General features: G+C 41.8%; 1 protein-coding gene and 1 long non-coding RNA gene across 5 annotated transcripts; both read left to right on the forward strand.

The window, feature by feature from the left end:
- Nucleotides 1-10,658: 10,658 nt before the first annotated feature.
- MDM4 (MDM4, p53 regulator) lies at nt 10,659-31,210 on the forward strand. 4 transcript variants are annotated; one of them, XM_023759031.1, is made up of 10 exons: nt 10,662-10,879; nt 13,118-13,192; nt 16,341-16,474; nt 17,779-17,834; nt 21,475-21,542; nt 22,266-22,365; nt 24,425-24,555; nt 25,971-26,120; nt 27,997-28,077; nt 30,207-31,210. In XM_023759031.1, the coding sequence occupies exons 1-10, from the start codon at nt 10,802-10,804 to the stop codon at nt 30,777-30,779; spliced, it is 1,446 nt and encodes a 481-aa protein (XP_023614799.1). In that variant the 5' UTR covers nt 10,662-10,801; the 3' UTR covers nt 30,780-31,210. The 4 variants fall into 4 exon arrangements, 3 of the variants coding, with proteins under 3 accessions (XP_023614800.1, XP_023614801.1, XP_023614799.1); XR_002830766.1 differs by lacking the exons at nt 21,475-21,542; nt 27,997-28,077; nt 30,207-31,210 and having other exon boundaries at nt 10,659-10,879; nt 25,971-26,114; XM_023759032.1 differs by lacking the exons at nt 16,341-16,474; nt 21,475-21,542; nt 24,425-24,555 and having other exon boundaries at nt 10,659-10,879.
- A 1,492-nt stretch (nt 31,211-32,702) lies between these two features.
- On the forward strand, nt 32,703-38,878 carry LOC106698179. Its single transcript, XR_001349450.2, has 2 exons — nt 32,703-34,780; nt 35,841-38,878. It is a non-coding gene; the product is annotated as an uncharacterized LOC106698179 (long non-coding RNA).
- The last annotated feature ends 12,937 nt before the right edge of the window (nt 38,879-51,815 follow it).

Consider the following 51,815-nt stretch of genomic DNA (forward strand, 5'->3'; position numbering starts at 1 on the left):
GGTACGGAGGCACTTGGGAGCACGGAGGTGGGAGAGGCGCGGCGGGAGGAGGACCCGAGGTGCGTCAGGAGTTCAGGGTAGCTGGTTTGCAGGGCTGCGGGTCCCGCGTCTCAGGCCTGGGTGCTTGCTTGCAGAATGCTCACCTTAGGGCCGCATGCAGCCCTCCCAACTGTATCCGGAGAGGAGGCTCAGGAATATGTTTTAATCAGCACAGCCCCCTCCCCACCCCCTGTGCACCCTAACGTTTGAAAACCGCTGTTTTAAAGCGGCGCCGGAGGAAAATGCTGCTGCTCATTCTGTTGGTTTTTTTTTTTTTGGCGGGGCGGGGCGGGGCGAGGGAGCGGGGTTCCCGGCTGTGAAAGAATTCACTGAGAGCTCAATGCAGAGAGGAAGTTTATTTTACTTTCCTGGAAGGGAAGGAAGGGAAAGGGCCGGTGCATTGCTAATCAATACAAGGGCAACAGTGATAAGGAAGGGAGGAGGACTTTTGGGCTGAAATTGAGCAGACAAGACAGGGGGGCAGTTCGTTAGTTCTTCAGGAGACCATGCAGGCAGATGTCCTTGGCACTGTCTTATCAGTATTTTTCCAATGCCTGTAAAAATTCTTAGAACCGAAGTTACAGAGTTCAAAAGAGGCTTGTTTGAAGGGGAGGAGGAGGGGAACTTTCTGCTAATGAGAGACTTCTGGGTGCAAGTTAAACCGGAGTTGTAAAAACAGCAGGGAGGAGGGGGATGCAGGAATGTAACCTTGAAAGTAGCTTGTCTTGCAGTTTGAATTGAGGGGCTGTTTGAATCAGGGGAACTAACCATCTTGGGATTAATTACCAGGTGCTGCTCATAAATTGTGGGTGGCCACAGCAAGGAAAAAAGAGGCCTTTTTCCTGCCCTCACACTCACCCTTTCCCCCTCGACTGCACTGGGCAGGATCACAGCTTTTTATAGTCCTTAAGTGACAGTGCGTGCCAGTTTAAAAAAAGAAATGCGCAGAAAACAAGTGTGTGAAGTTAATCTGTCATCCTTAACCGGTTTCCTCCTCAGGCTGGCAGCTGTTAACTGCCTGATGTTACACTACAGCCTTCCTGACTTTTCTACACATATTCACAGATTTAGACAATTGTGTGATCATTTTGTATGTATTGTTCTGCACCTTACGTTTTTTCAAACAATATCAGGGACAGCTTTACATAAAATATACATGAAATACTTTCTTTTAAAGATTTCCCAGTATTGTGATACAGGGGTGTACAACAGTTTCTTGAAACAGATCACCGTTGATGGATTTTTAGGTTGTTTCCTGGCATGTTGTTGGTTTTGCAAACTCTTGTACACTATCTCTGTACATGTGTAACAGACTTAGTAAGAACTAAAAGGTCAGTAGTTTGTTTTTTCCTTGTAAGAAAAAAGTTTTTATTAACTTGTTAAAAAACAAAATTCAACCAAGTAAATTTGAAGAGTTAATTGGCTTTAAATAACTCATGAGCCCTAACTGGTTTGGCTCAGTGGATAGAGCATCGGCCTGAGGACTGGAGGGTCCCAGGTTCAATTCCGGTCAAGGGCATGTACCTTGGTTGCAGCCATATCCCCAGTAGGGAGTGTGCAGGAGGCAGCTGATCGATGTTTCTCTCATTGATGTTTCTAACTCTCTATCCCTCTTCCTTCCTCTCTGTAAAAAATCAATAAAATATATTTAAAAACTAAAAAAAAAAAAAAAAAAAACCAAAAAACTCATGAATTGGGCAACATCCCATCTAGCAACTAGAAGGGAGCTTGAAGGGTTGTACAAAATGGAAGACTTTTATAGGAAGAAGGATGGAGCAAGGGAAAGGAAGGATTACTTTTTTTTTTAAAATCCTCACAGGAGGATATTTAGAGAGAGTGGAAGAGAGGGAGGTGGGGGGAGCGAGAGAGAAACACTGATGTGAGAGACACATGGATTGGTTGCTTCTTGCATATGCCCTGACCCAGGCCCAGGCTGGGGATTGAGCCTGCAACCGAGGTAAGTGCCCTTGACTGGGAATCGAACCCACAACCCTTCGGTGCAGGGGTCAATGCTCTAACCATTGAGCACACTGACCAGGACAAGAAGTTTTTATTTTTATTAGTCTTAAAATCACAGTTGTCTTCAAAGGTAGAGATTTAAAGGTGAGTTGTAAAGTCTTTTGAACTAAGTGTAGGGTAAAAACCACTCGTTTTTCATCATCATGATGAATAGAACTGTTCTTGCTCTGTGATTTCAGTGTAGTAGGGGGATAGACATAAAAACATGAATATAATGTGGTAAGCGTTAATAGATTTGCTCTGGTGTCATCAGCCTCCCTTGGGGAGTCAGAAAAGCCTTGACCCAGGAAGTGACTTTTGACCTAGATGGAAGAATGAGTGGGAATTTTTGAGAACAGAAAATAGAACATAGAAGAGGAGAAAGGACGAGTGCTAAGGCCTACCCTCCCCCAGCTGAAAAATCTGATACAACTTTTGACTCCCCCAAAACTTAACTACTAATAGGTAATGTTGACTGGATGCCTTACTGATAACAAATAGTCATTTAACATAATTTGTACGTTATATGTTTTCTATACTGTATTCTTACAATAAAGCTAGAGAAAAGAAAATGTTACTAGGAAAATCATAAGGAAGAGGAAGTACACTTAAAGTGATTGATTGGAAAAAACTTCGTGTATAAGAGGACCCAGGCAGTTCAAACCAGTGTTCAAGGATCAACTATAACTGGCAGCTTGGTATAGTGAAAACGGATAAACTTTTGACTTGAGCAAGTTTTTTGACTTCTTTAAGCCCCAGTTTTCTCTTTTAAGGCGTGAGTAATAATATCTAGTCATGCTGCACTCAAAAGAGGTTCCAAGTGGGAAAGGAACAAGATCTTGCTTTGGATTCAAAGTCCATCAGCTGACTTCATTTTCTCACAGACATCCTTGATCAGTGCCATTGCTCATGGTGCTTTCCCTGCCACTTTGCCAGGATTCTCCCATTTGAAAATCCGTCCACTCGTAGCTATCCCCATCCCCTCTCATTCCTCCTCTGCCTCATAGTCAGCAATAATTTGTCCTGCTCTGAACTTCCATGACTCTTAAATTAGTATCTTTTTTAATGGCCCAACACTTTCTGCTGGTGTTAGAGCAAAGTAAGCATAAGAAGAGTAGGACAAACGAATGCTAAATACATCCATTTATATCAATTACAATAAATGGTTAGAGAGATGATTTGACAAATTGGATTTAAAAACCTAAAGTTCAGATATATGCTTTCTTTGAGGGACACACAAAAATTTTAAGGCATGCAAAAAATAAAAAATTTGATAAAATACATATCTGGAAATATTAACTATAAGAAAGTTGGCATGACTATTCTAATATAGGATAAAATACACTTGAACCCTTTGTGGTCCCATGTTATTTTTGGAATTCAAACAGTCTGGTCCAAATTAATTGACGGGATTGAATGTTGAACTTTTTAATGTTCTTATTGCTCAACATTGGACCTGCTCCTAGGGCCTGGTCTGTTGAGTCAGCCTCGAGGTTGGACCAAAAAGGGTTAAGACAGGAAGTATCTTAATTGGGATGGAAAAATTATTTTGTAATGATAATCACTATATATTGATAGTTTACCAAGAAGATAAAGCAATTTAAAGCATATATATATATCTGATTAAAAATCCTTAAAATAGCCCTAGCTGGTTTGGCTCAGTGGATAGAGCGTCAGCCTGTGGACTGAAGGGTCCCAGGTTCAGTTCCGGCCAAGGGCACATGCCTGGATTGTGGGCTCGATCCCCAGTAGGGGGCGTGCAGGAAGCAGCTGATCAATGATTCTCTCTCTTCATTGATGTTTCTATCTCTCCCTCTCCCTTCCTCTCTGAAATCAATAAAGAAATATATTTAAAAAATCCTCAAAATAGATGAAGCAAAATTGGTAGAACTATACTAGGATAAATGGACAAAACACCAATATAGTGAGAGATTTCATTACATCTTTTAATTATTTGTAGGTCAAGCTGGCAGATTAGCAGATATGTAAGATTGTAAAAAAACCAACAAGCTTAACCTAATGAACATAGAGTTTTTTGCAAGCATACATTACAGAATTGATCAACTAGACCAGAGGTTTTCAACTGGTGTGCTGCAAGAATTTTTAAAACATGCAGTATCTGACTATTTAGTCTGGGGCACTGAGCTCTTTTCCCTTAGATTGTCAAATAATAAAAAAAAAAAATGACAATAATAGCCACTCGGTGTGAATGAATCAGAATTATACCTTTTTTTTTTTTGTCACATCAAAAAAATTTTTTGGTGTGCCGCAGAATTTTAGTAATTAGCTTATGTGTGCTATGAGATGAAGAAGGTTGAAATCGCTAAATAGACTGTGGTGCAAGCCATGAGTAAAGCGTTGTGCTACAACTTTACAAAGGCCCTGGTATCACTAGGCAATAGGGTTTTTTTTTGTTTGTTTGTTTTTTAAATTTAAACTTTTTTTGGTTGAACCTTACATATGCCCTGACCAGGGATTGAACCACACAATCTTGGCATATCAGGTGGATGCTCTAACTGAGCTACTGGGTCAGGGCTAAGCAATAGAAGTTTTTCAGCTTCATTATAATCTTAGGTGACCACATGCAGTCCATTGTGTACCAAAATGTCCTTATGTGGCACATGACTGTAGTAAGACCTAGAAACAAATCATCACACACTGGAATATTATGCAACAGTAAACATAAATGAAAAGTAAAGTATGCTTTGACATGGATGAACTTTGAAAACATTATGCTAAGTGAAATGTCAGACACAAAATGACAAATGTATAAGTTCACTTATATGAGCTGCCTAGAATAGGCATATTCCTAGAGGCAAAATAGGATAGTGGTTACCAGGCTCAGGGGAGATTAGGTGGGTAATTGTTTAATGAGTAGAATTTCAGTTTGGGGTGATGAAGTTCTGGAGTTGGATGGATAATGGTGATGGTGTACAATATTGTGAATGTACTTGATATCACTGATTTGTACACCTAAAAATGGTAAATTTTATGTTATATATGTGTAGTTTACTGCAATAAAATTTTTTTAAAGAACTGAAGTGACAGTCCAGCAACAAATTATTTTAGTGAAGCAAAAATCCCTAAAATTACATATAACATATCTGCTTTTATATTTTTAGTTTTTAATACATTTTTATTGATTTTAGAGAGGAAGGGAGAGGGAGAGAGAGATAGAAACATCAATGATGAGAGAGAATCATTGATCAGCTGACTCCTGTACACCTCCCCACTGGGGACCAAGCCCACACTGGGCATCAAACTGTGACCTGGTTTGTAGGTTGATGCTCAACCACTGACCCATAGCGGCCAGGCAACATACCTTCTTTCAAAAAAAAAAACCAAAAGTTAAAGGCAACCAAACTATACAAACACACTTTTTAGGATTCCATTTTGATGCACTTAAAGTGCACAAAAAGCAAGGGAAGAAAATAAAAACTTAGGAATCAGGATGGTTGTTGGGAGGCAGGGGAAATGGGATGGGCAATATGGTTGTCAGAGTCCTAGTTTGTAGATGCTTATTGCATTATTATTATTATTATTGTTACTATTTTTATATTTTTTAGAGAGATGACGGAGGTGGGGAGAAGGACAGAATGAGAAAGAAAAACGGGGGTCAGGAAATTAACCTGCAACCCAGGCATGTGCCCTTGACTGGGAATTGAATCTGCAACCCTTCGGTGCATGGGCCAACGCTCTACCACGGAGCCACACCGGCCAGGGCTGGTCAAACATTTTTTAAATATATATTTTTATCATTTGATTACCTCCTATACATGCCCCAACCTGCAATCTGGGTTATGTGACCTGACTGGAAATTGAACCTGCCGCCTTTTGGTGTATGGGACGACACTCCGACCACTGAGCCCCCTGAGCACGGTCAGGGATGCTTATTGCATTATTAAGAATCAGGTAGAAGTGAGCCAGGTATGGATGAACAGTGAGAGTATGTCTTGAAGGAAAGGATTGTGGTAAATTCTGTGCACTTGAGTTCTAAAGGGAAAAAATGCCAATAGTGGGGACTTAAGAGCGCTTCTGAGTTTGACATTTTGACTGCAGCAGCTTATTAATTGGCACATCCTTATGCTTCTGCCTCATCTATAAAATAAAGATAACATTGCCTACATCATAGGAATATCTAATATTAAATGGGTTAATATTATGTGCCTGGTACAGAGTAAACTCTGTAAGGATTTGCCATTTGTTTTATCTAATGCTATGCAATAAACCACCAAACAACTTAGTGGGTAGCAACAGCTATTTTGTTTGTTTATTTATTACCGTTCTGTGGGCTGTGATGTGGTTTTTCTGGTGGTTTCATTTGTGGTTTGTCATTTAGCTGTAGACAAGTGTCAGCTGGGGCTAAACTGAAGACGTGTGTTGCTTTTTCAGGGTATGTATGCCTGAAAGGCTGGGGCTCAGATGAACAAATAAGACTCCAGATATCCCTTTTTCCCCCTTAAGTTAAATTTATTGGGGTGACATCCACATGTTCTTTCTGTGGGATCTCCAGTAGAGTAGCAGATTTTAGGGGCTTTGAAGAACATAAAAATGAAGCTGCCAGGCCTGGAATGGGGACATTTTAGTTCTTCTGTGACTAGAAAAAAAATTCTGAGATGTTCTGAATTAAATTACAGCTGCAGGAGAATGAGAGAGAACAGTTAGCCTGTTATTAGCTGTGGACCATCTCTGACAAAAGACTGCTTACATTCCTGTATATCTGTTGGAATTTGGGCTTAATTTGTAGGTGGCTATTTTTAAAATTATCCAAAGGAGAATAGCCAGGCATCATAGAACCCCAGGAGTCTCCGCTTTTTATTTACACGAACATGAACTTTTCCAATCCACTGCCCTCAGCTAGTCCATAGGAGCTGACACTTCTTTCTTGCTGCCTGTGTCTCTCCCAGAGCCGGCCCTGTTTCAGTTCAGTTTCTCCCACCCCCTCTGTCTACAGCTATTGTAAATTCTTTCAGAATAATTTACATTCCTCCCCGCCCCCCCTCCTACTTGCCAGGACAGTAAGACGTGTCTCTTCACTTAGCTATGCTGCTGGTAGTCAGGCTTCCTGCTCCAGGACCTAGTCTTTCTTGCTGTCAGTGGCCTAATCCTTTCTTTTATAAAAGACTTTCCCCCTTGGAAGTTAAAACTTTTTAACAGTTGCGTCCTATTGATCAGCTTATGTCACAGAGCCAGTTGGGAGATGTGGTTCATTGGGGACCGTTTTTGGAAATCATCCACACTATTATTAATATTTGTGTCCATTATGTTGCTGTGCCATGTATATAATAGTTATCTTAGGCACTGGGAATATATTAATGAACAAATAAATACAAATCCCTCCCTACTTGTAGCTTATATTTTACATGATAAATAATTAAAATGTGTAGTGTGTTGGTTGGTAACATGTCCTGTGAAGAAAATTTAAGCAAGAAGAGAGAGGGAACTCTGGGGGTTGGGAGTTGCAGTTTGAAAAATGGGAACTGACATTTGAGCAAAGACAAGAGGAGGAGGTTAGGAGCGAGAGGAGCAAAGGTGGAATAGAAGAGGAGCATGAGAACTATATAAGTTAATTTAAGTCAAAGAAGATTAGCCCTAGCCAGTTTGGCTCAGTGGATGAGTGTCGGCCTGCGGGTCCCAGGTTTGATTCCAGTCAAGGGCACAGGCCCGGTTGTGGGCTCCATCCCCAGTAGGGGGTGGGTAGGAGGCATCTAATTAATGATTCTCATCATTTATGTTTCTGTCTCCCTCTCCCTTCCTCTCTGAAATCAATAAAAATCTATTTAAAAAAAAAGTGAGTCAGGGCCTGCTATGTGCTACCTGCCACAGAGATGCAAGTGGACCACAAGGAGCCCCCAGAACGAAGAAAATTCCTGCAAAGATTGATTAATACTACCTGTACCATAAAAGGAAAACAGACCACAAAATATACCTCTTAAAGGTTAAAGTTGCCCTAGCCTTGGCAAACCGCGGCTCGCGAGCCACATGCGGCTCTACTTTGGCCCCTTGAGTGTGGCTCTTCCACAAATACCACGTGCGGGTTGCGCATGTACAGTGCGATTGAAACTTTGTGGCCCATGCGCAGAAGTCGGTATTTTGTGGAAGAGCCACACTCAAGAGGCCGAAGAGCCGCATGTGGCTTGCGAGCCACGGTTTGCCGAGCTGCAGTTTGCTGACCATTGTTTGATTCAGTGGGTAGAGTGACGTCCTGTGGACTGAAGGGTCCCGGGTTTGATACATACGCAGGATGCCGGCTCGATCTCCAGTGTGGGGCGTGCAGAAGGCAGCCAATCAATGATTCTCTCCCATCGATGTTTCTCTCTCTCCCTTCCTCTCTGAAATCAATAAAAATATATTTTTTTAAAAAAAGGTTAAAGTTAACCCCAATGTTTTTGCCCACTCTCTATTTCCCCATATCAGTAATTTTCCATAGAAACTAAAAACAGCTACAAGCTCAACTTTTACAGACAGTTGGGGTCTTCTCTCCTCTTGTGAGGAGATCCCATTACTCCGTGAAGTAGCTTTTCTTGCTTATCCTCTCTGCTCAATAAACTTGCTCTGGTTTTAACATCTCGTCTTGTTTGAGCCTTGAAATCTTTCCTTCGTGAAGCCAAGAACCCTCTTGGCTTGGGCTCAAGTCTCCCCTAGAGACTTACCCCTCCGGCATCAGAAGCAAGAAAACTTTAAAACGGCTAATGCAGTTTGGAGATGGGTGGTTGGATTAGTATAGGGAGAAGTGCTTAGCTTTTGAATACATTTTGAAGACAGCTTCAGAATTTATTTATGGACTGGGTGTGGAGTGAGAGAAAAAGGAAATTAAGGATGGTTTTAAAATCATTAACCTGAGCTACTGAAGGATGGAGTTGCCATTTTCTGAAATGAGCAAGACTACAGAGCTAGCAGGTTTGGGGAGATCAGGATTGGTTTTGAAGGGGACCAAAATTTTGTCTACCTAAAGCTGCCTCTTAGGATATTGATTTTAAACTGGTTATTAAGAAACAAGACTCAGAAAGAAACTTTGACCCTCTTCCTCTTTCTTGCCTGAGAGTTGCAGGTGGAACTCTCCACCTTAGCCCAGTCTGAATTGAGTGTGGTGGATAGGAGGGGCTCATTAACTAGCCACCCCTCACAGCATCTCATTGTTTCTTGGTTGCTTAGCAGAAATTTATGTGGCCTGTATGTTCCACTCTTCTTCAGTTACCTGTAAATGGCCAATTCTCACTTTTGAAATCTAAGGTCCCATTCCCTCCTTTTCTCTTTTGTCTAAAATGCCATATGTACCCAATTTTGTCTCACTGTCTTTGGAATTTTCATGCTTATGTGAATTCCTTGTGCATATATATTAAAAATTTGATTTTCTGTTAATCTCTCTGTTAACTTGATTATTAGCCCAGCTAGGAGAACTTAGAAAGTGGGAGGGAAGTTATTTGGAGGCCCTATTTTATTTATTAGGTTTGAAATGCCAATTAAAAGCTAGCTGTTTTAAAATGTAAGCTATGATTGTATCCTATTAGACTGCCCTTTTTTGTAACAAGGGAAGCTGATAGGAAGGAGAAATTTATGCCTGTAATAGTTAAGTCTTCTCTGAAGAGTGAGGAATCTTGTTAGTTTTAGCTAGACTATTGGCTTTTCTAGGCTCTTTTCACCCTTTCCCTGATGCGGCTTGTTCATAAATCTCACTGATTGTCACCTTTTTACTAGAAAAAGGCCTGAAGTAAACTCAAGTAAGTTTATTTAAAATTGCCATTTTCCTTTCCTACAGTTTTTCTTTAAGGAGAAAAGGTAGAGGTGAGAATATGAAATGAAATCTTACTCTCTATTTCAATTCATGCTGTATCTTTCTTTGATGATATATGTCTACCTTGGTTTAACCCAATTTGTAAGAATTTAGTTGCCATTGACCAGAGAAAATTTCAGATGGTCTAAATATAGCTGTTTGAGAGAGAGAAGAAACAGGAATAATTAACAGTTAATAGCTGTGGGCCAATTAACAAGAGTGCTTACATTCTGGAATATACGTATATTGGAGCTTTGAATCAACCCCCAGGCATCCAAATCCTGCATATGCATGAACTTTCTGGACTGTTGCTTTAACCAATCAAAAGTAGTAAATCTTTCTTTCTCACAGGCTGAGCTCCTGTCAAAGGACTGCCCATACTTCACCTTATTTTCTCCCCACTTATCTCAAGAGAGAGAGAGCAAACATGTGATAAACAAATTCTTACTGGGCCACTCACAAACAAGGGACTAAAGGAAACCGGCTTTGCTAGATTTCTCCCTGACACATTTCGTTTATATTATGATATTAATGTCCCTTCTTTTAAGCAGGTTTTTCTATCTGAATTCTTTTAGGCAAGTAAAAGGGGGGTGTCAAAGTTCTTTCTGAGTCTTTTGTTTCCTAATAACCAGCTTAACTCAATATCCTAAAAGGCATTTTCTGGGGTGGCAAAACTTTGGTCCCCTCCGTACCACCTTTGAAACTTTAAAAAGTTTCTTGTTCCAGAAGCAAAGTTGGTAGATTGCATAGATGGTTCTTACTCTTGATTTAGCTCTTCAGTTTTTTGCAGTATCTGAACTAGAAAGTGATCAGAAGAGTACCAAGCACCTCCGCATGGGTATATTACATTTGTGCAGGGCCTTCTAACGTGTCTTATTTCTGCTGGCTGCTTTTTTTGTAAATCCTAGAGAGAATTTTCTACTTCAGAAGAGATTTTGTAATTTTTTATCCTTTTAGATTTATCAACAGACTAATTTCTTCACTGTCAAAATGGCATCACTTTCTACCTCTGCCCAGTGTTCAACAACTGACAGTGCTTGCAGGAGCTCTCCAAGACAGATCAAGCAGGTAAGATGTTTTTAGGCATTCCTATTTCTCTTTAAGTTAAAAAAAAGTAAATAAATTGAGTTGGGGATGTAGCTGGCTTCACTGACTGTAGGCTTTTATAGAGAGCAGAAGTATTATTTTAAAATGTCAGTGGATAGAGCGTCGGCCTGCGGACTGAAAGGTCCCAGGTTCGATTCCGGTCAAGGGCATGTACCTGGGTTGTGGGCACATCCCCAGTAGGAGATGTGCAGGAGGCAGCTGATCGATGTTTCTCTCTCATCGATGTTTCTAACTCTCTATCTCTCTCCCTTCCTCTCTGTAAAAAATCAATAAAATATATTTAAAAATAAATAAATAAATAAATAAAATGTCATATTAGGGAAACTAGTAAACAGTATTAATGCTCATAAATTTGAATGGATCATTGATTCCATAAATGTAGAGAAGTTACTGATTGCTTAAGGGTACATTTTGAAAACTAGAGTGTTTTAGGGTACAGGTGGCTAGTGAGGAGTTTAGGACCAAGTTATGTAAATTAGTTTTTGTCTCTCACTTCATTCTAATTTGTTTTCTTTAAAATTTTAAAATATAGCAAATGTATTCTTAGAAAAGATTCAAACTTTATAATGTATCTAAAGTATTTATAGTGGTTTTTAAAAAAATGTATTTTTATTGACTTCAGAGAGGAAGGGAGAGGGAGAGAAATAGAAATATCAATGATGAGAGAGAATCCTTGATTGGCTGTCTCCTGCACATCCCCTACTGGGGACTGAGCCTGCAACCCAGGCATGTGCCCTGACTGGAATTGAACCATGGTTGATGCTCAACCACTGAGCCACACTGGTTGGGCAGTATAGAGACTTTTTTGACCCATGCCTTTCCCTTAACATAACACTGTTAATCAATTTGGTGTGTCTTGTTCCAGATCTTTTCCTCTAACATACCAAAATAATGTCATTTTGTTTTGTGTTTTCATAAAAATTGTACACTATGTAATATTATGTAGCTCATTTTATTAAAATGGTGGAATTTGGATTTGATGGGAAAATGTGGCCTATAGTAAATGGTTTTGATGTAATTTGCTATCTCTGGAAGGACACAAATTAAGACCTCAAACCTTATGTAAAAACAAATTGCAGATAGATACTTAAATGTAAAAAATGAAATGATTAAGAATACTGGAAGAAAATTTAAGAAATACTTGTGAAACTTTAGAATGAGGGAGGCCTTATGATAACTGTGGAGGCTGTAAGAGGAAGAGAGAGACAAACTTTGACTATATACAATTTAGAAAACTAAATTGTGTGGCTAAAGACAGACTCCGTAGTCAGAGTCAAGAGATAGCAAACAAAGTCATTATGCCTTGTTTATATGTTTACCTGCCAAGGGTATTTGGGTGATTTCTATCTTTGGACTATTGTGAATAATGCTGCTATGAGCACCGGCGTACAGATAGTTGCTTGAGTCCCTGCTTTCGGTTCTTTTTGGTGTATACCTATGAGTGGAACTGCTGGGTAATGTGCAGATTCTATATTTAACTTTTTGAAGAACTGTCAAACTATTTTCCACTGTAGCTGCGCCATTTCATGTTCCCAGGTGCACAAGGGTTCCGATCACTCCACATTCTCACCAACACATCTTTTCTTTTTTCCTCTTATAGCCATTTAGTAGTGTGAATGTGCTATCTTTTGAAAGTATGATTTTTCAGGAAGTAGTCTGTTCATCTGTAGTTACTTTATGCTTTGAAAGATTATATAATACTAGAGGCCCGATGCACGAAATTCATGCAATGGGCTTGGCCCTTGCAGCCCTGGCTTTGTCAGAAGGTCATTCAGCTGTCCGGTCTAATTAGCATATTACGCTTTTATTATTATAGATTAGATAAGTTTAAAAAGTTGAAGGAGGATCTTGTTCCCTATGGTATCAGAAATCAATCTAATTGAAATGTAAATACAGTGGGGCCTTGACTTACGAGTTTAATTCGTTCTGTGACGGACCTTGTAACTCAAATTACTCGTATGTCAAATCATAAAGTGAACGCGTGAGACACATGATGCTGGGCTGATGTGGCGTTCACTGTGACGTTCGCTGCACCAACTAGCGGTGGGGTATCTGAAGCTGGCTCGTAACCCGAATTTTAGCTCGCAACTCAAAGCAAAAAATCGGCCGAGAGATGGCTTGTATCTCGAAAAACTCGTTAGTTGGGACACTCGTAAGTCAAGGCCCCACTGTATCAGGTTTATTTTATGTTTTTATTAGGTACGACCAAAACCGCCACTTCTGAAGATTTTGCAGGCAGCAGGTGCGCAGGGTGAAATCTTCACTGTTACCCAGGTAAGCTATCAAAGAAAATTGTTTTAAGAACAGCTCAGAAATAGAAGCTGATGCATCTGTAGTTCTGAACTCAGCCCTAAGGAGGGAAGTTCTCCTGAGGTACTGGAGAGGCAACTTTTGCTCTGTTTCAAAGACCATGGAGCTAAGTTGGATTTCATATTTCCTTTAAATTCCCTTTTGAAGTTTGTTGTCAGCTAAACAAAACTAACCATGAGTTTATTGATCTCAGAATTAAAATGCAAAGCATGTATACGATTTTAAAAAATGACACTGTCTGTCTGTGATTTCCTGATACTACCAGGCAGGAACTAAATGCTGTAGCTTTACATTATAAATGTGTCAGATAATTTTTTGAACACTGTGAGTTATTTTAAACACTTAAATAACTTATTTAGCTTCTGAAGTGTTTTTTTTAAAAGCAAAAACAAACTGAATTCTTTATGTGGAAAGAGTATTAAAATGTTCATCTCTTTGAACTGTGCTTACTTTTAGTAAGGTAAATGCTTCCTAAACAGAAGAAACAAAGTTATCAAGCTTTTTTGAGTTTTTTAGGAAGCTTAACACCTGTCTGTAATACCGCACTCCTGAGCCATTAAAACCCTTAAGGAAACAAATCTGGAGTCATTTCAGATTTTTTAGAATGCTCATATTTCCTTTATCATTTTTAATTATGTAGAGTCCATAATTTTGGGTGATAACTAAAATTCTGATAAATATTACCTTTTCAAACTTATTAAAGTGTGGGTTTTTATTATTTATTTTTTAAAATATCTTTTTATTGATTTCAGAGAGGAAGGGAGAGGGAGAGAGACACAGAAACATCAATGATGAGAGAATCATTGATCAGTTACTTCCTGCACGCCCCACACTGGGGATCGAGGCCACAACTGAGGCATGTGCCCTGATGGGGAATTGAACCATGATCTCCTGGTTCATAGTTTGACCTCAGCCACTGAGCCACGCCAGCCAGGCAAAGTGTGGATTTTTATATCAAAATTATGAGTTACGCTAGCTTCAATAGCATGGCAGAGTTTACTGGGGAAAAAGTTGGATAGAGTCAGTTTACATGAACTCTATGTTATGAATTGACTCTACCAGGTACATAAAGAGGAATCCCCTAAATATTTTTAAATATTAGTTGTTAGTATGGGTATTAAGGCAGTATATACAGATTTAGAGTAGTGTTTTAGAGGATTTTATTTTTTTTTGTACTAAAAGTTGGGCAGACATAAATATGTCACCCCTTTTCTTCTAGTAGATGCTCTTCCCCATCTTATTTTTCTCCAGGTGTTTGATTAGGTAGGAGAACTTTGCTGATACTGGGACACATTGTCTGGGATGGAGGGGAGCCCAGGAGCATCATTGCTCCTAATATAATGGGAACAGTGTAGGTAACAAATTCTGTGCAGATATCTAATAATTTCTGAGAAGTTGGGGCCTAAAGATAAAGATCGCTGCTTTGGTCTGCTTGTAATCTGAGATAGCAAAATTCTTACTGTCATTAAGTGACCTTAATTATTAAGCAATTTAAAAAAAAATCTGTTACCTAGAGAAAACATTAGGATAAAGTTAGATCATTTTTAAGTTTTGAATCATGAACTTGTCTGTTTCCTTCCATTTTGTGAACTTGTAAGAAAAGCCAGATAGATTAAATTTTTTGATAAACACTTAAAGTCTGTTTTATGCACTTATAGTTTATTAACCATTGTACTTCATTTGTCAAAAATAATTATGTGAACACACAGTAAGTCTATCGTAGTTATGTACCCCTGGACTTGCAAAATATTTTTATGACCCAGGCAAATTTAAAGTTTATGCCTTTGAGTAATAGGAGAGACCCCTTTATTTGGATTGGTGAGAACATTTTAAAGGTGACACTAGGTAAATTCACCACTTTTTCTCATTGTCAGACCAATACATTTCTATTATAAAACTTAAGGCTCTGTTAATGTCCAGAATGATAATAAGTGGATGAACCTAGTATTTGGGTTCAGTTATCCTGTTATAGGACCCCAGACCTTTATTTTTTTAAATATATTTTATTGATTTTTTACAGAGAGGAAGGGAGAGGGATAGAGAGTTAGAAACATCGATGAGAGAGAAACATCGATCAGCTGCCTCCTGCATACTCCCTACTGGGGATGTGCCCGCCACCAAGATACATGCCCTTGACCGGAATCGAACCTGGGACCCTTGAGTCCACAGGCTGATGCTCTATCCACTGAGCCAAACCGGTTAGGGCAGGACCCCAGACCTTTATATGTTACCCCTTCTTGTAACAAACCTAACTTACCTTATCCTATATAATAAAAGGATAATATGCAAATAACAGAACATCGGAATGACTGGTCTCTATGACGCACATTGACCACCTGGGGGCAGATGGTCAACGTAGGAGCTGCCCCCTGGTGGTCAGTGCACTCCCACTGAGGGAGTGCTGTTCAGCCACAAGCCAAGCTGACGGCTAGCAAGTGCAGCAGTGGTGGCGGGAGCCTCTCCCGCCTCAGCAGCAGTGCTAAGGATATCAGGCCTAAGCCATCAGACATCCCCTGAGGGTTCCCGGACTATGCAGGCTGGGCTGAATATTGTGCACCGGGCCTCTAGTCTCCTTATAATTAACCAGAGGCCTGGTGCATGATTGGGCCGGGGAGGGACCGCAGGAGGGCTCCAGGGCATGACTGGCCCATCTTGCTTAGTCCTGATGAGCCAGACCCTAGCAGCAAGCTAACTTACCGGTTGGAGCATCTGCCCCCTGGTGGTCAGTGCATGTCATAGGACCTTAGCATGTCATTAGCATATTATGCTTTGATTGGTTGAATGGCTGACTGGTCCACCAGACACTTAGCATATTAGGCTTTTGTTATATAGGATTTGTGTATTTTTTAAAATATTTTTATTGACTTCAGAGAAGAAGGGAGAGGGATAGAGAGAAACATCAATGATGAGAGATAATCATTGATTGGCTGCCTCCTGCACACCCCACACTGGGGATTGAGCCCACAGCCTGGGCATGTGCCTGACTGGGAATCAATCTGTGACCTCCTGGTTCATAGGTCGATGCTCAACCACGAGCCACGCCAGCCAGGCAATTTGTGTGTTTTTGACAGCAGCTGGACAGAACTCTTAATAATAATTTATTTCTGTGCAGGTCATGCACTTTCTAGGCCAATATATAACAATGAAGCAGCTTTATGATCCTCGGGAGCAGCATATGGTATATTGTAGTGGAGATCTTTTGGGAGAACTCCTAGGATGTCAGAGCTTCTCTGTGAAAGATCCAAGGTAAAAAGAGGGGGGTGCTTATACCTAACTACTTGATCTTCATAAGTTATTAGTGGTTATCTATTCCTTTAGTCAACAAATATTTAAGGACCTACATATGTCAGGTGGCCTATGAGGCACTGAAAACATAGTAGGGAGCCATAGTCTCTGATTTATGGAGCTTAATTAAAGTGTAGTGAGACAGGTGCTCTTCCCTATCTTAATCAAATTATCACACTATAAGGTAAAATTATACTAGGGGTGGGGTTTATGGTCTTCGGGATCAAGGAAAGGTTCCTAGAGAAATTGATTATTTGAGCTGAGAGCTGAAGGATAATTAAGGAGTCAGGATTCAAGTAGAAGAGGCTGGTTGAAGGAGGGCTTAGTGCCAATTGAGCATCACGTGTGAAGGATTGGATATTAGGGAGTTTGATGTGACTAGGTTAGAATTTTGTGAAACAGTTGTAGAGAGAGGGACAGTGAGATGATGAGCAATGTAGAATTGCTGGGCAGCTTGAGATTGATGATGGACTCCTGTGATTTTTATGACTTGTGTGACTTTCTCCAGCTGCATGGGGAATTTGGGTATTTATACAATCAAAGGCTAATTAGCAAGTGAGAAGCAGTGTTCTCTTTCTATATCTTTGTGATGACTTTCTAGAGCTTCAGTTTGTCTTTCTTTGGTAAGACTCCCTTCCACCTGCACACCCTAACTAACTCCTAGAAGAAAGGAGTAGTTGCAAAGGAAATCTCCCCACTTGAGTTACTCTTAGCTAAATTAATAAAATGTCAATTAATTAATTTTAAAAAAATATATTTTATTGATTTCAGAATGGAAGGGAGAGGGAGAGAGATAGAAACATCAATGATGAGAGAGAATTATTAGATTGGCTGCCTCTACTGGGTATCAAGCCTGCAGCCTGGGCATGTGCCCTGACTGGGAATTGAACTGTGATCTTCTGGTTCATAGGTCAATGCTCAACCACTGAGAGCATTTGATATTTTAATAATTACAAGAGTTCTGCCTGGTTGGTGTGGCTCAGTTGGTTGAAGCCCCACCCATCCCATACACCCAGTCAGGATACATACCCAGGTTGAGTGTTTGATCCCTAGTTGGGACATGTGTAGGAGGCAACCAATTGATGTTTCTCTTTCTCCCCTCCTCTCTCTAAAATCAATTTAAAAAAATAATAAAAGATTTATTTTGGGGAAAATATTCTGTCTCTCCATATGTTATGAATTTCAGAGACAGTGTTTGAGAAATTCACTTAACGTTTTAATGGGAAACTATTGGTTATTAATTTTTTATTTTATCTCCTTAACAGCCCTCTCTATGCTATGCTAAGAAAGAATCTTGTCGCTTTAACCATTGCTGCTGCAGGTATGTCTCATCATATTTTTTCAGTCTATATCACAGCTTTAAGTTCAAGGGGGCAAACGATGGGAGGGAAAACAAATGATGGAATGCTGTCTTGGCATGACTGGGAGGGATACCATCACACAGAATGTGATTACTATGTCACTTAACTTTTAATTGTGAAAATTTTCCAATATACTAAAGATAGATTGGTATAATTAATGTGTGCGCCTCTTGGACTTAGCAATTGTTAACATTTGATCATATTTGCTTTAGGTAGGCATACTTTAAAAATTGCTAACAGATCCCGTCTTTTTTCCTTTGAGTATAACTATAGTGCCATTATTACACCAAACAAAATAATGATAAACTAAAAAACTCCATAATAGTATCCAAAAGCCAGTTTATGTATAGTTATCCCCATTTATCGCAAAAATATCTTTTACATTTGGCTTGTTCAAAATCCACATTCAGAGCCCCCACACTACATTTGGTTGCTAACACTCCTTTGTTTTTATTTCATTTATTTAGTGAAGAAATGAGTCATTTGTCCTATAGCATGTCATTCTAGAGTTTGTAGATTGTGATGTTGTTTAACATGTTTCTCTGTTCTATCTTTGATAACTAGTAGTGCTTGAATAGATTCAAGTTTAAATTTTTTTCTGGGAAGGTTTCATGGGGGTGCTTCTGTACATCTGTTGCATTACTTCAGTGTCATGTAAGGTCTTTGTGCCCTTTCAGTGGTAAGAGTCTGTGGGCTTACATGGTGTCAGCTTGATCCATCTATTATAAAGGTCCCCCAAGAACCTTTCACCTAATAGTTTTAGCTTTCTGTTATTTATTTTTTAAAAACTTAATATGTTGTGAATATTCACCCATTTTATTCTTTGAAAACATTTTTTTTAATGCTTTTGTCTTTTTCTTTAAAATATATTTTTATTGATTTCAGAGAGGAAGGGAAAGGGAGAGAAAGAAACATCAATGATGAGAGAGAATCATTGATTGGCTACCTCCTGCATACCCCCTATTGGGAATTAAGCCTGCAACCCAGACATGTGCCCTTGACTGGAATCGAGCCTGGGACCCCTCAGTCCCCAGGCTGACGCTCTATTCACTGACCCAAACCAGCTGGGCGCTTTCTGTTATTTGAAGGCCAATTTGTCTAACCCTTTGCTTGATTGTATACCTCTTAAATCCTGCACTTTGAGTTTAATTTATTAGGTATATGCAGGAAACTGGCTGCTTTGGATCTGAAGTGTGGTGTGCTAGAGATAAGTGAATTAATAAACTGGAGACAACTGAAATGCAGCCCTGTCTCATTTCCAAATGAAACTTTTCCCCTTAAGACAGCACTTTCGATTGGCTATCTTTCAGTAGGTTATTGAAACAAATAAGCTTGAAAAAAATGTATTTCTAATAAAGATTTACACTTTAAATGAGACGTTGCTCTCATTGAAATGTGATTTTGAACTTATATTGAATTTTGAAGCCTGTTGATTTCATTGAGTCTTTGCCCACTTTACCCAGCTGTAAATTTCTATTTGATAGGGAAGGCTTTGGGAATGATGTGGCTCTTTATTAAAATTCAGTCATTTGAAAAATAGTATGGCTTTTCTGGGATACTCACTATAGGCTTGAAATACACAGGATTTTATATTTGCTCCTTTACAGTAAAATTTGTTTTCTGATCTTTCTCTGAATATCTAGAGTAAGAATAATTCTCACCTTTTGTCTCTCATTTTCTTTCTTGCACTTCCTTTGCAGAATTTAACATGCCATGTGTTAAAATGAACATTTCTATAGCAAACATTTCAGTTGATCCTCACCCCAACCCTGTGGGGAAGGAAGGTCTGGAGATGAAGAGACAAGTGGTACAGGAGATATTTCTGATTGGCCAACCCCCCCCCCCTTTCCCACTGTGCCACACATTGCTACCTCCTTAATCCTTGTTTATAATCCCTTTTTTTCCCATTGTGCCACACATTGCTGCCTCCTTAATCCTTGCTTATGATAGAATTTGCTCCAATCAATTTTTTAAACACATTTTTTCTCTGAACATTAAATCTGTAAAACATCTTATTTTTCATCTTGTCACTTTGGAATAATTTCACCTACAAAAATATTATAGAGAGTTCCTTATACTCTTTATCCAGACCTTATAGAACCACAGTACAAGTTACTTTGGTTTTCTGGTTTGCACTTGGGTTAGTACCTGTGGTTGATCTTTGTAAAATGGGTCACCTGTGCTGTTTTATGTGAAAGGACAAATGAGACAAGTGCTTTCCATATACCTATTTTACATCTTTGCAAATGAGCTAAATGCTTTATTTTGATGGCTGAGGAAAATATTATTTAAAATGATGGTGGTTCTTTACAAACAAACCATTTCTACAAATTTCCACATGCATCCTGATAAAATGAATTTTATATGACAAACTTTGCATTTAAGAATTCCTGTGTATATTTCAGTTTTCTCAGATAACTTCTTTTTTACTCCTAATCGTTATAACTGAATAAGGCTTTAGAATATAAATGATAGTAATCAAATGGCAGTAAAGAAGTGCTTCATCTGAGTTGTATGCTAACTGAGCTTTGAGGACCACTGTGGTCAGAAAATGCTGTCTCTTAAACTCAGTATCTCTGTTTATAACAGTCCTTCTAGAAATAATGCTCTTTATAATTACAATTTCGAAAATGATTTGTGCAAAACAACTGAATTGTGAGACCAGTTGTAGGATCTGTATTCTCTGCCAGTCTATTTAGAGGAGGATTATTTTCCATAAGATTTCTGGACCTGATAGTAGCCGATGAACCCAATCTATGATAGGCTTACATATAAGCATCTCAGTTATGCATACCCTCTGAGTGGTCCAGATTATTAAATTCTCTGAAGCTAAGCTTTAACCTTTTGTTCTGCTTGAAAATTTCCAAGTCCTTGAAATACATTTCTTTCGGACTAAGAATTTCTCTTAGGTTATTGTTTCCTTTCTTTCTTTTTATTGGTCTTGAGAAAAACTTTCTCTGCTTCCTTGTCCTTAGAAAATGTTTATAGTAACTGGGAAAAATAAGACTTGTTGATTTTTAAAAACCTAACTATATATTCAGGTGTTGGGAATTTAAATTGTGAAATCATTGACATTTAGAATGTGAGTTTACATGAAGATGGTATTGTGTTTTATGAAGCAAGTGAGAAATTCCAGATTTTCGGATTTCATTACCCTTTATAACTTTTTAACATTTGAGAAGAAAAATTAAATGAAAAAGCCAGGCCTTTTCTTTTTGTTGTTTACAACTTAGGCAAATTTGGTAATAAAATACCTATAGGAAGAGATGATAAAAATATGCACCATTATTTCCTCCTGAAATCACTTTTCATATTAAAATTTGAAAGCTTGCTACGGAAGGACATTTTTTTGGTTATCTTTCATTTCCCCCAGATTATATTTTGGTAATATATTTTGAATATAGCCTGTTTTGGCTTTTGTGGTTTTTACCAATTTTGATTTTTCCATTTCTTTTGGATGAGAGCCTTGTTAAACCAACATGGAGAGGTACTTCTCTAGGGACCAAGCCTGGCTCCAGGGTTGTTTGCTGAGGTCCTTTCTGTGTGGGAGGAATGGCTATTACCAGGGAAGGTTTTCCTTTTGTTTTACTTGCTATCCAGATGCTGCTCAGACTCTCGCTATCGCACAGGATCAAAATCTGGATATTCCAAGTCAAGACCACCTGAAGGTAAAATCACCACATGGTGACTTTTTTTGTTGTACAGAGTGGCCCCTTCTCTGTACCTATGGATCTTGGACTCCCAAGACCTCTTGCTGAATGTGGTAAGAATTTAATAAAGGTTCTTGGGAGTTCACAGACCAGGGACAGAGTGAAAATTCTCTGTTCTGTCCATAACAGAGTTCCAGTCTCTGAATCTTTCTTTGGGATGTAGCACTTCTGATCTTCAGTTCTTCCAGTTGCATCTTCTTTGTGTGTGCGCTTGTGTGTGTGTGACAGTGTACATTCATAGGTGTTGGAGGAAACTGCTTTTATTAGATTTTAACAGGCTTGTTGCAGTTCAGTTCACGTCAGGCCAATTCTTAAAGCTTCCCCAAACCTGGGAAAACCTTATGATCATCTTGGTATATGGTGAGGATTTCACATGTTTTCTGAATTATGCCTAATTATGTAATAGGCTAAAGGGTTTATATTGATAGTTTATTTTTAACAGTACATTTTGGTCTTTTGTGCAGAGATTTTTTTTCTCCCCCCAGGTTTGCAATTGTCTTAGCTCTGCTCACAATGGGTTGAGATGTTGCCTTTATTTGATGACTGTGGTGAATGCGAGTTCTCTTTCTTGTGTGTAACCCATTGTGTGGCACACTAACTGGTGAGCCAGAAAGGAACTGCTGCATCCCCTGGTCTCAGTCATTTCCATTGCACTGATAGGCGCCTTTCCCTTCTTTTCAGCAAAGCGCAGAGGAAAGTCCCAGTTCCAGGAAAAGTACCGAAGAAGGCAATATTCCCACACTGCCTACCTCACAGAACAAATGCACACATTCCAGAGAAGGTACGTTTGGATTAAAGCTATGTAGACTTTTCTGTTGATAACTTTTAGGAATGACACCTATCCAAATTAAGCACTGGCTATAATTAATACCATTATATAGAGAAATAAAAAATATAATGCTGTCTCTTCATGTGAAGTAGGAGGCGCATATGTCATACTTCTTCCTCATTCTTTTCTGAAAATCTTTTTCTTTAAATCCTGTCACTGTTGTTAACTGGGAAGAGGAGGGCAGTGCTCTTAGCAACCCAGGTTACTGGGCTGGCGCAGACCCTTCCTTTAGCTGGTAAGCTAAGCGGAGATGGCTACCACTTAGCAGTTTGCCACCTGGTCACTTAGCTGCCTTGGTCTTTTATTTGTTTAATATACATTTTATTGATTTTTTACAGAGAGAAAGGGAGAGGGATAGAGAGTTAGAAACATCGATGAGAGAGAAACATCGATCAGCTGCCTCCTGCACACTCCCTACTGGGTATGTGCCCACAACCAAGATACATGCCCTTGACCAGAATCGAACCTGGGACCCTTGAGTCCGCAGGCCAACGCTCTATTCATTGAGCCAAACCAGTTAGGGCTACTTTGGTCTTTTAAATCTTGGTACCCATATACATACTTGATGTGGTTAGAATTTTTATTTTGATTTGTTTGCTTGAGACTAATTTTCCTAGATTTTTGAAGTTTGCAAACATGATAAAATATACTGACTATCTCAGAGCCAAGAATGAGACATAGAAGCATGGTAATTCCTTTGCCTTGGGTGGTAGTAATCAGATCTTTGCCATACATACAGATGTGGTATGGGTAAGTTAAATTAGTGATATATTGGAAGTTTTCCCAAGCCCTATTTATAAAATATCCCCTAAATTATTTTCTGCAAAAATGTATAAAATAAAAAATTCCTCAAAGGCCCTTATATCATGATGGTTTCTAGTCTAGGCTCACATTTGGAGCAGTGGCAGGAAAGTTACGCTGTTGAAATTGTTTTAAATGTTTACATTAAAACTGAATCAATTTCTGTATTTGTTTTCCCAAATTTCATTTCAGTGTAAACTGAATATTGGGCTACCTAATTGCCTTGGAGCTTATTCCAGTCTGTGGCATTAATGTAGAATTTTGTTTCTTTAAATGCAGGTCTTTGCTTATTTTCAACTTAGAAGGCTGTTTAAAACATAAGAACAGCCAATTCAAGAGACTATATGTAGTTTATGATGTAAGTTTTGAGAATAAATAGCTTAGTATTTTTAGGGAGATATATAGGTAGAGAGGTCAAAATTTTTATATGTGGAAAGAATGGCCTATTTCCATTCCCTGCATAAAGTTATAGAGCTTGACTAGGTGAAGATAACTTTTTTTTTTTTTAATTCTTTATTAGTTAAGGTATTACAAATGTGTGAAGATAACTTTAATATTTGTCTTAGGAGTTTGGTTTCTGGTAACTTCAGCAAGGAGTAAGAAAAAGATAGTTGAAGTTTCCCTGAGCACTGATATACCTTTTTATAGACAGGATCAACATAATTTGTAAGTAGATAGGGTAAACTTTTATTCTAGCAGGGACCCATTATTGCAGAAATCTTTTAAAACATGTGTATGTACCTCAGCACATTTAAAAACACCTGTGGCCACCATTGGTATGTCTAGTGCATTGGAAGAAGAGATAGAGGAGAGGAAGAAAGTAGGAAACAAGCAAAGCACAAAAAAAGATTGCATGATGGCAAAGAAAGAAAAGAATTTCATGTGGTAGCAACAAACATATGTTAGTAACTGCCTTGAGTGTCATTTAGATTTCGGACACAGGATCTTCTACTTGAAATATGTGGGGCCTTAATGTATTTTGGATTTGCAGTATTTGTAGATTTTAGATACCTTAACTCTGAAATAGCTAATAAAGTCTAAACAGGAGAGTAGATGTGAGCTCTGCAACTGAGACAGGTATTTGGTTTCTGATTTGTCCTTACTGGAAGCAGGAGTGACTTTTTACTTATAAAGAGATTGTAAGTATTATAAAGAGTCTTGATGCTTAAGGCTTGTGTACATAGTTATGCTTTTCATTTGACTTCTGTAGACGAGACATCTAGGCTGGACCTCGGGCTTGAGGAGTGGGATGTAGCTGGCTGGCCATGGTGGTTTTTAGGAAATTTGAGAAACAGTTACACACCTAGAAGTAATGGCTCAACTGATTTACAGACAAATCAGGTAAATTTCATGTTTGAAGAGAAACTTCTTTTTTTCTTTGGAAAATAGTAGCATTTGGTTGATTTCTTTCTCTGTCATATGCCACAACATCCAAACATCCAAAACCTAGCCAACCACTTTTTATTATTTCCACTGTCATACCACAATTTAAGCCATTGTCATTCTGCTCCTTTATCTTATTATTATTTTTTTTTAAATATATTTTATTGATTTTTTACAGAGAGGAAGGGAGAGGGATAGAGAGTTAGAAACATCGATGAGAGAGAAACATCGATCAGCTGCCTCCTGCACACTCCCCACTGGGGATGTGCCCGCAACCCAGGTACATGCCCTTGACCGGAATCGAACCCGGGACCCTTCAGTCCGCAAGCCGACGCTCTATCCACTGAGCCAAACCGGTTTCGGCTTATCTTATTTTTTTTTAAAATATATTTTATTGATTTTTTTACAGAGAGGAAGGGAGAGAGATAGAGAGTTAGAAACATCGATGAGAGAGAAACATCAATCAGCTGCCTCCTGCACATCTCCCACTGGGGATGTGCCCGCAACCCAGGTACATGCCCTTGACCGGAATCGAACCCGGGACTCTTGAGTCCGCAGGCCGACGCTCTATCCACTGAGCCAAACCGGTTTCGGCTCCTTTATCTTATTTTATATTCTCCATTGCACTTCTCACTTTGTAAAATGATTATTTTATCGTGTTTATGTGTGTATTGACTGTTTATCCCCACTGAAATGTAAGTCCAGGGCTTTAATATTATTAACCGCTCTATTGCCAAATAGTTGACACATCATAGTCGTTCAGTTAGTATTTCTTCAGTAAATGAAGGGACATATAATGGCAAAATAATAAGTTATTTCATAGGAATATTATAGAAGACATGTCATAAATGTCCGTAGTTGAATGTAGAAAGAAAGTTATATTTAAAGTTGTTTAAGAAAGCGGAGAGAAGGTTTGAGTCAGTATTTCTCATTTTTCTTCATTAAGCATTGACCATTAAAGGAGGGCTATCTTACAATTAATAGGATGTTTGCTAGGTTCTCAGAGTGCCACTTATGGAAAGGAATGCAGAGAATGGATTCTATTTACTTGAACAACTATGAGTCTTTAGGTTTTAGACTCTTCAGTACTGTTTCTCAGATGTTATACTTGATTTACTGTTAAAATACAAAATTCCAACTGTCCTCAGCTTTAATAAACATACTCTCAAAATTAAAAATAAAAATTTCTTACCAGGCATCTGTATATCCATTAGCTTTTACACAGTAGGTATTTGTTGAATGAATAGATGTCCATTGGAGAAAGGCTGGGTGTTTGGGGATATGTGAGGACATTGAGTTTTGGGTTCATTTATGTTAGTTCAATGTCTCTGATAAGCTTCTGACTACAAAACCTCGTTTGTTTTTTCTGTTAGGATATAGGTACTGTCATTGTTTCAGATACGACAGATGACGTGTGTTTTTTGAATGAGTCAGTATCAGAGCAGTTTGGTGCTGGAATAAAAGTTGAAGCTGCTGATATTGAACAAACAAGTGAAGAAGTAGGGAAAGTGAGAGACAAAATGGTATGTTGTGGAAATATGTCACATTGGTTGTATTTATGTGTGTGTAGTATATTCTATTCATATCTGGTGACGAGACCTATTCTATTCCGCTTTATACAACAAATGACTCACATAATCACCCCACCTACTCCCTTTCTTACTTAGTATTTTTCTATATCTAATTTTAGGATTCACACTCAGTTAACCGAGGTTGCCTTAAATATAGGCTAGGACTCCATGGGTAAAGCTCCTCCTTTGTTAGAAGCAATAATCTACACTTTTCCTACTTGCCTAGTTTCTCATTGTATAGTTTTTTTCTTGTGGAGACTTTGTGTTGCTAACAGTGCAAGGTTCTAAATGGCCACAACAGCCTGTAGAGAGAAGAAAATTCGTATTTCTTGGATGTGTCAATAGCTTTCATAACCATTTTATACCCAAAGGGAAATAGATGAGTTTTTGCATTATAGATTTTTAAATAGGAGGAAAGAGGGAGCTAGAATTCTGAGTGCATAGTGGGAGTACACCAAGATGAAGAGTCATACAAGCATGTGTTCAAATCTCAAAATAAATTGGGAAGCAGGTCCCAGTGCCTGACATGGTCAAGAGTCTCTGTAAATATCCACTGAATAAATAGAGCAAAAACAGAACTATATTGGATCAGTCATATATATATAATTGATTTCAGAGAAGAGGGAAGAGGAAGAGAGAGAAATATCAATGATAAGAGAAAATCATTGATTGGCTGCCTCCTGCATACCCCCTACTGGGGATCGAGCCCGAAACCCGGACATGTGCCCTTGACCGGAATTGAACCTGGGACCCTTCAGTCCACGGGCCGACGCTCTATCCACTGAGCCAAACCGACTAGGGCAGATCATTCTTTTAATTTAAGAGACTTTCACAGTAATTTGGGTTCCTGAAGGGGATGTTCTGTATGTTTGTGGTGGGCAGATAGATGGTTGGGTTCTCTTAGACTAGTTATATGGGTAGCATTAGAAGAGAATGCAGGTGGCTAGAATAAAGACAAAGTTGACATTTGGAAACTTCTATAGAGAGATGGGACTTAAAATACTTAAACTATTGTGACAAAGTTGCTATACAGAAGGTCATAATTGTATTATAATTGGTTTTTGTTCCACATACCGTGTCATAAAACTAAAGTTTTCATTTTTAGAATTTTAAATTCTAAATTTTAAAATTTAGAAGACACTTCCCACATTTCTTTTTGTTCCTGGTCTGTAGGCATGTTTTTATAGCCAGCTAGAGCATTACATAACTAGTTGTACTTTTGAATATGAAGAATAACATTTTAAAATACTTTGTTTTTATTTTTCACATCTAAATTTCTTATTTTATACACTGCTTTTACAGTGCCTACTTAGATTCCCAAGATAAATTTCCACGTTTAATAATTTGTGACTTTTCTTCTCTAATACTGTTGTTGTTTTTTTAAGATTTTTTAAATTGATTTTTGAAGAGAAAGAGAGATCGATTGATCAGCTGCCTCCTGCACGCCTCCTGCCGGGGATCGAGTCCACAACCCCAGCATGTGCCCTGACTTGGAGTCAAACCAGCAACCTTTCAGTGCACAGGATGACATGCAGCAGCTGAGGCATCCCAGTCAGGGCTTTTTTTTTTTTTTTTTTTTTTTTTTTTTAAGTCGTAACTTGGGGCATCCTCTTCCTTCTAAATGCAGAAGATATTGGGTAACCCTCTGGGTGCTAGGTGTGTACAGAATCATTTTTGGCCTCATATTTAAGCTATCTCCTTTTAAAGTGTTAATGATGGAGGCAGGATGTGAGCTTTAACTTGAAGCTCTTTCATCTTTTCTGTTCTCAGGTAATAAATTCATGTGAAACAGGTAAACCTTACTAATGAGATATCTTTGCTGTCACAGGTGATTGAAGTGGGAACAAGTGATGACCTTGAGGACTCTAAGTCCATATGTGATGATACTGATGTAGAGGTTGCCTCTGAGGTACGATTCTCTAGTCTGAGATGGTGATGTTCCAACAGTTCACTGTGAAGAATGCTGTTCCCCCCATTTTCGTTTACCTTTCCTGGGTGTTAAGAGATGTTGGTTTCTTTACATTTTGTTAGAGGTTTTTATTAGAATTTGAGAAGAGATGAGTTGATCTATTCTTCTTACCTTGAAAGGGGATGACTTCAATGCCTCTCTGTGTGCCTTTCTCCCTGCCATAAAAACCTTTGGACACGATGCAGTGGGTCCAGTTATTCAGGACAGTACTGCACTGCTTTTCCCACTAACACCTCTGCAGTGCCAAGGATAGACTTAAAAGCTATCTAAAATTTTTTGTTGGTATAAAAATTATATTTTTAATGTTTTCTTAAAAAGAAATGGAAAGGCTGTTTCCACACAAGTTTATATTAATTGAGGGCTAATAAATGATTTAGTATTAAGCTTTTAGGTAATAGTTATGGATTTGTCACCAATTAACAACTAATGTTTAGACTCAAATGTGTTCCTTTTCTGTTTTCATGCTAGGTCCTCATTTTCCGTTTAGTGTTCCCCTCAGCTAACTCACTAGAAAAAAGAGGGGTGGTAAGGGAAGGATAAGGAGGTTGATTTTACTTTTCACTGCTTGAGGATAGGAAAAATTTTAGGTTGTCTCTGGTGTTGATCCCTCTCCCACTCCCACCCCACCACTGGTTGACCATTATGGTAATTCACTGCAAATTATCTGTGCATAGCTAGGTAATAAAGTGGAATATATTGATCCATTAAGTGTTCTTGACCGTAATACAGGTAGCAGGGTAAGTGTTTCCATCTTCATCAGACTTCTATGGCTATTTGGACCAAGAAAACCTATTAAGCAAATAGGCCGTATTTTATCAAATCAAAGATGACATTGACTTTAACAAACCCTATTATTTTATGTACTACTAGAAAAGAAAAGATGCCAATTAGACTATGAGACATCATCAGTTATGAATTCCAAATCTTTATGAAGTTCCTTTGAGTATTTGTGTAGTACTCATACGAGAGCTGAGGATCTTCAACTGGCACAAGAATGTTTTGAGGCTCTCTGGTGAACATCCCACTTTAACAAATGGTTGTGTCCCTGCTTCTTGGGCTTGGCATTGAGTTATAACTTCTAAACTTGAAGTGCTTGATTGATCTTCATTCTGAAAGCAGTCAAGTCAGTCAAATCATTGATCCTGTGAAAGCCAGGCTATGATCACATTAAATATCTGGACTTGTTCCAGGTAGCTACCTTTGAATTAAGCAAGTCACGTAAAATTTATTGAGCTCTAGAATCTCTTTTTTTAAAATTTTTAAATATATTTTATTGATTTTTTACAGAGAGGAAGGGAGAGGGATAGAGAGTTAGAAACATCGATGAGAGAGAAACATTGATCAGCTGCCTCCTGCACATCCCCTACTGGGGATGTGCCCGCAACCAAGGTACATGCCCTTGACTGGAATCGAACCTGGGACCTTTCAGTCCGCAGGCAGATGCTCTATCCACTGAGCCAAACCGGTCAGGGCTGAGCTCTAGTATCTCTTAATTTTAATATGGAGAACTAGGAAAAACTTAACTTGGCATTCAAGGACAAGAACATTTTTTTTTTTTAAGAACATTCGTTTTTTGAGGGTGTGATTTAGGCATACAGTTAGCTACCTAAGATCCTGAGAGCAGTGAGAAAGCATGAATAAATAAGTTAGTAGTTTCTAAATCATAATTGTAGCTTTTTTGCCAGATTTTATAACATTTCTTAAATAGTAGAAAAGAATGACAGTAGTATCTCTTCATTCTTTAGCCTCTCAACATAAGTGTTAGTTGTAAAAAGAGAAATGACCTAAAAAGAAAGCAGAAAAGCAAACAATGTAAATTCCATTCATACTAAAAAGCCAAAATAATTTAACTTTTAAAAAAGATTGCTATATTAAATTTTGGCTTGAATTGGCAGTTGTGTCACTATCAAAGTGGCTGTACAATGTATTTTAATTCTAGGCTAGACCTGTGGTGTGGACTGTCTGTGCTCTCATTAGCTTAGTGAAATGATGAGAGTTTGGCCCACACTCCCTTTTTCTCAGAGTCACGTTCCCCACTGAGTATTAATTGGCTGCACTTCCCTTTGTAGGATGAGTGGCAGTGTACTGAGTGCAAGAAATTTAACTCTCCAAGCAAGAGGTACTGTTTTCGGTGCTGGGCCTTACGGAAGGATTGGTATTCAGATTGTTCTAAGTTAACGCATTCTCTCTCCACGTCTGATATCACTGCCATACCCGAAGAGAAGGAAAATGAAGGAATTGATATCCCTGATTGCCGCAGAACCATATCAGCTCCAGTTGTTATACCTAAAGATACATATAAAAAAGAAGAAAACCCCAAACTCTTGGATCCCTGCAACTCTGTGGAGTTCTTGGATTTGGCCCACAGTTCTGAAAGTCAAGAGACTGTGTCAAGCATGGGAGAACAATCAGCTAACCTTTTCCAGCAGAGAACAGTGACAGGAAGCACGGAGGATTGCCGGAATCTGCTGAAGCCCTGCAGTGTATGTGAGAAAAGACCACGAGACGGGAACATTATTCATGGAAGGACGAGCCATCTTGTCACTTGTTTTCAGTGTGCCAGAAGATTAAAGAAGACTGGGGCTTCATGCCCTGCGTGCAAGAAAGAGATTCATTTGGTTATTAGGGTTTTTATAGCATAGCTGTGAATCGGTGAATTTTAACAATATTAACAAGGTCAGGTCATGTATTCAAAACGTCAGTCTTGAGCATCTTTGTTCAGTCTGACCCATTATTTATTCATGTAAACGTTGTGTTTCAGAACATTTTTGCTTGTAAATTGAGAATGAGTTCTTTAGAACTAGACTATTAATTTGGGGACTCAGCATAAAAAGATAAGTTAATCACTTCATCTCCCTTCAGAGCTGAGGATCTGGGCCCTGGTTGGTGTGGCTCAGTTGATTGGATGCCATCCTGTGCACCGAAGGATCTTGGGTTCAATTCCTGATCAGGACACATACCCAGGTGGCGGGTTCAATCCCTAGCTGGTGCGCATACACGAGGAAACCGGTCCTTATTTCTCTCCCACTTCTTTCTCTCTATAATCAATAATTAAAAAAAAAATCCTCACCCAGCCGGTGTAGCTCAGTGGTTGAGCTTCAACCCATGTACCAGGAGGTCACAATTCGATTCCTGGTTAGGGCACACGCCTGGGTTGTGGGCTCAACCCTTCTCATTATTGATATTTCTCTTTCTCCCTCTCCCTTCTGTCTGAGATCAATTAAAAAAATTTTTTTTAAATCTTTGGGTGAGGTTAAAAAAAAATTAGGGTCTAAGAATGAGCAACTATCAGTACAAACAAAAATATGTTCATTTATTTACTTACTTGAAAATTAACATTTCTTTAGTTAATTTTATTTTCTATTATTTTCTGTTCGGGAATGTTCATTTTTAATTCAATTACAGTTGACATTCAATATTATATTAGCTTCAGGTGTATGGCATAGTGGTTGCATATATAATTTATGAAGTGATCCATCCTTCCGTAAGTCTGGTACCCTCACTTGACACCATGTATACTTATTACAATATTATTGACTCTGTAACTTATGCTATACTTTACATCCTGTTAAGGAATGTTCTTAGGCATCTAAATCCGGTGGCTATTAGAAATATAGCAAAGCTAACAATGGGAAAAAATAATCTAATTAGTCAAGTTATATAGTGCTATAGATCACTTTATATGTTGGCAATCAGGCTGCATGGTTCAGAGAAGCCAAAAGACAAGTCTTAGAAAACAGATTTCTTCCATGTGTGCTGAGAATAATGCTATCAAACATTTTTTGCTAAGAGACCCCTAAAATAATTTTGCAAGTATATGTAATCTTTTGCACATTTTGAAAATTGAGGTATAACTAGTGAACAATAGTGTTCCCTTCTGTAGACATGTAACTACCCAAACCAAGCTCTAGAAGAACACCTGTCACCTTAGAATATTCCCTGTGCCCCTTTCCAAGACAGTCCTACCACTTCATGGCTCTCACCCTAGATTAGTTTTCCTTTTGGCACATGTTTCATTGGACATCTGAATTTTAAGAATAAATTTTTGCCCTAGCTGGTTAGGCTCTGGATAGAGAATTCGCCTGTGGACTGAAAGTTTCCCGGTTCGATTCTAGTCAAGGGTACATGCCTGGGTTGTGGCCTCAATCTCCAGTAGGGGGCATGCAGGAGGCAGCCAATCAATGATTCTCTCATCATTGATGGCTTCAATCTCTCCTTCTCCCTCTCTCTGAAATCAATAAAAGTATATTTAAATGTTTTAAGTACTTTCAGAGGACATACTATTCAGTACATTGTGTATGTGCTTTAAAGATTTTTATCAAAGACTTGGAGCTGCAGATGGAGTTGATGGAATTTGTAGAAAATGTTCTGTCATGTAAACGGGCAAAGCCTGTTCTCAAAGTTAATGAGCCAAATCAGACTTAACTTTCAGTCAAAAAATGTTTGACTTTTTAATTAAATTTATTAACATACACTTCTTTTTGGGGGGGGGGGAGTGAATTTTTTTTTAATTAATTTATTTTTTTTGTTTGTTTTTGTTTTTTTGCTTAAAGTATTACAAAGAGTATTACATATGTCTCCTTTTCCCCCCCCCGCCCTTGACAATCCCCTGGCCTCCCCTACCCCCCAGTGTCTTAGGTCCATTGGTTATGCTTTAACGTACACTTCTGGCACAACCTTCTCCATTACAGTTCCAAAATAGAAAGATAAGGCTAGAATTCTTATAGCTCTCTTTACTGTGCTCTGTCCTCTTTTGAGAGCTCTGAGTTTTTTGGTATGTTTTTTGTCCTTGTGTTGTTGGTTTTTTAGGGGCATTGTGAGGCAGTGCCCCATAGGAAAATTCTAGGTGTGTGAGAGGCAGTCTTTTGAAAATAGAGAGTGTGGTGATGGTGAAAAGGAAAGTATTAAAGGGAAGTGTTAGATCTGAACAGCCTTTATCTGAGCATATAAATCTTTGGACTGTACATATGGTAATTAAAAATCTTTAACTTGATTTTCTTATAGATATTCCCTATCTACTTTTCCCATGGAAAAAATCTTGGTCTATGCCCAGGGTTACCAGTATGTCAGTTTGAAGAGCAAGGCCTTAGAATTACCAAATGTAAGGATCTTAATAATCACCTACATGACTTGTTTTAAAAGTTGAGCTCACGCAAACACCTTCTCCCCGGTCCCCTTCCTCAAATCACAAACATACACACTGACCCTTTGGTCTGGGCCACGGATTGTTATTTGCACAGGTGTTCCTGGAAGCCGGCACAGTGGGCCGCAGACCACACTTTTGGAAGTCTTGCCCTTAAAGAGAGGGGTTTTGCAGGTATAGGCAGTAAAATGAGTTTCCTTTATTTAGCATCACATTTAATTTCTAGAGGATAAGTTTTGTAAAAGTTGGTGATTTTAAAAATGGGGGTTATACTCAACCTTTTTTATATGCACATGAGACCAAAGGTCGGAGGTCTACTAAAGTCACAGAGCCTGAACTAGAATTCAAGTCTAAACTAGCTTAAACCAGACTCGCAGTACATCTTTAAGCCATTATTGCTTTCTTCTCCTTATTTATTAAATATTTAAATGATGGTGCTTTGCTGAATTTGAAACAACTGATAACCTTAAAATACTAGAGGATATGACTTGGCAGCCAAAATTGGACTTTACAGAGAATAGTGGCTTTTAACCCTTTTTCCCACGCGAGAGAAGGCCCAGGAAATGTCAGGCTTTCTTATATAATCAGATGAATTATTCCTCCCATTGGGAGGACAAGGAAAGGTGTCAGAGGAACCTGAAGCATTTTCTCCAGAATTGTTCCTTCTAGGCGAATGCTGCTCAAAAGTCTGCCTCTAGGCGTTTAGGGACGGACACATACACACACACACACACACACACACACACACACACATACATGCAATAAGTGGAACTAATCCTCAGTTTAATATGTTGTTAGGCTATGGTAAAGGTTCTAAAACTGGAGAGAGAGAAATTACTTTCCTCCCTATTTTCCCCCCAATACGCCTCTCTTCATGTTAGTTTAACGGCCCTCAGTTTTACTCTTTCCAGTCGAATGTTTTTGCAAGTGATAACTTAAGAGGCAGGGAGGATTGGGAATCCTGTTATTCTCCTTATGTTAAGTTTCAGTATTTTAGAAAACTTTAAAAAATTGTAAAATATGACTTGTGTTTGTAGATAGTCGATGCTAATTTTGGTACACCCTTGCACAGAATCCTCCGGTGATCCTCCATTTTCCTCCTCTTCCCCTTTGTTCACCTGGGTTTTCACTGTTCCCATTAGTACTGAGTACTTTGCTTAGAAGATCCTTGAGCTGTGTGTTTGAGCTGAAAATATAATAAGCCTACACTCGGGCTCACTGTGCCTTTATGGACCCTTTTGAGCCACTGAAAGTAATACAGAGAAGTGTATCTGCAGTATTTCTTGGTACCATATCTGAAATCCAAGATGCTGCTTCTGCACTTGGTTTTTCCTTTACCCGGGATCCCTACTCAATGTCTTCTGGGAGTGTAGCACAAGAAGCAGAATTCCTTATTTCTTGAGGGCAGAATGGTGCAGTCAGCAGTTCCTCAGGTGCAGAAACTAAACCATCTTCATCTGTTTCCGATACTGTTCTTTTTTCGGTGCCACTGCATTACAGGTACATTTTTTTTTTTTTAATTTTTCGCTAAAAGTATTACAGAGGGTATTACATAAGTGTCCTCCCCCCCCCCCCCACCCTTGACAAGCCCCTGCCCTCCCTTACCCCCCAGTGTCTTATGTCCATTAGTTATGGTTATATGGATGCATACAAGTCCTTCGGTTGATCTCTTACTCCCCTCCCTCCTGTCCCCCAACCCTCCCTGGCCTTCCCACTGCAGTTCGACAATCAGTTTGAGGCAGCTCTGCCACTGTATTTATTATTGTTCGAAAGTTTGTAATGGTCTTAATTATCCACGATAGAGTGAGATCATGTGGTATTTTTCCTTCATTGACTGGCTTGTTTCACTTAGCATAATGCTCTCCAGTTCCATCCATGCTGTTGCAAATGGTAAGAGTTCCTTCTTTTTAACAGCCGCATAGTATTCCATCGTGTAGATGTACCACAGTTTTCTAATCCATTCATCTACTGATGGGCACTTAGGCTGTTTCCAGATCTTAGCTATGGTGAATTGTGCTGCTATGAACATCTGGGTGCATATATCCTTTCTGATTGGTGTTTCTGGTTTCTTGGGATATATTCCTAGAAGTGGGATCACAGGGTCAAATGGGAGTTCCATTTCCAATTTTTTGAGGAACCTCCATACTGCCTTCCATAGTGGTTGCACCAGTCTGCATTCCCACCAGCAGTGCACAAGTGTTCCTTTTTCTCCACATCCTCTCCAGCACTTGTCGTTTGTTGATTTGTTGATGATGGCCATTCTGACAGGTGTGAGATGGTACCTCATTGTTGTTTTGATTTGCATCTCTCGGATGATTAGTGACTTTGAGCATGTTTTCATATGTCTCTTGGCTTTCTGAATGTCCTCTTTTGAAAGGTGTCTATTTAGATCCTTTGCCCATTTTTTGATTGGATTGTTTATCTTCTTTTTGTTAAGTTGTATGAGTTCCCTATAAATTTTGGAGATTAAGCCCTTATCAGATATGACGTTGGCAAATATGTTTTCCCACGAGGTGGGTTTTCTTGTTGTTTTGTTGATGGTTTCTTTTGCTGTGTACAGGTACATTTTACTCAGTGTCACTAAAGCAAGCATTTGTAGATGCAGTCTTTGCTGTTTGCTACTGTGTGATATATTCTTGACTTCCAAACACTACCATTTGTCTGTCCTTACAATGATCATATGCTCTGAGTTGTTGGAAACGTGCCAGTTTACTCCCCATTTTTGAGCATGCTATCTTCATCTCTCCCCTTTCACTCAGATGTCTTCATTGGGATGTTAAATTATATGGTCTCTGTATAGGCCATGCTTGAGTTGAAATCCTGATTGAGAGGAAAGAGCCTGTTGAAGTAGGTGTCAGTGGAGTTTATGGTATCTGTTGTATTGCGCCTTAGACTTGTGATTAATGAAATCATCCCCCATTAGCAGCACATTTCTTGTTTTTGTTATTTAAATTAATATTTATGATCATGTTATCCTGGACAAAAAGTTCAGAGCATCAATGACAAATCCTTACAAAAGCAAAGCAAATTTCTAGATTATAGTTAAAGATGTCTCCCACCCTTTAATATTAACTCATTATACTTGCACTGCACTTATATTTGATTTGCTTCTGTACTTGCTACTTAAATCAGACTTTATTAAAATATCAGACCAAGCCTTTAAAATAATAACCATTTCTCCACAGTCCATCTATGGAATAGCATAGCTTCCCAATCCAAGCTTGAATAATGGATTGGCGGTCCAGCCATGCTAGCCTGCAACCCGCCATGAACTTTTCTAATGTAAAATGGAATCACTGCCAAGCATTTGAAATATGCAGTTGTGTTTTAATAATGTATATGTATTTAGATGTGTATAATGCTTTAGGGACATTATTTTGTTTGTAAGAATTTATTTTTAAAGGTAATGATCGTTTGTAGCTTTTAAAATGCCAGTTCAATGCACTGTTGGCTTCTTTGAGAAGTCATTCATGAGAAGTTGGTGACTGTTAGGTCTTGGGTTCTACAATGCTATTATAGTGTTACCTCTTGGTTCTCTTTAGAAAGGAGTCTTGTTAACCAGCTCTCTGGTTTTTATTCTACGGAGTTACGTGAACTGAAAGTATATGTGGCTTTAGATACTGTGAACCTTGTTTTCTGTTTAGTCAGTATCTGCTTCAGTTGTTCAGACCCATGTTCTAAAGAAGAGCTCATATTGATGGTTCTACCATTGTTGGGTGTCCACGCGTCCACACACAATGTCAGGATTGATGATACTTTTGCTAAAAATGGGCGTGGTTAGAAACTAGCTGTGATTAAAATCTGCATGTCAGAAGGTAAGGGAACCTGCCTGCTCTTTGCTGTGCCACAGGTGAAGCGCACGCTGTTGGCAGATGCCTGGGCTTTTGCACTGCCATCGGCGTGTGGAGGTGACTTTGTTGGAATTGCCCACATTTGTGATGAGCAGAGTTGTGGTTTCGCATATGAGGAGAAATATTGAGGACCCTAAACTGAAAATGGGTGTCTGAGGGAGTGGTTCAAGTAAGTGGCTTCCCATGCCTAATTTGGGGATCGTTTTTCCGAATTGCTTTGACATGTCCTTTCTTTGACAGCTTTTTTTGTTTGCCATTGCTATAGCCTTCCTTTATGGGAGCTACCAGATCTCTTTCCTTCTGTGGGAGAATGTCCCATGAGCATTTTAAGATCTTTTGATGCAGTGAGCATGCAGTCCCAACTAATGTCGTTACTGGTGAATGTAGCATTGTTAAAGAAAATATAATAAATCTACACTTTGATTTACTGTACCTCTATCAAGAGCTTTTCGAATGGCTAAACATGTTACAGAGAAAGAGTTGTATCTGCAGAAAAGCTGGTCAGTATTTCTCGGTAGCTTTTCTGAAATTCAAGGTGCTACTTCTGCAGATGGTTTTCCTTATCGGGGAGCAGAGCACAGCAAGTAGAATTCCTCATTTCCTGGAGGCAGAATGGGTCAGAGATCTAAAAGGGCCAAATAGTGCTATCAGCAGTTCCTTTCTCAGGACAGTTGGTGGAATTTGGCAAATGCTTTATTGAAAATTGATATTATTATAGCACCAAGAGTTTGTCGGGGCATCTAATTTCTTATCCCAAGGCGTTTTTAGTTCGCTGTTGACTTAGCAGCGATTAGTTTGGTGGCAGACAGTTCCCCTTCCTTCCTCCCTTACTGTTTTTCCCTTGGAGCTCGAAGTTATTCTCTACTCTTAGGTATTGCTTTTACACCAAAGGCCTTCTGTATACCACGTCTTTAGATAAGATTCTGCTTTTCCAGTCAGTCCCCGGAATGTTTCTGTTGCAGTTAGTTGGTGGATTTTAGCAATAAGGAAGGGAAGCTGTGACATCAGAGTTACTGATGGAACACAGTTTGTGACAGCAGTTCCCTTGGTGTGTGCCATAGGGGAACAGGGCAATGAGCTCCCCTGTGCCTCAGCGCTCAGAAATTGAGGTCAGCCTTCCCTCTTCAGGGGGATTGTATCTTTCCCCTCTAGGTGGCATTGTTTTTTCATTTTCTCTTAATAAGAATCAAAATGTCTCCTTTGGTTTTTTCTTTCCCCCGTATAAAAGTAGTGGATAGTGTATTCAAAGGGGAATGAAACCTTTCCGGCCCCTTGGCACTTGGCAAGGTAGGGTCTTAAGCAGCCTGTGGATGGGACTCTCCGTAGGTTATAGCTGGACACTCTTAAGTGCCTCTCAGAGATGAGTAAGATTGTTCCACCACCGTGAGTCCAGTCTCGACCTTTTCACACCACAGTTTTTCTCTTTGTACCTCATAGTACCTCATAGTCTGTTAACCGTGGGGGAGCAACTTAAACTATAACTGCCTTGAGTAAGATATTAGAAGTTGTTATGCCCTTGGAGACCAAGCTCTGGGATTTTCATAAAGTGGGAGAAAATGGCGATTCAAAATAGCTTCGAATAGTGGCCAGCTCACTGGAGCGAGGGAAGGAGACTGTCGTGTGCCCACCTGGTCTTTGTAAGTCCACTGAGTTAATAGCCCTGCGTCTTTTGTTTTTGCACTATGTAATGCTTTTAATACCTGTTGATTCTGTTGTGCTTTGTGTAATAAATATTTTTATTTTGCCATTTTGTGGTGTCATTATTGGGGAAATAGGGAATTTTGTTTGTATACAGCAAAATCTCATTTCCTGTTTTGACATACGATCTTTGGTCTGATTTGGGGATGAAGAGAATAGCTTTTGCCATAGAAGTTGTTATATAGTCAAACAACAGTTTTTGATCTTTCCCCCCAGTTAGCTTTAGAGTCATTATATTTCATTTTTAGGTTCCTAATCCTGAAGTAAACTTCAAACATTTGCAGAATATTTTTTAACTGAATTGTGGAGGTTTCCCCCCCTTAGAGACCTTGAGAACTAGAGAGTAGAGAGAGCCTGCATGTCCGGAGTGGTTTCAGCAAGCCCCAGGCACGTGTGTGCAGAACTCTTCTGAGCCCATGATCATATCAGCTTGTCCACGCGCTTTGCTATTGAAGAGGTTTCACGTGGTGAGAGGACGGATTTGTCTCCAGTTTACAAAGAGGTGTCAGGTGAATTGTGTCAAGTGCCAAGGTACTGAGGGTTTGTCACAAAGTGCTCAGTGCTTAGCATCTGCTAGGGCAGTGGTTCTCAACCTTGGCTGCACATTAGAATCACCTGGGAATCTTTTTTAAATCCTGATTTCTGGGCCTCATCCTCCGGAAATGTTATGGGGTGGGGCCACAACATTAGTAACAAACAGAATTCCCGGAGGACGAGGCCCAGAAATCAGGATTTTAAAAGATTCCCAGGTGATTCTAATGTGCAGCCAAGGTTGAGAACCACTGTGCTAGGGACTGTAGCAGTGGTCCTTAAACTTTTGGGGATTATAGCCCCCTTTGAAAAGGGAATGACATTTAAGAAATCTCATAAAACACAACATTTTGTGTTCACTTTCAGGAGCTACATGGAAGCCACAGGTCTGTGGCCTTCAGGTTCTGTTCTTTGGAGGGATACCAGGAAGGTGAGCCTGCCCACAAAGCTTGCTGGCCCACGTGCCTTCAGAAGGCTGTTCCCTTAGCACTGAGCCCATTGAGATGCGTGAAGGTCTGGCCAGCTGTCCAGCGCTTATGGCCACACATAGTAGTTGCAGGTTGGTGCCCGCTGCACACTGTTGGAGGCACCCTTCCTCGGCTGCCGTGGGGATGGCACCACCTGGGCTCCTGGTGCTGCTTATGAGTTCACTCCGTGCGGACCTGGTACCTCTTGTGAAGCCGCAGCTGAGGAGATGCCGGCGCCCGAAAAGCCCAGGGAAGGAGTCAAGACTGAGCACAAGGATCATACTAATTTGAAGGTTGTGGGGCAGGATGGGTCGATGGTGCTGTTTAAGAGTCACAGCCTTAGCTGGTTTGCTCAGTGGATAGAGAATTGGCCCATGGACTGAAGAGTCCTGGGTTCAATTCCAGTCAAGGGCACAGGCCTTAGTTGCAGGCTCGATCCCTGGCCCCCGTTGGGGTGTATGGGGGAAGCAACGAATCGATGTGTCACGCTCACGTCAATGTTTCTCTCTGACTCCTCCTCCCTTCCACTCAAAGAAAAAAAAAAAGCCTGGCGAACATGGCTCAGTGATTGAGCATTGACCCAGGACCCAAGAGGTCACTGGTTCAATTCCTGGTCGGGGCACATGTCCGGGTTGTGGGTTGTAGGCTCAATCCCCAGTAGGAGGTGTTCAGGAGGCAGCCACTCAGTAATGTTTCTCTCATCAATGTTTCTATCCCTCTCCCTTCCTTTCTCTAAAAAAATCAATAAAAAAAGATTAAGAGGCACACACCATGTAGTTAACTAATGAAAGCCTATTGTGAAGGACAGGGTCTGTGGATGAGGCAGGTGGGATTCTGACTTGATGGGCAGGCAATCAATGAAGCAGACACAGTGCAGAGCTGAAGTGGAGGTGAAGATCCATTGTGTTCCAGCAGCAGACAGGAGGTGTCTGCTCCGAAAAGGGAACTGCTCCCTACTCCAGAGCTCGGTTCCTCCAGACAAGAAGAATCAATTAGAAAACTGCAGTCTGTTCCGCCACTTCCTGACCACGACTGCATAGCGTGCTTTCATCCTCCTCTTGCCCTTTCCTTTATTGCACATAAAGTGGCTGATGTGTGCGCACAAGCATGTGCATTTTTAAAACCAAATGGCCAATGGTATGTTTTGATCACCATCAAATGGAGATGGGATGGGGCAAAATACTGAAATACTGTTTCTGTGAAAACCCCCCCTCCCCCCACCTAGTGACATGCTCATTCAGCGCTTATCTTTATATCCAGTAAGTTATTTTGCTCAAAAAAAGAGCAACATAAAAATCCTTGCATACCTTGTTCAATTGGAGAATTTTAATGTTTCTTTTGTGTGTTGGTTCCCACTCGCCCCCAAGAGACCTTGAAAATGAGAGAATACAGAGGACCTGCATGATTTCTGGAGTGATTTAAGGCGAGCCCTCTCTAGGCCAAGTCTGCACTGAACTCATTGTAAAACCAAGGACAATTTTGTAATTAACTGTACAAAGCTGCTACATGTAGGGCAGTCTGCCTTCAGGGATAAATTACTATAAGAGAAATGGATCCTAGATAGTTTTCCCTTCAAGTCAAGCTTCTTGTGAGGATACATTTCTTGTTTAAAAGGAAAACAAAAAGAAATATGTAGTATATTCCTGTGTGAGGAGGCTCTGGGGGTGTGGTGGGGGGTGTGAGGACATAGCAGGGGTAGCATTTTAAAAATGAAAAGCAGGAGGAGCATTAGAGACAAGGATGAGGCCAGCTTCCTTGTCACAGCTCTGCCCGCATGGATGGCCTCTTTAAGGCACTTTTTAATGGTTCCAACTGCATAACATGTTTCCCGGGCTTTTGCATTCTCCTCACCTTGGGGCTGCGGATTTAGCATCTTTGTTGAAGGTGGTCTTCAGGCCCGAAAGGCAAGCTGAAACTAGTGACAGTAGACAAATTGCCTAGTAAGTATTTGCTAGAACTTGCACAAATCCAACCTCTAAAGGTGTAAAAAGAATTAGTGCTACTAGAGAGATTTCAGGTCATTACAGGCCTGGGGATCCAGGAAAAGCCTGGCTACAGACATCCCCAACCTTGAACTCGTTTGAGTAAGTTTTCCTTTTGCTTTCTTTCCTCCTCAAAATAAAGGACAGGAATGGAATTCTTTCAATGAGCCATGAGCCAGCGGTTCTCAACCTGTGGGTCGCGACCCCTGAAAATACATCCTGCGTATCAGCTATTTACATTACGATTCATAACAGTAGCAAAATTACAGTTATGAAGTAGCAACGAAAATAATTTTATGGTTGGGGGTCGCCACAACATGAGGAACTGTATTAAAGGGTCGCGGCATTAGGAAGGTTGAGAACCACTGATAGAGCTTGCTGGGTACTGGGAATCCCACAGGGAGTGAGGAACCTCCCTCCGGTTGCCTGTGGTCAGCAGTGGACTTAGGGACCAGACACTTTCCACGTGGACGGAGGAAGCAGCAGAGGAGAGGACTGCCTGCAGGAGAGAGGCTCGATGGGAGAAGGCTAAGTTCCGTGTCATGGAGGTAAGGACGAGGTTGGAGAAGCGACCAGAGATGGGGCTGGAGTGCTGAGGGGGCTGGCGGTGAGGGTGTGACATGCCAAGCTAATTAATTCGAACCTTCGGCAGTGGAGAACCACGGAAACCACGGAAGGATTCTAAGCAGGGGTGTGACGTGGCCTCATTTGCATGTTGAAAGGTCATTCTGGTTGTATGGTTAAGAATAGACTGGAGTGCTGGCCAGAACGATTTGGCTGTGCAGCTCTCTGAGCTGTAAATGATAGTCCTAAGGCCATGCCCGCGGGCCTGGGAAGAATAGTCATAGATACCATTGACTGAACACTTAGTAGGTACTGACTGAACACTTAGTAGGTGCTGACTTGCCATCTATTATTCCCTGTGGTGTTGAAGGCTTAGGGAAATGATTAACTTGTCCAAGGTCACTAAGAAGCACAGTCAGTCCATGGTCAAACCATCGTGTCTACGTCAAAAACCCCAAAGAAGGGGGTGTTTACCAGGAAACAGTCAGCAGAGCAGTGGTTCATAACTTGTGTGGGGTCAGGAGGCGGCTGCTCTGCTTCCTCTCTCCAGGGTAAGGGTATACACATGTCCCATGTTATTTGCAAACCCCAAAAACTTCTCTACCCCTAAATCCTCTGAGGACCCAGGTGAAGACCCCTGTTACAGAGCAGCAGCTCTCAACCCTCAGCATCAGAATCACTGGAGGGCGCTGCCCGCAGCCCGCTGGGCCCTGTTTCCAGCGGTTGCGCCAGTAGGTCTGGGTGGGCCCGAGCATCAGCATTCCTACTGGGTCCTCAGATGACTCAGGCTGGTGTTGCTGGCGGAGGAGCCACACTCAGCACCACTGTGTAGTCACACCATGATGGACAGCTAGGGGAGGGAGAGGAACAGTGGGACATTGCTAGAGACAAGGTCTTGGGATTAGGGCTGGGTTGTTTGGCTCTGCTGGACTCCGAGATGTCAGCTAGGCAAATCCTCACATGTTTCTGCCCACACAGAAAACCTTTCATGTGGAGAAAGGGGAGAGGAGTGAGCACCCATTTCAGATTTAGGGCAAAGCGTACAAAAAATATCAATGGAGAGCTAGTGACAGCGCCATGTCCCGAAACCCGTGTCTTTATTTTATAGCCAGATTCCACGAGGCAAAGTAAGGGCGTGGTCAAGATGTTTACAACAGTCTCATGGGTTTCGAATCTACTCAATTACATGCACCTGAACTCTATCAAGCCCACATCACTCAGGCACGTGGGGCCACGTGTTCAGACCACAGGTTCAAGCTTACAACTACAGCTGTTGGCTATAATTGTGCTGGGAGGGCTCTGCCCTCCAAGCTGGGACTTGCACGTGGCCATGAGAGGACTGTGCCCTCTCATTAGTCCGAGGCTTGAACCTTTCCAAACACTGTGCCGCTCTCCACAAATATCTTTATGTTTACATTGTCCTTACAGATCATCTTCAACACCCTCACTTGACAAAGAGGGGAAGTGATAAGCATTGCTTGGCTTAGGGACCATCTTGCCTCTTTTCACTCGGCTGCTCTTTCCCCTCCATCAGGAACCTTTTAAAGAATCACTAGCAGTCTGGCCAGTGTGGCTCAGTAGTTGAGCATCGGCCCATGAACCAGGAGGTTAGGGTTTGATTTCTTTGTCAGGGTACATGCCCAGGTTGCAGGCTTAATCCCCAGTGATAATTCTCTCTCATCATTGATGTTTCTATCTCTCGCTCCCTCTCCCTCTCCGAAAACAAACAAAGAAAACAAAAAAATCACTACGGGAAGGAAGCCTGCATTTGAATCAAATTAAAGACATGGGAAACTTCCAGCACACTCACTCTTAACTCAAACTCCAGCAAAGTACACTGCTCAACACTGGGGAAAGCTGCTACCTAAGTATGGGACACATTGGGAGATAATTGCATCTACTTTCTCCTCCTCCTCCTCCTCCTCCTCCTCCTCCTCCCCCACCCCCCCGCCCCTTTCTCACTCTAATGCTTGTAGCCAGGACTTTTGGAATCTTGGCACTGAATTGGGGTTGCCAGTTAGCTACTTGCTGGGTGACCCTAATGTCTCAGCCTCAGCTCCCTGATCTGGAAAACAGAGCGTGGTGGACAACGAGGTAACGCATGTGCGGTGCTTAGCACCTGATACTTCCTCTTGTTGCTTCCACCTCCAACGTGAGCGATCAAATGTCTAGACTCCAATCAGCTGGAGTACCTTCTATTTTCCACCAGAGGGCACCAGGAACCTGTACAATCTTAGAGGAAGGTCCCTTTGCTTTTAAAACAGCAATTGAATCTGCCCGAGGATAAGGTCAGCGACTTTCAACATTGTTTCATCTCATGGCACACACAAACCAACTGCTAAAATCCTGCCGCCCGCCACAAAACCTATTTCATCTTTTGCCCATCTGACAGAAAGAAAAAGGTATGCTTTTGGTTCATTCTCACCGGCAGCTATTGTGTTGGCTGTTGACATTGTTTTATTGGACAGTCCGAGGGAAAAGAGGTCAGGGCCCCTGACTAAGTAGCCAGGGATTGCATGTTTTAAAAATCCTTGTGGTGCACCGGTTGCAAATCGCTGCCCTACGTTCAAGTCTTTATTTAAATTATTCTTCCTGCGGGCGCTTGGATGAATCATGTGTAAGATTCCTCTAAAACCCAGGAGGGAAATCTGAAGGAAGAAGGTGAGTGTCAACAGCACTGTAACTCCACACCGGCCACCAAGGTCATGCCATTTGTGGTTTTGATACTGGTCATTTCTACCATCCATGCTCCGTCTCTTCAGACGATCTGTAACCTAGTTTCAAATGATTCTCTGTAATAAGTGCAGTCCCTTTCTTCCTGGTTTATTCAAATGAGCGGAACTGCTGGTTTTTCCTTTGATGCACAGCCTTCTTTGGGGCCCTGATGGGATGTCCAACTTGTTGAAACCCAAAGCTGTGGGGCATGTGCCCTTCCGCTCGCTGGGCAGGCAGCACTGTGCCTTTAGAAGCTGTGCCTCTGTTGGTTTCCGGCTCTTAGCAGCGGGATGGTCAGGTGGGAGAGACAGCGGGCCTTTGCCAACCCAGCTCTTGATGTGGAGGCCATAGCACGCTTGCAATGAAAATCATATCAGAAACAAGTTCATCGGAACCGGGGAACAGGTTTTGACGCCAGGGTTAGGGCGCGGCCACAGAGGAGTGAGAGCCGGGCTCTGCTCAGCAGACTGAGGGCTGAGGGGAGATCTGACAGGAGCAGGAAGCAGTTGGGGAAGGTCAGATGAGTAAAGGGAGTTCGTCCGGGGAGCGAAGTGAGCCCAAGTCCTCTGTCCTTGGACCCTGAGTAACCAGGGGAGGTGCAGGGACAGAAAGAGGGGTCCACTCACCAAAGCCACGCCCTCCTCTGCACCGTCTGGGCAAGGAGACTCCTGGCTGCGGCCAGTGAGACGGGCCTGCGGAGGCTGGGATGGCCTGGAGGGTCAGGACAACGAGCCAGGCTGGCACAGCATCTCTGTGAGCCGGGGTTCAGGGGCGCGGGCACATGGAAGTCGGGTTAGTGGGTGTCTTGGTGATGGATGGGAGTTTCCTGGCAAGCGTGACATTCCCTCTGTTGAGTCGGCTGGACAGACCCAGTGGCTCTAGGGCCCCTTGTCATCCATCGATTGCTTTGTGATGAATGCACAAGCCGCCCATTCCCACCTCTGTCCCTGCTCCCTGCTACCCGGCTCCCATGTGGACCCTTCTGCCCTCAGGTAATTTACTCAGAAACCATTGTCCCTGGAATCTCTCAGCTGCAGGTAGTGATGAGGGTCTGTGTGTGATTCCCCTGCAGAAATCTAACCAAGGACAGGCAGATGAGTCACGCATTAGGGAGAGAGTAAACATCGGCAATGGGCTAAGGCAGTGGTTCCCAAACTTATTTGGCCTACCGCCCCCTTTCCAGAAAAAATATTACTCAGCGCCCCCTGGAAATTAATTTTTAAAAAATTTTAATAGCAATTAAACAGAAAGATATATGTATTAATGTTTCTACCTTTTTCGTAAAATATAGTAAAGAAAGGTGTAAATTAGAAACATTGAAGTTTGAAATTATGAAACTATTTATTGAACTCAGAATAGAAAGGTAATACAAAAAAAGTTAAAACAAATGCACCTGTGGCCATCACCGCCCCCCCTGGATTGCTGCAGCGCCCACCAGGGGGCGGTAGCGCCCACTTTGGGAATCACTGGGCTAAGGGGCCCAGCAGAGGCCAGAATCTGTCCTGCGGGAGTCGCCCCTTCTTTCCTGCACAGACAGCGTGGTCGCTCATCAGAGTTCCACGGAGGACGGGCCGCCTACCCCTGCTTTGTCGAACCAGAGAACTGCTTTTGGAGGAAGGTGTGGCCATTCGCCAGTCCCCAACATGAAGCCAGGCCGCCCTGCCCCTCCCCAATGCAGAAAACAGATGGTCCCAAATGGACACGCACTTTTTCTCTCCAGCAAGTATTTTTCTCACCTTGGCCTGAGATTCCAAACAAAGACTGTATACAAGCTACACCTAATGCTGATTTGGCTGCATGGACTTTATACCTTTTCAGAGCAGGAAAGACAGACTTACATGCTGTTAACACTCATTCATTCTACAAATATTTACCGAGTGCCAGACAGGAGAGGGGCTGTTTGTGTTCATTCCTTGGGAAGAGCATCACATTAATAATGCTTGATGCTCTTCATTCTTTCACGCTGTGGCAGAATCTCCTTATCCCCCACCTCACCCCACCCCTACCTTCCTCTCCAGGGCAGATGAAATGTTTTTGCTCAATCTGAGGGAGGCTTGTAAAGTGAAGGATGGGGGACAAATGCTCTATTTGCGACGTAAGGCCGGGGTTCTGAGTCCTTGCGAGAGAATGTTGTGACAGTTGGAGGAATGTGAATTTCTCCAACAGACCAAATGGGGGCTTCAAAGAGAAATGACTCTTGCGGTGGCGAAGGGTGTACTTGAAGAAGCACAGCTGTGTGTGGGAGGAAGCCAGCTGTGAGGATGGGAAGCCTGCACCCAGAGGCCAGAGGCCCCTCCTGCAAAGAGCAGGGCACCAGAGCTCAGCCCCGCCCCCTGCAGAGGCGGCAGGGTCCCTCTCCTGGTGCTGCACAAGGACAAAGGTGTCCTAGGATGTTCTAGGCGCCTGCTCCCTCATTCCCCAACTCTCCGCTCTCTCCTCCACACTCCTACCCCTTTAGCCCCTCCCCCGCATGGCCCAGTCCTCCCACTCTCAGCTGTGGCCTTGGAGGACAACGCACAGGGGATGCTCCCAGGTTGCAGAACCAGGTGGGGCTGGTGGTTGTGGTGGTGTGTGTGTGTGTGGTGAGTGTGGGGGGGTTATGTTCCTGCCTGCACTTCCAATGGGGGCCTAGACCGCTTTCATAGAACATCTTTATGTTGATATGTTTGTTACCGTGGTTAACGGGAAGCACAGTTACACCAGGGCTTCTTTATTCCCCGCCCACTCCTGGAGGGCAGGGACTCCATTACGCACCGTGGAAGGCCCCTGGTAGAGGCCTTGCAGAGTAGCCGGTGAGCCAGGACTACTTGTGGAATATTAATAATGATAACCGCTGATGACTGTCAGAGTGACCTCACATGCGCTACCGTATTGACCCATCCATTCCAATCCACACACATGTACTGGGCTGACAACAGGCCCAGACTTCACTCACTAGATGCCGGGGATGCGAAGACGCATTACTCACCCCGTCCGTGCACAAGGAGCGCATAATCGGGGACCCAGGGGTTTGGGGAGCAAGAGACTAAAAAAAAAATACAAAACGAAGCAAAACCTGAAAACACAGAAGACTGCGGTGTGTGCAGGTAGGTGTCAGCACAGGTGCTGGCGAAGCCCCAGGAGCAGCCCAGCCCAGTGGGGGGCGGGGGCAGGGCGGGGGGCGGGGCTTTGTGGGGCAGGTGGGAGCCAGTCAGCCAGGTGAGGGGGCTTCAGACCCGGCAGAGCCTGAGGGAGAGGGGGAGCTGGAGGCAGGGTTTTGGGGTGATTGTACAGGTCAGTACAGTGCTGCAGCTGCTGGTGTGGGGCGCATTTGAAGAACGACAGGCGGGAAGAAGGAAGGATGGAAACTCCTTTGACTTGAACAGGAAGCGCTTCCTTTGTGTTTCTCAAAGCACCTGCACGTCTATTATCTCAAATTAGCCCAAATCCAGCAGCAGCGACTGCATGGAGTCTTTACTCCGCGCCAGGCTCTCCCCCAGGACTTTTGTGTATCTCGCTGAGCTCTCACCCTGAGACGTCGGTGCTGTTACCACCTCCTCCGTGTGGCAGGGGACACCCAGGGCCCAGAGCACTGACATCTCAGGAGGGGGTGGTGGGCTCTGCCATCTTTACCCGACAGTCGAGGACAAGGAAGCCTGGGGGTTATGGACACGGGTCCAGTCCTGAGATATACAGCAGACCTGGGACTCGAACCCAGGCCTCTGGGCTTCTAGCCCCGTGCTTTCCCCTAGAAGTCTCACTGCCCCCCAGGACACAATGTCTGAGCCAAAGCAAACGGCCAGGTTGTGAGTGGGGATCTGTTCAGGCTGCCCTCGTGTTTCTCCACGGATGAGCCTCTGCCGCTGCCACTGAAGGGGCCAGGGGGTCACCATCCGAGCAGGGACCTGGGCTCTGAGCGGAGCATTTACCTGGCGGCCAGCTGCTGGACGTGCAGAGTCCACCCCGTCTCCTGGGTACGCACTGCCCGGCGTGCTCCGCTACAGGCTTGTCACCTAATTGGGTCTGCAAAGCTAACCCGCTATCCCCAGTTCCAGCTTCGCCTCCAGGGCCGTGCATTCCTGCACCCCACCCGCCCCGGCTTCTCCAGACTTCCTGTTGGTTTCCTCTGCCGGGCCCTGCACCACCTCAGGCCCCTGACTCCCCCGCCTCCTGGACTGGTCTGCAGCATAAGCACAGTCTCCTCCGCACTCGCTCTGGCCTCTGAACCTTCCCTGATGGACTTACCTCTGGGCAGCGTGCGCCCCCTTGTGGCTGAAGCGGCAGCCATTCCAACCTGCACGAAAGCACTTGTCTGATCCCCATTTCTGAACCAGTTTGGCTTTTCCCTGGATGCCTCACCTCCCTCGTCCTTCCTTCCAGGCGGGAGCTCAGAGCACTGCTGTGACCATGGCTCTGACCGTAACCCCACCACCTGCCCTGACACTGCAAACGCTTCCCCTTGGCCCTCCAGCCTATGTCCTGTCTGTGGCCTACTTTGTCCTCTGCATGTTCCCTTCTACTATCTGGCTCTCTCGACCCCAAACGATTCCTTGGTGACCGCTATTTGCCACCTCACGCGGTTCTGGAATGATCTCTGTCTACCTGCTTCTTTCGCTCACCAATCCTCTGTCTCTGAGGCAGGGAGCAGGGAAGACAGGTCATGGGTTCTCAGGGTTAATAGACCTGGTTGGCTCTGGCCCTGCCAACGGCCATGGGACCTTGACCATATTTCTTTGGGGTGTTGTGCAGAGATCATGACATAAAAATTGTAAGACATCTAGTACTTGTCCATTGGGCTCTCAGCAACTGGTAGCGATTTAACTATTAGTAATGAGGCCCTTTCGCAGGATTTCTATTTCTTTTGTTCATGAAGGTTCTCTCTCTCTCTCTCTCTCTCTCTCTCTCTATATATATATATATATATATATATGATGAATGAATAAACCTACATTGTCCTCAATTCTGATTTGAGAACTACTTTTTAGTATGAATTCTTCCTAATTATAAGAGCAATACATAGGGAAGGTAGGGGAGGGTGGGAGTAAGGGGGAGAGATCAACCAAAGGACTTATATGCAAGCATATAGGCCTAACCCATGGACACAGACACCAGGGGGTTGAGGGCATGAGTGGGGGGATGGGGGGTAATGTGGGGATAAGGACACATATGCAATAACTTAATCAGTTAAAAAAAAGAGAGCAATACATGTTTTATTGTAGAAAAATTGGAAAATACTTTTAAAAACGAGGAAAACAAAACTAGCTGTGATTCTGCTCCCTAGAGACAGCCCCAGTTAAAGACTTGATGTATCTCCCTGCAGCCTTTTTTCTGTGCTCGTACATATTTCAAAATTTTTAGACTCTGGTCGTTCAGTTAACAAAACGAGCATTTCCCTGTGTTATTAAATAATCTTCAGGAACATAATTTTAAGGGCTACATATATTATTCTATGATATGAATATCATAATTTATGTAACCGCTTGGCAATGAATGGTTGGATATTTAAGTTGTTTCCATTTTTCACCATTACAAATAAAGCTGCAATGAACAACGAGCATATCTCTGAATTAAGATGTTCTACCAGGAATAAATTCTACAAAGTCAATTACTGGATCTAAGAGTGAGCATTTTAAGGCCCCGGGTATTGTTAAATGACTCTTCAGAGAGGCTGATTTAATTGCCTCTCCTCCCACTACCAAAGTATAAGAATTCTCACCCCAGAATATTATCACTTACTAGAAAATAATCTTTGCTGGGTGCGGGACCTAGAACCAACCGACTTTTATGTGACGGTGTTCCTGCCGTGGACACACACACGGGATACTCAGTTATGCCAGGGTTTCTCTCGGGGTGTCAGTTTCTTTACCGGAAATAAGAATGATACTTGCCCTAAAAAGGTATTTGCTAGGAAATTGCTTTTAAACGTTTATGTAAAACGTTTATTTCACCTGGAGGGCGGGGGGGGGCGACTCTAAATCCTTTGAAGCCCTATTGCTCAGCAGAGCAGAGCCAGGGGCAGCGAGTCCTCTGAGTCGTCCCTCCCAGGCCTGGCCAGCTTTCTGGGGCTACACCAACATTGCAGGGATGTTTCATCTACAAAGAAACCCAGGAGCCTGAAAACGAGTCGAGTCCCTCTTACCTGTGTGGCTGTGGGCATGTTAATGCACCTCTCTGGGCTGCAGGCAGAGCGCCTGTACCAGGGGAGTACCGGCGGCATTGACCTCTTAGCTATTAATACACGTGCGGCACTGTGCCTGGCAGAGAGCAAGCGCTCCCTCAGGGTTTGCTCTGCTTTTCACACCACGGTGTGCCAGGTGCCGTGCCGAGCGCCAGGTGGAGAGAGGCAATGAGAACCTGCCCCAGCCCTTAGGATACCCGTGGGTTACCAGGGGTGGGGGCGGTTCTAAGGCAGGTTATGCAGTGATGTGGCAAATCCAGTGACAGTGACCCATCTGCCCTGGCATGGGGACCCTGCCCATGCTTCCCTGGGGCTGCGGGGAGATGGGGCAGGGAAGGCAGGAAAGGCAGGATCCACGTAAACACCGTGTTCCCAGGGTCTCTGCAGAGCAGACAGTGCAGCATGTAACGCCCCAAGGACCTGGAAGCGTGCCCTCCCCAGGCTCACAGGGAGCACTTCCGGTGGGGGGAGCCCCCTATGCTTTATTTATGTTTTAAATAATATTTTATTCGTGTTGTTGACATTGTTACAGATTGTTCCCCATTTCACCCCAAAGCACTCGCCTTTTTA

Source organism: Myotis lucifugus, unplaced genomic scaffold (genome assembly GCF_000147115.1).
Source record: "Myotis lucifugus unplaced genomic scaffold, Myoluc2.0 scaffold_145, whole genome shotgun sequence".
Classification (NCBI taxonomy): Eukaryota; Metazoa; Chordata; class Mammalia; order Chiroptera; family Vespertilionidae; genus Myotis; species Myotis lucifugus.

Excerpts from the sequence above, each read along its gene's own strand:
- MDM4 (XM_023759031.1), top strand. The coding sequence starts at position 10,802 with ATGGCATCACTTTCTACCTCTGCCCAGTGTTCAACAACTGACAGTGCT. Across the intron at positions 22,366-24,424 it reads ATGCACACATTCCAGAGAAG|ACGAGACATCTAGGCTGGAC; the intron begins GTACGTTTGGAT and ends TGACTTCTGTAG. Across the intron at positions 28,078-30,206 it reads ATGTAGAGGTTGCCTCTGAG|GATGAGTGGCAGTGTACTGA; the intron begins GTACGATTCTCT and ends TTCCCTTTGTAG.